The following is a 71,890-nucleotide window of genomic DNA, read 5'->3' on the forward strand; positions in this document are numbered from 1 at the left end:
CCAGCATTACTTTCTTCATTACTAATACTTTGTAATTCACTTCATCTTAAGTCATAGTTAAAGCAAAATGAGCAATATTAATATATTACGTGCTAGTTTATCATTATGTTATAAGATGATATCTACATGGTAGCTTTTATTTCTCCACTTTGAAATAAAGTTTTTTTATTTATATATTAGAGTATATATGTGTAGTGAGAGATTGTATGAAACCATTAATAACTTAAAGTTAATTTCTACACGTAAAATAGTTGAGTTAGTCTTTGAAATAAATTATTATACCCGTATGTGGTCCTTTCAGTAAAGTGATTGCATTACCGTTTCTTTCCCTAAGATGAGTGGGTTCAGAGTTGAATAAGACTTTTATAGCTTGATATTGGTGGTCCTGATAAACATAGAATATTTAAAAATAGAATTTTTTGTAAGTTAACATATGTACTCTAAAATTATTGCATTTCTATTCATGCATCTTCCCCACCAGTACAAAAATACCTAACAACTAGATATACTCTTGGGTGAAACAAATAGTTTCTCTTTTCACATCAGAAATCAAATAATTATTGGAAAGAAATATATTTTCCTCAGCAACTTTAACTCAAAAGATACAAATTAAGATTATCCATCTCTCTTATGTAGATAGAAACTATTTTAAATTGAATTAAAAATGATTAAAGAGGGAAACAGAGTTACATTTGAATTTCAAATAAAGTATATATAATTAAAAAATAATACCAGCACCACAAAGGCTACAATATTAATTTTGAGCAATCAGACGGCTTTTATTTCGAAACAATGGCAACAATGCATTTAAAACTGTTACTATCTCATTCGGCCTACCCCATAACCCATATGTACCAATTTTCACTAATATCTAATAATATCTAAATTTCAACCAATCAGAGGCCTCCGTTTTGTTACCATGGCAACCAATATTTTAATAGGTGTTACCATGATATTTAGCATCAAAAATTATTACTGTACACCGATTTTCACTTATATCGGACTCTGGAATCATAAACTGGAAATGTATAACTAGGTATATTAACAAAGAAGTGTTCCGTTGCTACATGCACTCTCTATTTTGAAGTCACTCAAAAACAGTTTTCCCGGATTTTAATTTTGAACCTGATTAACACATAGACAGGAAATGTCATGGGAGTATTTTTAAACGGCGGTAAAATTGTGGACAAAACCAGTACCAGGGTGAAATAAGATGACAAAGAGCAATGTTTCGTTTTCTTTTTTTCCAAAAAGTGTTAAATTTTCGTAAAAAATATAATTTCAAACAAAATTTTCCGTTAAAAATCTAAAAGAAATGACTTAAATACAAAGTATACGATCTACTCAAATGATTTATGAATAAAAAATGTAGAATATTTAACAAAGGCTAACCTTTTTTGGCATGTTTGTGCAGGTAGTTTTAATGAAAATGACTACAAAGAATTCAGGCCCTTTGGGCCTTTTTAAAATCACAAAAGGAAAAAGAAGTGTCATTTTAAAGGGACAACTAGTTGTACTTACAATATGCAAAGTTTCAAGAAAATTGGACTGTGGGCAGTTTCTATGGGATGTTTAACATTAGCTTGAACACCACCTTTGAAAAAAAATCGCCGCGTGGGCGGATTTTGAGACCCCACCTTTATTATATGGTTTTGCAGGTCCATATGTGATAATAAATTATTACTCTAACTGATTTTAATCTACAGATAGTAAAAAGAAAAAAAATTGAGGTTGATACTGCTGTCAATACAATAAAACTTATGTTACACATGTAATGGTTTTTGACCTAATACAACGGTTAAGTTGTATTATAAGATTTATTACTGTAAGGATTAGTTATGTTTTTATTTATTCTGACGAAGTGTACATTACTACCCTGCTGTAATAGGTTTTGTTCTGGCTCATGGTTGTAGCCCTTCTGCAGACTATAACATTCAGGAAATCTACTCTTCATTTCCTGGTATTTTGCAACAAATGCGAAACTAGGTACATATAGGGATTGGATTTCGTTTTTATGTTAACCATGCTTGTATGGAGCAATTCCTCTAAGAATATATTCTATGGGGCGCGTTAGCGCCTCATATTGAATATATTCTTAGAGGAATTGCTCCATACAAGCATGGTTAACATAAAAACGAAATCCAATCCCTATATTTACACTCACACGACTTTTTATTTATATTTTATGCAATAAAATTGTCATTTGAAAGTGACGTAATTATTCAATAAAAGTCGGTCAAAAGTGGGAGGAGCTTACTCAATTGAACAGCGAATGATGCCGCCTCACGTAAGGTAGAATTATTCATCCGCGACGACAAAAAAGTTCAATATTTTAGTGTAAAATAAACATGACAAACAAAGTAAATTTCAGAGATAATTTTATTTAATCAGATCAGAACTTTAAATAGGTATTCAATTTTGCTAAAAGTTCATATATAGCGTAATAACATAAAGTATTTGTTCACGGCCACATGTGTGAACTCGGTGACCGTTATTGTGCAGCGAGGCGAGGCTGACGCACGCTTACACACTGGAGTTTTCCAAAGTTGTCAAAACACCAGTGTTCAAGTAGCTAAATTTGTTTGAGATTGCCGTCTGACTTGACGATATTACATCCTTCGGAGCCATGTGATTATATAATCTACGCTTAGATCCATCGCTATCTATGGAACAACTTCACTTGTGTTCGATGGATACAATGTATTTGTGGTGACGCGTAACTGTCAACACGTGTATTACTAACGGTGCATGTTTTATAATTCACATGATTAAATTCTCAAAGAACAAAGACAAGAGGATATGTTTATAACTGACCTCTATCAGAGGGTCTCACGCCCGTCCACCCCAAAGACTCGATCGTAGGACGAACATAGGCACAGAGGTAATGTTTACATTTGACACCCATCATTTTTAACAAAAATGAAAGCACGTCGGCCCGGTCGGGATATTTTTCCGTTTCTTTATACAATTATTAATTTAAAAATTGTTTGAATCATACATTAATATAAAACATGTATATGTTGTTTAGATTTTTCCGAAATTCTATGAAAAACAACAATATACACGTAATGTTGCGTCAAAATGTAAACAAAGCCATATGTGTTGCTTTTTAAAAAAAAAAGTAGTCCTTTTACGTTGCACAGAACATTTTCATACGCAAGTTCAAAGTTCAATGTTACCATGCAGTTATGGTAAACAAAATCGGCTAGTATTAGAGTATAGTGACCAAGCCTAGCAAGTGTAAATATAAACTTATGTTAAACATATGTTTGGGCTGAAAGACAGGCTTTAATTGTCCTGCTGTGCACATGCATGTTTATGGTCTTGCAGATCACTGTATTCATAGTCACGTGTACCAAAGGGGTCAATGATCTGTTGTTTATAATTTAAGCATTAAATGTGCTGTCATTATCTAGGGTATGAATTATGCAAAGCAAGTGTTTTGTTATTGTCAACTTGCCATCGTGAACGCATCCAACGTTACTTTCTTTTTTAATAATATTTTGTATTTCACTTCATCGTAAGTAATACATATTTTCATATTGGTTTTTAGGCGAACCCTGATCACAAAAAGTATATAAAAATCATTTGTCACCAGGTTATTTTTTATCTTCCAGGATTGATTAATGTACTAATGACTTAATATTCCGGATTTTAAGGATTTTTAAATACACATCATTTTCTTCCTGTAACATGTGTAATGAATATGTGTACAACATAAAAAAACAACCAGTGCTATTCCAGGAGCGAAAAATTTAATCTTGGTCACCTCAGCCCAATCACAGGACTCACACATTGTTCATCAATTGCAATAGTCGCTATGTACGATGCACATCTTGTCCACTTTATCACTAGATTTTGCGGGTATTAAACAAAGAACACACACATCCATCCCTCTGAATTAATTATTACGTTGAACGAATGTAACAATTATTAAAACATGTACAGTGTATCTTATATGCCACAAGCTTCATGACGAATATTACTATATAATAAGGTCAGTTCAAATGTATTATATATTATAGAAATATCGGTTAACTTGTAATAATAATAATAAACTTTATTTACTGAGGCAACGGGTGATGTACCGCATGGTCCTCTAGTTAGTAAAACGTATAATAATGGCTTAATTAAAAGTACATACATATACATGGAATATCAGAAATATAAAGAATGACACTTATGTCAGTCAAAGTAGCTTATTAAAACTTATCACAGGATGCATAAATTTCACTCATTAATGTTGATCAATTAAATGACATTTGCCTAATACACATGCATGCTAAAGTAAAAAAAAAAAAAAGAAAAAAAAGATGAAGAAATTAAATTAAAATTAAATTTGACATCTTTATATGCTAACATGGCGGCATGATCTCAAGAACATGTGTCATTTTAAAGGGACAACTAGTTGTACTTACAATATGCAAAGTTTCAAGAAAATTGGACTGTGGGCAGTTTCTATGGGATGTTTAACATAAGCTTGAACACCACCTTTGAAAAAAAATCGCCGCGTGGGCGGATTTTGAGACCCCACCTTTATTATATGGTTTTGCAGGTCCATATGTGATAATAAATTATTACTCTAACTCATTTTAATCTACAGATAGTAAAAAGAAAAAAAATTGAGGTTGATACTGCTGTCAATACAATAAAACTTATGTTACACATGTAAATGTTTTTGACCTAATACAACGGTTAAGTTGTATTTTAAGATTTATTACTGTAAGGATTAGTTATGTTTTTATTCATTCTGACAAAGTGTACATTACTACCCTGCTGTAATAGGTTTTGTTCTGGCTCATGGCTGTCGCCCTTCTGCAGACTATAATATTCAGGAAATCTACTCTTCATTTCCTGGTATTTTGCAACAAATTCGAAACTAGGTACTTCAACTTATGTGAAGCATATGTTTGGGCCGAAAGAAGTTTTTAATTGTCCTGCTGTGGACATGCATGTTTATGGTCTTGCAGATCACTGTATTCATAGTCACGTGTACCAAAGGGGTCAATGATCTGTTGTTTATAATTTAAGCATTAAATGTGCTGTCATTATCTAGGGTATGAATTATGCAAAGCAAGTGTTTTGTTATTGTCAACTTGCCATCATGAACGCATCCAACGTTACTTTCTTTTTTAATAATATTTTGTATTTCACTTCATCGTAAGTAATACATATTTTCATATTGGTTTTTAGGCGAACCCTGATCACAAAAAGTACATAAAAATCATTTGTCACCAGGTTATTTTTTATCTTCCAGGATTGCTTAATGTACTAATGACTTAATATTCCGGATTTTAAGGATTTTTAAATACACATCATTTTCTTCCTGTAACATGTGTAATGAATATTTGTACAACATAAAAAAATAACCAGTGCTATTCCAGGAGCGAAAAATTTAATCTTGGTCACCTCAGCCCAATCACAGGACTCACACATTGTTCATCAATTGCAATAGTCGCTATGTACAATGCACATCTTGTCCACTTTATCGCTAGATTTTGCGGGTATTAAACAAAGAACACACACATCGATCCCTCTGAATTACTTATTACGTTGAACGAATGTAACAATTATTAAAACATGTACAGAGTATCTTATATGCCACAAGCTTCATGACGAATATTACTATATAATAAGGTCAGTTCAAATGTATTATATATTATAGAAATATCGGTTAACTTGTAATAATAATAATAAACTTTATTTACTGAGGCAACGGGTGATGTACCGCATGGTCCTCTAGTTAGTAAAACGTATAATAATGGCTTAATTAAAAGTACATACATATACATGGAATATCAGAAATATAAAGAATGACACTTATGTCAGTCACAGTAGCTTATTAAAACTTATCACAGGATGCATAAATTTCACTCATTAATGTTGATCAATTAAATGACATTTGCCTAATACACATGCATGCTAAAGTAAAAAAAAAAAAAAAAAAGAAAAAAAAAAGATGAAGAAATTAAATTAAAATTAAATTTGACATCTTTATATGCTAACATGGCGGCATGATCTCAAGAACATGTAATAAGCATTTGGAGAATATTTGATAACATAATTATCATTTTCAACAAAATGTGCATTAAAAGTTTCTCTCTTTGCCCAATACAGTCAGTTTTAAGTCTCAAACATAAACCTTTTCCTATTAGGATATTTCTAAAAAGACCATATATAGTAAAGACAGTTATTTGAAACTTTTCAGAGAATTACTCGCATACATGTACATTGTACTGCATAATGTATGACGTAATTATATATTATTAGCGAACAAGATCATTCGATAAGGACATAACCAATGAAAACAGAACCACTGGACCTATTTAAAGGGACTTTGCGCGAAGATTGATCAAAAAGGAAACTATGATAGAACTGCAGGTAAGATAACATTTTATTATAAAATATCTTAGGTTGCAATGTTTGAATTTCACTTCTTTTTTCTTTCTTTCTTTCATTTTCATTTTGCTTTTTACATTGCTATTTTTGCATGTTTTTCCTGATTCACGTTTAATCTTATTTTCATTAATTATTTATCGATAAAGTAATTTACATATTCTGTATAATTTGGTTGTACAATACTTATTTTCATATTATAGCTTTATGCATTAAATACAGATGAATCGGATACTGCAAACTGTAATTACTTTTGACATGCGTGGGGCAACAAAGAAGAGTTTTGGTATTTTAAGGCATACAACAAAATATTTTATTTTATGAATAATATAAATAAATAATTTGATTCTAAAGGCTTGATCATAATTGCGCTAATAGCGTACCATAACGTATTGGGAGACTTAAGTACCTCAGCGTAGCTTAGACTACAAAAACATACAAATCCTTATCTGTTTAATTAAAAATAAGAAATTGATGATTGCAGACTTTTTGCAAATGAAATCCTGGTGCTTTACGTTCTGTATTTAATAAAATATTGAACTTTTAAAGTGTAACAGTCTAACACTGTAGTCGCCAAAGGAAGTTTTTGCCTGTGATTGGTCAGTTTGCTTTCTGAACTTCCTTCAATTTTACTGTTAGATAGTCCTGAATTTCGAAACATAACTCAGATTAGTTGAAAACGGTTAAATTTTGAATACTGCAATTATACATGTGCCGATGACATTGACCTTTTTTCTAATAAAAGAGTGTAATTATCAGCATGTTATAAATCCGTGCACCTGACGTCTTATAAAAGGTCTTACGCACATTATTTCCACAACAAGAAATAAGTATTGCTAACTGGATTATTATGGGACAAATCAATGAAATACGCCTAAATCAATAAACAAAACTTGAACTTCCTTATAAAATGACTTCAGATGTGTTTGTTTTTCTGGATTATATTTAGGAGGTGTCTCATATTAGGTATTCAGACATACTGAAATAAAGAGTTAGATCGGGCATGGTTCAAAGCTCCCTAACTAATACACGCACTGCTTACTTAAACATGAATTGAAAACTGTAGGCATTTGTTTGTGAAATATGAAGGGAAATTCCTAATCAAACATTACGTAGATATTTTATAGTAAAGTTGGAAAGTTATTCGTTATTCGAATAACGAATAACTGTCTAACTTTACCTCTGGCCAAGTAAAGTAAAGTTAGACAGTTATTCGTTTATTTCAAGCGTCACCTGTTTTGACGGATGCAGCCCAATTAAATAAAGTCATTCTTTGTGTTTAATTCCTTGGAATAACTATATTTTTCGGAGATTTCCATTTAAATTTTTCATTTAAATATTTAAAGCACAGACCTTTCTAAATCATTTGAGAGTTTTGTTGTCGATAATAATTTTTTTACTGAAACCAAATCTTCAGTTGCGTTCACATTTATTTACTCTTAAACTCAAATGTATAAGAAGAAAAATATAAGAGTTAGACAGTTATATAATTGATTTGGATAATAATACTAACTAGCGGAACGCGCCCTGAGCTTCGGGTTGGAAACTGGATCTCTGGGTCAAATAACACATCCTATATCCATTATCAGCCGTATAAGGTCCCAGGCAGTGGTAAGACATGATCGTGCACGACTTTTGGAGGTGGCTGCCAACTAAGTGGTGCCCATAGAACATTTCATAGAAATCTTATTCAAATTGAAAGCGGAACGGGCCCTGAGCTCAAGGTCGGAAACTGGATCACCGGGTAAAATGACACATATTACATACATTATCAGCCGTATACGGACCCAGGCAGTTGGAAGACGTGCTCGTGCACGGCTTTTGAAATTGGATGCAAATTCAGTGCTGCCCATAGAACATTTCATAGCAATCTTATTCAGATTGAAAGTGGAACGAGCCCTGACCTCTAGGTAGTTAACTGGATCGCCGGGTCAAATAACACATCTTATATACATTATCAGAAGTATACGGTCCCAGGCAGTTGGAAGACGTGCTCGTGCACGACTTTTGAAGGTAGCTGCCATTTCAGTGGTTCCCATGGAACATTCCATAGCAATCTAGTAAGGATTGAAAGATGAACGAACCTTCAGCACTGGGTGGGAGAGTGGATCCCCCAACCCAAAACCCCATCTTATATACTTTATCAGCCGTATACGGTCCCAGGCAGTGGTGCTCGTGCACGACTTTCGAAGGTAGCTGCCATCTCAGTGGTTCCCATGAAACATTCCATAATCTAATTAGAATTAAAAGAGTGGATCCCCCAACCCGAAACCCCATCTTGTATACATTATCAGCCGTATACGGTCCCAGGCAATGGGAAGACGTAATCAACAGCTTTTATAAGTGTTTATTCAATGTCCTGAGAGTTGAAAAACACCGCCTATTGTGATAGTCACACATTCTATGCACACTGGTGACTACTCGGTCTATTTTACATAATCTCTGCTAATGATAATTCAAATTGGACTTACTATCTGAAGCTTATATATCTGACAGTTATAAAGTAAAGTAATCAGAAGTGTTTTCTGTGTACATTAAAATAATGCTTTAAATGATTGTTGGAAACAGATATGAGGCAATATAACTTATAAGGCTTCCTTTATATGTGCATAATTTTACATATATAAGTGTATGTGCAACAAAAGATTCAATAGTATAGGAAAAATCTCCTTTTAATGAATATAAGACTTGTGTTTCCTTTATTTTCACATCTTTTATTTTATGTCGTATTTTTAATGAAGAAGAATGTCAAACAAAACATATATGTGTATTTTCTATGATCAGTTGAATATTCTTGAAATAATTGATATAAATGTCTTTATAATAGTTTATATGTTTTGAATTTGGAAATTTCTATTTTTAACACAACGCGACTAGTGTTTGTATTATTGCTAACCGGCTCACTATTGATGTGTAGGACTTGCCCTTCAATGATATCTAGTGGTGACCTCTTGAACAATTTCATCCAAAAACTCCCTGTTTATTGAATAATATTTCTTTGGACCAATCAAAATATTGCATTCCCTTTACAGCAGTATGCAGTCATGGGAAGCTTGCCTTATGATTGGTGGAATGCACACAGCCTCTGTGTGGAATATACACACACCTACACTATCACTGACTGTCTCTATATATGTATACACTCCTCTGTCTAACTTACATAAAAATATACAAATTGGAATTACTATCTAAGGCTTATACAGATTTTAAAGTAAGAGTTTCTTTTTGTGTATATTAAATAATGTTTTAAAATGATTATTGATACGGCTGCCCTCATCTGGGCATAGTTTTACCTACACAAGTGTGACACACAAGAGACAAGAGCGTGGGACAAAAACTCAATTTTAATGGATATAAGACTTAAATGCTTTCTTTATTTGGATATTGGTTATTTTATGTAGGAATTTGGATTAAGAAGAATGTCAATAAAAACATATACATATACTGTATATGTATTTTCTGTGATTAGCTGAATATCCTAGATATAACAGGTTCTCGTTATCAAACTATGCCACCCGGCCACCAGACCAGGCCATTAGACTGCTGATAGATACAGAAAGCCGTCAATTAAGCCTAAATGTCCAGGACATACATTATCTGTTTTCTGGGAAATGGGTCATCTGTCTAATAGCTTGATGTTTTAAAGGGACAATTCACTCAGGATAATTCTTTTACATAACCAAGAAGCAAAATATGGCATAAGTTTTGTTCTATATTTCTTATGAAGCATATAACATAAAAAAATGAAAAAATTCCACGTTATTGTTTAGTATTTCAATTGATACTGTTGTAATTACAAATCGTTGATCAATACGATTAAGCAGGTATGATATGTACGCTGTACCCATATCCGAGCCAAAATCACGCACGTTAAACAAATGAACTACATAACCACTGTGGAGGTGATAAAATGATTTTTTTAGTCAAGACATTTCACCTAATAAAGTAAACACACTACTGTCAGGGCGATTTGAGCAGTTTTAAACAAAAGTAGCATTACTCTAACAGCAAGGGACAGGGTTCGGCATACAAGATGTTCGACCACAAGGTGTAATGGCGGCCAGCGAGCGAGTTTGAACATTTCATACGCATTTCACCACCATGGGCTTTTCTGGTATATCACAGTAAAACCGACTGATCTTATTTCCATAAGAACTGGGTATTTTCCGATATATGTACAGATTTTAATATTCGCTTAGACTGAATTGTCCCTTTAATAATGGATTGGTCAGATATTCATCATTAGAAAATAATTCATTTTTTCACAAAACCAGAATGGTGTATCAAATGTCATATCATCAACAGGACTTGAAATTAAAATATGGCAGTGCTAAATTCATCTAATTCATTTGATGTTATTAAAAAATTTCTGTATCTGCTTCGTTGTATTTGCATTGATTCTATTTCTCCTGCATTGAATGTGCAGTACTTTCAGTACTTTGATTACTAACTCAATCTGGTGATCAATGTAGCAAGACTTCTGCGCATCTTTTAGTATGTTCAATTATAATAAAACTATGAAATTGAATATTAAATATGTCTGTTTGGTTTAATGATACAAAGACATATTCATTTGCTTATTTTATAGGCGTCTTCCCACTGCCTGGGACCGTGAACGGCTGATAATGTATGTAAGATTGGTTTTTTTGGTTGGGGGATCCACTCTCCCACCCAGTGCTGAAGGTTCGTTCCGCTTTCAATCCTAATTAGATTGCAGTGGAATGTTCAATGGGAACAACTGAGATGGCAGCCACCTTCAAAAGTCGTGCACGAGCACGTCTTCCAACTTCCTGGGACCGTATACGACTGATAATGTATATAAGATGTTTTTTATTTGGTTGGGGGATCCACTCTCCCATCCCGGGCTGAAAGTTCGTTCCTCATTCAATCCTTATAAGATCGCTATGGAATGTTCCATGTGAACCACCAAGATGGCAGTTACCTTCAAAAGTCGTGCACGAGCACGTCTTCCCACTGCCTGGGTCCGTATACGACTGATTATGTAAACAAGATGAGGTTTTGGGTTGGGGGATCCACTCTCCCACCCAGTGCTGAAGGTTCGTTCCTCTTTCAATCCTAATTAGATTGCTATGGAATGTTCCATGGGAACTATCAAGATGGCAGCCACCTTTTGAAGTCGTGCACGAGCACGTCTTTCCACTGGTATATAAGATGGGTTTTTTGGCTGGGGGATCCACTCTCCCATCCAGTGCTGAAGGTTCGTTCCTCTTTCAATCCTAACTAGATTGCTATGGAATGTTTCATGGGAACCACTGAGATGGCAGCTACCTTCAAACGTCGTGCACGAGCACGTCTTCTCACTGCCAGGGACTGTATACGGCTGATAATGTATACATGATGGGGTTTTGGGTTGGGGACCCACTCTCCCACCCAGTGCTGAAGGTTCGTTCCTCTTTTAATCCAAATTAGATTGCTATGGAGTGTTCCATGGGAACCATCAAGATGGCAGCCACCTTCAAAAGTCGTGCACGAGCACGTCTTCCCACTGCCTGGGACCGTATACGGCTGATAATGTATACAAGATGGGTTTTTGGGTTGGGGGATCCACTCTCTCACCCAGTGCTGAAGGTTCGTTCCTCTTTCAATCCTAATTAGTTTGTTATGGAATGTTCCATGGGAACCACCCAGATGGCAGTTACCTTTTGAAGTCGTGCACGAGCACGTCTTCCCACTGCCTTGGACCGTATACGGCTGATAATGTATACAAGATGGGGTTTCGGGTTGGGGGACCCACTCTCCCACCCAGTGCTGAAGGTTCGTTCCTCTTTCAATCCTTACTAGATTGCTATGGAATGTTCCATGGGAACCATCAAGATGGCAGTCACCTTCAAAAGGCGTGCACGAGCACGTCTTCCCACTGTCTGGGACCGTATACGGCTGATCATGTATGTAATAAGTGTTTTTGACCCGGAGGTCCGGTTTCCGACCTGGAGTTCAGGGCTCGTTCCCCTAGTTAGCATTATGATTCAAATGAATTATATAAGTGTTAGATTCTTATATTTACCTCTGATGCATCGGAGTGAAAAAGTAAATAAATGTGAGCGCAACTGAAGATATGGTATCAGTAAAATAAATTATTATCGACAGTAAAACTCCCAGATGGCTTATAAAGATCTGTGCTTTAGATATTTACGTGAAAACTCCGAAAAATTATAGTTATTCCAAAGAATTAAACAAAAAAATTGACTTTATTTATTTTCACTCCATCCGTCAAAACAGGTGACGCTTGAATAACGAATAACTGTCTAACTTTACCTTTACCCAGCCATGTCTAAAATTGCTATCAGAACTTGTTCCAATTTTGGAAGCGTCACGTTTTATTGATTCATGACAAAACGATTGATATATGAGTCGATCCTTGGATAAGTCCAATGTTTTGCCTGGTTCATTGAGAATTGTTTTTGGTTGGTTTGCAGTACATGAAGGTTGAAAATGATAATAAATTTTATCACATAAATGGCCTGTCCAGCCATGATATACGGCCACGTCATAAATATCGAAAGACACATGTGTAATAAAACTATTATGACGTCACATGTAATTTTGACGTCATAATCTATATGTGACGTCGCATGATTGTCTCAGTAGACAGAAACGTCACATCAGAGCTGGATTTCTACTGTTTCATATAGAGACAAAATTTTAAGTTTTACTTATATTTCTATCAATAATAGTTATGTGATAAATAGAATCTTACACTCATGACTATGTAGCTCGTGGAATATTAAATTACTGAACTCGTTTCATGAATTTCATATCACATAGCCACTCATGTAAGATCCTCTAGGTATTAAAACCGAATGATAACTAATTATAATAATATACACATGTAAATGTGATATGCTATTTTAAAGTGTTAAAAGATTAATTATTATTACATAAATAATATTATTCCCCCAACAATACATTTACGCTAAATAGATATAAGTGTTGTATTTCAAGAATTTTCAATATTGATATCAGGTATTCCATTACTGTTTGTCGATAATTGGATTAGATAAATTCTTCATTAAGAGAATATAGTGCAATTTACATACAATTAATCATAAATGAAACAAATGAAATAATTAACAATCAGAAATTTGATATTTAAGCTGTGATGTGCGTGACCGGTTCGGAATGGACGATGGTAACGACATCGTCATTGTGGGAGTGGGCTGTAAGTTTCCCGGAGCAGACGACCTAGATGAATTTTGGCGGGTACTGAGTGAGGGAGAAAATCACGTGATAGAAATACCACGAGAGAGGTGGAACAATAATGCATTCTATCATGAAGACCCGAACGAACCTGGGAAATCTTACGTCACACGCGCGGGGTTCATCAAAAAGTAAGTAATTCCCCAAATGAATTATCATAGCAAAGTAGTTAGTATAAGTTCATAAACCCATGAAAAATAATATTAAAAGAAAAAAAGCACTATAAACTCATTGTAGACTATTTCAGCATTGCTTGATGTTGAAATAGTCAGCATTGCGTTGGTAGACTATTTCAGTATTGCACAATAAGGTAGTGTTTTCACATATCAAATGCTGCAAATAATTTAAATAATTTACATAATACTTATTTTTACAAAAGCGCCTAATTGCAAATAGGAAAACTCCATAAAATATATTTCTATATATATGAACGTGTTGTTTCCATATTTGCTTTCATTTCTAGAAAAATGCAAGCAAATTATATTGATAAAAAATTACGCTATTGATACTACATGTATATGTCAATTATGGTAGGCCACATTAAGGAACACATTTAAAAAATGGAAAATGACACTTCTACAGGAAAAAAATCTAATTATGTAATTATTGTTAATCAATACTATATATTTAGTTTAAAGTTGAATGTTTGCTTTAAATATTAGGATATATCAGAAATCCACACATATTTGCATATTGAAAACCACATCATGTGAAATTATGTGTAATTATTTAACGGAGTAACTTGATGCGTATAATTCATCTGAAACAATTAAGAAAATGCGCATTCTATATCCAATGGAAAAAAAAAATAATAATAAAAATAATAATGGAAAATATTAATATTGTTGTTATTCTTAGCAGAAGCATTTTGTTACTTTGATATTTATGTTTGATAAAATTGATTTTTAAATCGATTTTAATGATTGCAATTCATATACGACATCTCACAGAAATGATTTTTTTAATATATTGATTTAAATGCAAATTTAATATAGGCTATGATTATGTTAAGAAATAAAAAGAGAGTTCAATGACATGTATTATAATCCTTAAACATTTTAGGTGGCTTATGCGTATCCGTGTATTTCTATAAAATGAAATGAAATGCCAGGCTCAACACAAAGGTTGATATTTATATTCTGTGAATGATATAAGTTACGCTTGTATAACGTAACATAATGCAAATTCATCTTGAATTACTAAACGTTTCCAATTCATACTAACTTACTAATATTGATATTGTTTTGATGTTTAATTTGCAATAACGGTTTGTTTATTTTAAGCATTATTCTCAATATCTTTTGGGGTTATGAAGTCACAGACAAAAAACGGAAGAACATTCTTCATAGACGCGAAGCCATATTCCAATTCCATTTAAATACTGTACATCATGTAAAATTAAGAAATCATGTGATATCTTTTTATTATTTTTAATCTTATTTAGCTGAATATATTTCTAGCAGAAAAGTACTGTTTAACGATAAATTTCTCTCTTATTGCAAATTGAATAGATTATACAGCTACCAAATATTGGGGATTTCTATTATGATTGCATTGCACATTGCCGTAAAGCATATTTAAACAAAGCAAAAATTCATGAAAATTTCTACACAAATAATTCTGTTTAAGCATTGCTTGCAATTTTCATCCCTGTTACACTTATAAAATCTGAGTCAAATTCACTACTGTTACAAAATAATTAATCTCTTATTGTACAAATGAACATCATACTTGAAATTTTTTGTTCTCAATACATTACACATTGGATTAAAGTTAATTGAAACTAGAAGTATAAAGTTCACGAAAGTTTCTTAGCGATAATTAGTTCAACCGTTATTCACATTGTCACTTCTGTTACACTTGAGTTTGATGTCACTCCTATTATCAGACGATAAGCTATTGACTGTAGATTTGCAGTTATTGTAATGTCTCTTTTATGGCTGTTAGAATGTAAAAACGTGAAATCTAGACAGTTTAATAAAAGTACGTAGACTTAAGTCCTAGTGCATGTCTTCTCTGGGTCACTGCTGTTACATGATATGTCCCTCCTGTCCGACAATGGTAAAGTCATCTTTTTGAATATAACAACTTACTAGTTCATCACAAGGTTGTGAAATTAGAAACGTATGAGGGCTATCATATTTTAAACAAATTGTCAATTAATTAGCCAGAAGTGCAGGTGTAAACTGCATGTATTTGTCACTTCTATTATAACAATTGTCCCTCCTGTGAAAATGAAATAACAGAAGTGACCGTTACAGATGGGACATTTTAAAGTTATATGTGCCGTAACTGGTCAAACATTTTGACATGTTATTTTTTCTTCAATAATCTATTAAAAATCATCTGGTTTGATGAATAAAGCTGTGAAAATCATTCTAATGTACAGACAAACATATATGATGCTTTATAAACGTTAGTTTGAACAAAGATGTTATACATTGTAAAATTCATGGTTTTATTTTTATTATGTATGTTTTGATGAAGACGTATTTGCAGGAATCACTATTCAATTACTAGAAATACTATAAAAATGTGAAATGAAATTGCAGACAACAATTTGGCTTCATAGTCTGACCGTGTGTACTAATTTCACTGCACTGTAGACGTTAATGTAATATTTTTTGGCAGTACAATGATTTTTGGCAGCACTGCCAAAAATTGTTTTCAGCCCTTATTTGTACTCGTGAAATTAAAACCTGTGCATTCAAAATATTGTAATTCTCAAAATGTTGGTACCTTATGGTGGTGAATAACATACTAAAAGCTCTTCTTGATTCGTGAGTATGAAAAATGCGGCACATGTAACTTTAAGAGGTTTTTTAGAAATTCAAAACTGTTAAGAATCTTTAATTATACACATATGTTCTTCTATTGAAGTATGTTAAGTATGCTACCATGGCAATGTATCTTTTTCGTCTCAACATCTTAGTTTTTACAGTTGTAACAGTAATGACATTTCAAAATGTTCACATCCATTTTTACGTATGTATTTTATTCCTGGTTTTACTTAAGACTTCCACTAAGTTTTTTCAGTAATGAATAACTTTTGATGCATTATTTGAAAACGTCAGACAACAGTTAAGGTATACAAAAACGCAACAGTAATAATAGTGACAATAAAACTTCAGACAAGCATTTAGAATGTCATATTTTTAACAATAATTTTTCTGTTGAATTTCTACATTAAAAAAGTACTTTTATTCAGTCTACATCTTTGAAACTCTGATAATTATTTTTTTCTTAAACGACGACAAAGAAAATTTATGTTGAAAATTAGGAAAATGACCTGTGACATGCCTAGTTTGGTATATTTTCATATTAAATCGTCAAAATTATTATAAAAATCAATTTAATATCATTGTTTTTTGTTTGCAGAATTTTTTTATACTTAAAAGTGCAATCCTTCAACATCATGTGACGCAAAGTAATACGTCTCATAATATTATAATGTAGAAGTAGTACATGCTATATATGATATATGACAACTTACCATGCACTCATAATTCAAAATAAAATACCTCTTATAATCATATACTATTTGAAACCATCTATGTTTTAAGCTTCCATTGTCAAGATTGTCTTGTCATCTTTGTCATATCTTTAGTAAGGTAGTATACCATGTCATGTCATAATGAAAATCAATAAAATGTAAATGATAAAAAAATATTATAATGTACACTTATGTTAACTAATTTGGCAGGCTTTGGCGATGCTCAACTAATTTAATATCCTTTCATTTTAATATGTTACAACGTTTATCATACATTTGTTGTCCCATCAGTTTACTTGTAGCATTTTTATAAAATGTCAAGATAAATATGATTCTTTTTGAACATATGCTTTATCACCTATCTAATCCGTCTGATAAGCTTACAAGATATATTACATGTATCCGATTGATCATTGTTGTATAGATGATTTAAATAACGATACGCTCATGTCATAAAATATCCGCTGGATTGTGATATACATATGTATGTGAAATTATGAGACAATTACTGCGGTTATTGTATAGGAAAGATTTGGTGAAAATTTATTTCATTAAATTTCATATAAATCAAACAGCAAAAGAGATTTAGAAAGTTAGAAAAAAACCAAATAAGTATTATGATTGATATGTCATATAATTTGGCTAATATTATGTAAGAAGTTGTATGTGCTCAAAATTTAACAATGATGAATAAGGTGAATAAGGTGCCATTATCCTAAAATGTTCCTATAGTTTAATATTACATCTTCTTTCAAAGTTTTGATGAAACTGAACCTATCAGGTTTTTATATTCAATTTTGTAATTTTTTTTCAATAGCGCATTGGTTTTATGGAACACTCAACTGTAATTTATAAAGAATATTGACATACATACATAAAAATCTTTTCATACACATATTCGGCCAAAACAGACAAATTATCAACAAAATATATGTTGTTTGACAGATGTGATATATATCACATTTTTTCAAGACAGAATATTCCTTTCTCTTCATAATACGTGTTATGATATGGTTTTGAGTAAATGAGGTAAAAACAATGATCTAAAATGCCCTAAACATCATCATAAAAACTTAGAGTAAGTGTTGCAAGCACTACACGTCTCCAGGTGTCAATTACATTTTCTAATCTATGGCAAGTTATTATTATTGCTTAGTTATGCTATCATCATATGAAGTTTGACTAAATCCGTTGATGTGTTCTAACGGTATCGTTTGGAAACTAATATTTTGTAAAGCAAGCTATTTTTTATCACAGTGACCTTTGTAGTTGACCTTTTCACCTCAAATGCAAACCCAGGCTGTGTCACCCCCTATGCTATCATTGAATTCAATCCCAAGCTGTATTTTTTTGCATATGCTACCATAGTGTAAAGTTTGATCGAAATCCATCGATTCGTTCTCAAGTTATCATCCGCAAACCAAATCCGAATAGACGGACGGACAGACTGACGGACAGACAGACAGACAGACAGGAAGACGGGGACAAACACTATAGTCCTCTCCGGTTTCACCAAAAGGGGACTAATAAAAAGGATAAAGTTAAACGGTAACGGAAATCGAATATATAAACAACGGACTAATTTGCTTTTATTCAGTCAATTTTCAAACAAATAGAACCACGGTTGATCAAGATATAACATTTTAAGCACCATGAAATTATTTTTTTGCCATTTATAAGGACGTAAAAATAAGTTATCCCTTACACAAGGTGTATTTTTTAAAGAAATAAATTAATGTACCTAAATCCTATTCAGATCTTTATAAATCTTATCAAACTAACTTTTTTAACTTACTCATTAATCAAGTTCTTTCTTAAATGTTTTACTTTTTCTGCATATTGTAGTCAAATATTCCTGTGGTGCTCCACGTCTGATAATCATTAAAAATGACGCTAGTTCCATAGTTCTGAAACACGAGCTAAAATTTTGAGACACTGTATTTTTCATTCACTACTACATTTATCAATATTTGTAGTTGGTTGCACATAGCAACATTGTGATATTGCAATACATCATCATTATCCTCGCCGACAGAGCATAAATGATTCTCATCCAATAATTGGTGTTTAAACGTGTATACACGTATATATATATATATATATATATGCGTCTAATTAACAAAGAAAATATGATAAGATACATCTGAAAAATAATTTAGTTTGCTTTTGGTGCATGCGCAATCAGTACTTCATTCCATATATATTTCTTTCGGGACGCTATTAATTATTTAATATTTTTATTCTAAGATAAAATTAAAAGCTCAAGCTTTTCAATGGTGGTTATGGTGTAAAGTAAGAAACGTGTGTAAGTAAAGACAAATACAATTCGTCTGCTCCTGTTTTTATTGAGCAAAATACTATGTGTCAGCGGTGTTTCATCTTTGATAATTATTATATTCATTCAGATATGATGAATGGGATTACAAATTGTTCAACGTCAACAAAATGGAAGCCGCCACGGTGGACCCCCAGCAGCGATACGTGCTTGACTGCGTTCATATGGCCATGGAAGATGGCGGAATCACGAGAAGAGATTTGAATGGGTCCAATACAGGGGTTTACATAGGTAAGATTTGAATCGATCAATTTAATATATTAATATTATGTCATCTAAGACTAATGACCTATTCTAATTGCCTTTTATCCGTCGGCATCCGTCTTCCGACATTTCTCTTTCGTCATGTGTCCATAAACAGATTACATTTTCGACTTCTTCTCCGAAACTACTGAAGCAAATTCTATGTCGTTTTGCACACACCTTCTAAGGCCATATCGGACGGTTGCCAAAATCGCTGAAATTTCAGTTAACTCAAGTGTTTGATATGGAATTAGATATTCTTCATGGATTGAAAGGTTGAATCGATATAATGACTTACTTTCCAAAATATCTTTTTTTTATTTATTTTAGCAACATTTCTATATCTTATGCCGCCTTGGAAACATTGTTTATGCTATATATTAAACCTGAACCGGATGCAAGGGACTAAACGTTTAGTTCGGGTTGTTTGTCTTATTAACAGTCAGGGTCATTTAAGGATGTGCTAGATTTGATGGTGGGGAAGGTAGCGAGCTTGTTGTAATATATCGAGCCACCACATCTGCTTAGGCCAAAAGTGTTTAAAACAGGCTGGTTGAGCTCTCTGTGTCATTCTGCATCAAACTTAGGTGACCGTTAATGCCCCGGTCACTTGTTGAATAAGCAAACCACTAAACTAAACACAAACACTCACTTTTATCTATATAATCATGCATGCAATTATTTATCGTTTTTTTCAGTTAAAATATGAAGGTCTTTGTTATCATGTGTCATAATGACTTTAAAAAGGTGAATGTGTGTCCTCAATTTCCTACAATCATTCTTATTATATCAGTATACATGTACATAAAAATCCATGAGAGTTGAAGCTTATTTGACTGAATAGTTTGATGACATTGGTATTTACGATTTACCTCTGCATTACGGGACAATAAAAGTAAATGTAAATAATGATATTTTGTCATGATATAATGTGTAAGATGTCTTCCAAAGGTGTAATGAACGATGATTACAAAGTACGTTCAAGCGATGACCTGAACACTATGACCAACTACAGTCTGACCGGAACATCCACGAGTATTATATCCGCTAGAGTCTCCTACACCTACAACCTTCTTGGTCCGTCTATGTCAATTGACACCGCCTGTTCCTCAGCGTTGGTAGCGATCCACACAGCCTCACAGGCACTGAAATCTGGTATGTGTCCTTAAGAGCTTAAAGAGTTTTGAATATTAATGAGTGCCTATTTGCTTATGATGATATCACTACACCTGATTTGCATATGTCGGCAAATAGCGTTATGTTGCATGGCCTTCTTGTAGGTGATTTCATTGTGGTAGAAACAGCTGAAAAAAGCTTTGTTTAAAGAGCTGCGGGACTAACCAAAGTTCTTCTGTTTCGCTGTTGGCAGGTGATTGTGACGTCGCCATCTGCGGCGGTGTTAACAGTATCCTGTACCCAGACATATTTGTTCCGCTAAGCAAGGCACGTATGGTTTCACCAACCGGACAGTGTCAAGCTTTCTCTAATAAGGCAGACGGCTATGCTAGGGGAGAGGGATGTGGAATAGTTATATTAAAAACAAAGAAACAGGTAACAGGAAATGTTGGTGACTTTAACCAGAATGCATGTTCAACTTTACGTAATCACCTTAATGTTAATTTAAAAATAAAATAACAATAAACACATTAGTGATTTTAAAAAAAAAGCAAATCGATACCGATAGTACTAATTCCATTATATTGGTTTTCTTTGTCTTAAAGGCTGTATTAGATGGTAACAAGATTTGGGCAGCCATAGCAACGGGATGCAATCAAGACGGACGGACAACAACACCTATCACTGCACCATCAAGTAACCAACAACGAAATCTCCTGGTGAAAGTTTATTCTAAAACCGGCATTGATCCGAATGATATCCAATACATAGAAGCACATGGTAAGAATTAAGATAATCAATGACATAGAGAGTTTGTGACGCTATTAAAGAATATCATAGACCTAAGTAGAGACAAAGAATGGTTGAGTGGACATTCTACACAACATGATTTGATTTTTTTTGTTATCACAGTAGGATAAAACGGGGCTTGACATGTGACATGTATATAGACTGGTATTGTATAGACTGAATTGACTTTTTAAAACATGAGAATAATTTTTGCTTCAGATGTTTACGACACAATGAATGACATTTGAAAATTTACAAAATCACTCAAGTAGAAACTTTGAGGTAATATCAAATGCTAATTTTGGTTAAATCCTATCTTAATTCAGATTAGTACAACATGAATTGAATGTAATGAAAATACTGTATCATTTAACATTAACGTTATAGGCACTGGGACTCCTGTTGGTGACCCGATTGAAACAAATACACTAGGGGAGTTCTTTGCTCAGAAACGTCAAAATGGAGATAGTTATCAAAATAACATCCTCCTTGGATCAGTAAAAACTAATATCGGTCACTTGGAATCTGCCGCCGGAGCTGCGGGACTGGTCAAAGTTCTCTTGATGATGCAAAATGAAAAGATTGTTCCTTCTCTTCACTATGACAATCCAAACCCGAATATCAGTTTTGATGAATTTCGTTTAGAGGTCGCCCGAAATATGTCACAATGGCCATGTCTTAAAAAAGGAGGACGGCTCTCCTGCGTAAACTCTTTTGGATTTGGAGGGACGAATAGTCATGCCGTCATCAAACAATACCGCGTGGATGACTTTAAAGAAGAAAAGAAAACACGTAAATCAAATCGTATTATCGCTGTTACTGGTAGTGATATCAGGTCTCTAGGAAAGAACTTATATCAATTGAAAGAGAACATACACAAAGCCAAATACTGTCTAGAGGACATATCATATACATCGACATGCAGACGAGATCATTACGCATACCGCACTGCTTTTCTTGTGAAAACAAAAGAGGACGTGGTCAGAAATTGCAACGAACATTTGCATCAGCTTCAAACAATTAAACCAGCAGGTTTTTCTAAACCGAATATGGTCTTTGTCTTTTGTGGAGTGGGTACTGCCTGGACTGGAATGTGTCAAGAATTGTTGAACAAAGAAGACAAATTTACAGAGACAGTTAGAGAAATCGACAGAATCCTCACTCCTTTAGCTGGATGGTCTATAATACAAACACTTACAGACGGGTTTGACATCAGCGATCCATTGAAGAGTCACCTGGCGATTTTCACTTGTCAGGTTGCAATGGCTAAACTTTGGAACCATTTAGGGATACAGCCAGACATTATCGTCGGACAGTCCGTAGGGGAAGTCGCGGCAGCATATGCAGCAGGAGTCCTATCGATAGAAGATGCAGTCAGGGTCATATACGAAAGATCACGCATATTAGATGAAGCGAAAGGTGGCACTATGTGCGTAATCGGCAATTGTAATGTGTCTTTGGTAGGTGACACTTGCAAGAAATTTAGGGGCAAAGTAAACATTGCCGTCAATACTAGCCCAAAAGCGTGTACACTGACCGGGGATAGAGATGCGATTGAAGAGGCCATAAAGATTCTAGAGAAAGAGAATAAAGACAAATCATTTATTCGTCGACTCAACGTGCAATGTGCCTACCACAGTCACTACATGGAATCTGCCAGTGAAAAATTGGAAACAGCTCTCTGCGGTCTTAAAGGAATGGAACCACATTGCAAATTGATATCCACAGTTACGGGAGAATTTGCCATGGGTAACGAGTTTGTCTCGCCGCAATATTGGGCAAAAAATGTTAGACAACCTGTACTGTTACAGCATGCCATAACTAAGGCGCAATCAGACAAAACCTTCAACATCTACCTTGAAATAGGGCCTAAGCCTGTATTGAGATTTCATCTCGGTGATATAGTTGGAACTGGTAATGCTACAGCGTTGCCATCTATGACAGAAAAGAAGGAATTAGATATGCTGCAACTTTCCATGATTGAACTTTTCAAACATGGCATTGACCCATGCTGGTCTAACATCGTTACAACAGCTTCACTGACGGATCTACCAAAATGTTCGTTCAGTCCTGTGAAACTATTGTTTCAATCAGATGTCACCCTTTTGAAAATCAGTGGTGTCCGGACAACTCAGTCAAGTCATCTATTTGTGGAGAGAGCAGGGGGAGATGAGATACGGTTCAAAATCAACATATCACCAACCACAACTTGGTTTCTCTACGAGCACGTTGTTTCGGGCACAATCGTGGTTCCTGGGGCGTTTTACATCGATGTCGCTCTGCAGATTGCCATGGAGTTTGGAATCAAAGGCCAGAAAAATATCAGTGTATCGGCACAGTTCGTACAACCACTACACTTAAACAAAGCAGAACCTTGTAAAGCAGAAGCATACGTCGAACACTTGGACGACGGGTTGTCCATTCATGTACTCAAAAACAAAGTAACGTCTGCCAGATGTCAGATACGAGAGTCGGATGGGCATTCACTTGAAACTGTAGACGTAGAAGCCATCCGAAAAAGATGTACAGTGCATCAGTCGGCCACTGAAACGTACCAGAATTTAAAGAGACTGGGGTTTTCTTATGGCAGCGAGTTAAAAATCTTGGGTAACGCATTGAAATCTGATAATGAGTGTCTTGTCCAAATGAAATTGACAGACAGAATCATAAAAGACATCGACGCTACGCACTTGCATCCAGCAATATTGGATGGACTTCTGCAAACTACAGGCGTTTTTAACCTACAAACCAACATAGGTACAACACTTCTCCCTGCAGGAATTGAAAGTATTATGACCCGCCAGTCCCCGGAAAAGAAGATGCTTGCCTTTGCAACATTGGTATCTCATACAAAACAAAGGATCCGGTACAATGCATTGCTTTTGACCGAGGATGGAAGAATCATTGCCGAAATTAGAAATTTCTTTATTCAGTGTATTGGTTCCAATAATAAGGATGAAGAGGATTCCATGTATGAGGTCAGATGGGAGAAGAAGGAAATGAAAGTCACGTCTAAAGAGAGTCAACACTCTGGCAAAGAACAACAAAACTCGGTCGTTATCTCCCTTGATAGAAGTGATGCAGAAATATTTGACTCGGAGATCAACAATATGTCCAGTTATCATCTTGCAACTCATGATGAATATTTCGAAAGCAAACTTACAGATTACTTGCGAATGTCAGGACATACATGTATCAACTCATTGATTTTCTCAGTCAATAAAGAGAAAAGCCTGGACCAATTAACTGGCGAAGAAGTGATGAAGAGAGTATCAGCAAATGCCTGCGCTCTATTAAAAATTTGTCAGCAGCTTGTTAATCTGAGGATAGATTTACCAGTTCTAATTATTACTGAGAAAACGCAGGGACCTGGTGTGTCACAGAATCAGGTAGAAAATGTCATCGGTTCTGAGCTTTGGGGAATGGCAAGGTCAATTGTTCTAGAGTATCCTTTGCAGCTTACATTGATTGACAGACATGTTCCATTACGTCAATGCAGTTCTACAATCGAAGACCTACTAATTTATCAAAATCCTCAGTTATGCTCTGAGGCAGAACTTTTGGTCACTACAAACAAAGTGTACTTTAACCGACTAGTGCCACAACAGGAACTACCGAGGGAATACAAGTGGATATCTATAGAGAACTCTGACAGAGTGCACCTGAAATCACGTCGTCCAGACAATGTTGAAGACAAATTTTGCTTACTTCAGGATATAGAACCAATACCAAAAGGAATGTTCATGGAAGTAGAACAAGCTGTTATGCACGACAGTGCTTTATGTTCTTTGACGACACAATCTGCATGGAATGATATTCCGATTTGGGCATCCGAAAAAGAAGATGGATTTGATATTTTGACATTTGAGATATGCGGCAAAGTCACAGTTCATTCAGATGATAAGCCGCCGAATCAGCTCGAAGGAATGTATGCAGCTTGCTCCCCATTCACTTTACAAAGCATTGTTGAGGTACATCAAGATTGCATAGTGAGAATCGATGACTTGCCTAGTTATAAACCAGGAACTCTAAGGGCGTCAGCTTTCTTGTGGCACATGAAGGAATATCTTGTGAGAGGAATAACACTTATCATTACAAATGGAGACGACAACGTCGGTGAAATACTACGGGCGATGCTCCCGAAACCACAGGCTAGCCAAGTAGTTATTGACACTTTGGATGGTTTACATAATCCAGACACACAACAATATAATGTTGAAACAGTTGTTATTCTCACAACTGTAACCTTCGCAACACTTTGTGACCTTTTAGACAAGACAGAAGGGGTACATACCTGCCTATCTCTGGAGTTGTTTGGAACAATGCATACCTGGCAGACAGCACGAAAGAAGTATGGCGAATTATCTTTCATTATATTGTATAATGAGGATATATTAATGAGGAAAAATCTCTCTGAAACCATTCTGAAAGTGGGCAAATGGCTAAGGAAGAATCTGTCCAAGATTCAATGCGACAACTGGGCTGAAAAAACAACCAGAGTGGTGACATTGGATTCGGCAAAACAGCAAGAGAAACGCGTGAAAGTCAGGAAAGAACAGCTATTCCGCAGAAAGAGTTGTTACGTCATCGTTGGAGGATTGACAGGGCTGGGATGGGAGATCGTCAAATACCTCGCAACAGATTGTTCAACAAGCATAGTAATACTTTCAAGATCTGTACCCAATGCCGCTCAAACGAGAGAGATATCAAAGCTGGAGAAATTGACTTCGACATCGATAAAGGCTCTATCGGCAGACATCACAAGTATCGGGTCACTGGAAAAAGCTTTCACTAGGATTGAGAATTATTATGGACAACATTCCGTAAAAGGAATATTCCATGGCGGTGCTGTTTTGAATGACGGATTGTTCATCAACCAAACAAATGAGAGTTTTAAGAAAGTGTTGCTACCAAAAGTGCTAGGAAGCTGGAATCTCCACACTTTTTCAAAACGATATGACCTTGACTTTTTCATTTTGCACTCCTCCGTGGCATCGGTGATCGGAAATAAAGGTCAAAGCAACTACAGCGCTGGTAATGCATTTATGGATTCCCTTGCTCATTACAGAGCAGCTAACGACTATCCTGGGCTGAGCATCAACTGGGGACCGCTGGCGGTTGGAATGGCCGCAGACAATGCAGTCCAGGAAGAGCTAGAGAGAAGCGGCTACATGTTTCTTGGTGTCAGAATAACCATTGACTCACTTGTAAAAACGCTTATGTCCGACGGAAATCAAATATTAGTTGGTATATTTGATTGGTCGTTGGTAGAAAGCCAGTTTACAGACGTATCTTTGGAACGAGTAAGACGACGATTCAGACGGGTGATGAACAATGATAACAAGAGAAATATGCAGGCAATATCAGCGGAACTGGTCGGCAATCATTATATGAATACCACCGAGGGCATCACAAGTTTTGTCATAGATGTTGCATCCCTTGTGTTTGCTACCGATGCCAATATGATCAGCATCTCGACCTCCTTGATGAATCTCGGAATAGATTCTATGGTAGCAATGACGTTTATGAACACCATTAATGGCGCTACAAACTGTGCAATTCCTGTCGTATTGCTAATGTCTGAGGAAACCACCATAGAAACGATAGTCGACTATCTTGAGACAAACATAAAACAGACAACAGATATGACAAGGAAGCAGACAGATGTAGCAAAACCCGATGACCTTACACATATGGAGAAAGAATACTTTATCCCAGAAAACATAGATGCATCGCATTTGTTTACCTATGTCGATTTCGAAGCATCTGGACATTTTGCTAATAAGGAGATATGGAAAGCCCTTCTGGGGCACGTTGTGATGAAACATGAAGCGCTGAGAACTCATTTTGTGCAGCGAAGAGACAGTTACGGAAAAAGTACTTACACTAGAGTTGTGACTCCGGCTGAAAAAACGGAACTATACTTCAAAGTCGTCGAAAGGGGGTCAATTAATAGAAACGAACGAATACCATCAGATATGACCATGTACAGATTCTTCCCAGAAACTGATTTTCCGCTTCGTCTTTTATTTGAAGAAGCAGATGGAAAGTGTTATATTAGAATGGTGTTCTCACATCTGACCTTTGATATGACATCGATAATGCTTGTTTTGGAGGACATTCAAAACTTCAAGATCAACGCAGATGTACAAGTTCCAGGATCAATGACCAAAGATATAGCTGGCCACGTGAATGAACGCCTACGCGAACACGAAAATGCATTGAAAGAATATTGGAAACGCAAAATACCTGCAGGTTTATCTTCATTATCCATGGCTGACACTGAGAGAGAGATCCCCCAAGAGATAAATATCTCAACAACAACAGCTCATATACCTCAACAACTTGTTCTGAAACTAGCACAGTTTTGCCGAAACAACGAGATTACCCAGTTTCAATTGATGGTGACAGCATATCAGATTCTTCTTCATGTTGTCACCAGAGTAGACACCATTTGTGTTTTAACCTTGGCAGACATGCGAATGTTATTTCCACAATTTCAACGGGATATAGGATGCATGGTGAACAAAGTTCCGCTTTTCCTGTCCTTATCAAAAGAACGTACAATCAACAACCTACTTATAGAAAACGGAAAGGACATTTGGATGATGCTTAACAGTGGCTTGTATCCCTTCAGGCAGATTGTAAATGAGGTTTCTGCCAGAAATGATGACCCTGACGCCATTTTCAGACACATGCTGGTATACAGAGACTTCCAAAGAGCAAACACAGAGGAAAAAGGTGGTTACGTGAAACTGTTAAACGCTGTGTCGCCAAACAACATGCATGAGACTGTGATGGTAGTATGGAATGATCGTATTAACAGAGCGTTGAATTTAGAACTCGAACACAACACCCTGATTATTAGCAAGCCGGAAGCAGAATCCATTTTGCAGCTTCTAATCAGCCTATTAGAGTATCTTATCGACCATGGTGATTCTACAATGAATGATATGACTCGTGAGTTCAACCATGCGGCACAACTGATACATCCTGTAGGCTCGGAAATCAATCGTACGTCTGGTAAGCCTATATTTTTATTATGAATCCTGTATTTAGGTTATATATACAGTATACCTTGCGAATGGTATTTTTGTTAAATTGGGTATTTCTGTTGGTGTTTTTTATTTTCATTTGTGTTCGCTATGCTCTAACTTCGCAAAAATATACTCATTATTTTACTGGCTGCTGCTGAAGCTCCGTTTTTTACAGATGTGATATATGTATGTAATGAAATACATTTATATAACAGAAACCATAATTGAGAATGATTGTCAATTTATTAATTGACTAGCATATCCAGAACAACTGGATAACTGAACAATTAACACAAACTTGTGTTACAAAACATTACAAAATATAAAATCAATTATGAACATAAAAAATAGCATCTATAAAAAAGGTTGCGAACCAAAAAAGGCCTTACACAAATTACGGCCAGAGCCACTCAACAACGTAAACAGTAGTTTTGCAAATAAATCGACATAAAAAATAAGGGAGAGGTGGGTGGGTACCAAAAATCTTTTCTGAAAAACAGGACGCTTCTTTGTCTTAGTGCGAGTAGTGCGAGTTCTAATTATAGCTTGCTCAGGGGAGATTACTCTATATCGTTCAACGGTTTAAATCTCCCCTGGAGCAAGGGAAATAACTCGAGTTGCCTAAAGTCAACAATCATAAAAAACTATGAACATAGATCACACAAAATTAATTATCCACGCTACGCTACATAATTTACATTTGTGTTCGCTATGCTCTAACTTCGCAAAAATATACTCATTATTTTACTGGCTGCTGCTGAAGCTCCGTTTTTTACAGATGTGATATGTAATGAAATATATAACAGAAACCATAATTGAGAATGATTGTCAATTTATTAATTGACTAGCATATCCAGAACAACTGGATAACTGAACAATTAACACAAACTTGTGTTACAAAACATTACATAATATAAACTCAATTATGAACATAAAAAATAGCATCTATAAAAAAGGTGGCGAACCAAAAAAGGCCACAAAAAAGCCACCCAAAAGCGCAGCCAGAAAAATTGGGAAAGTGGATCATCTGTCCTGTTATCTAACCAGATACACATTTGAGACAGGGAAAGTACCAATGACGTTATATTTTGAAATTAACCTCATATAAAAAATAGGATAAATTGAAATAAGAATTTTAATATTACAACACATCCTCACAAATGAGCGAGGTTAAGAAATGGTCGAACATTTATAATTACATATAATATATGCAAATACAGTTGAATCTTTATAACTTGGAACAAACCCAGCAGCCAAATGCTGACCTGAGTAACAACCAAGCATATCACAATACGAATCATCTTAACAAGCGAGCTAGATTAACTTGGACACATACTGATATCTGATAAAAGTAGGAATAGTTCAAACCATGATTAAACCAGCAGCCAAATGCTGAACTAGCTCTACACAGTAATCAATTTAGTATTTACACATACAATGAAACTATAACATATAAAAACATAAATGTAGGAGCCAAAATTATATGCAGACCAAGGAAAACCATATGAAAAATTCTACAAAATATGAAACACACAATTAAGTTGGCACAAATTATCAATAGCTTATGAGACAGCATAACATTTGTATAGGAATAATAAACCTCAGCAGCCAAATGCTGACCTGAGTGAAAATTATCCTGATAGAACAAATATAAATACAAGTAGCACCATGTAAAGGTAACAAATATATAAACCAACTGCGATAACTTATCACAAACAGAAATAAGTATGATAATTTGAACAGTTGGTTGTGAGCATCAATGGAACTGTTAGAAACATATAAGCAATATGAACTCAGCAGCCAAATGCTGACCTGAGATACATGCATGCCTAGTTACAACACAAATGACTTCAACCGAACATAACGACGGACTGCGTCAGAGTTTCAGCGGCCCATTTTCTGAATAGCATGTTCAGAAAACCCTAAGTTAGCAGCCTCTGTAGCAGCCCCAATGCGAAAGCTATGGCCTTTATACTCGGCAGGCATAAAACAGACAACAGATATGACAAGGAGGCAGACAGATGTAGCAAAACCCGATGACCTTACACATATGGAGAAAGAATACTTTATCCCAGAAAACATAGATGCATCGCATCTGTTTACCTATGTCGATTTCGAAGCATCTGGACATTTTGCTAATACGGAGATGTGGAAAGCCCTTCTGGAGCACGTTGTGATGAAACATGCAGCGCTGAGAACTCATTTTGTGCAGCGAAGAGACAGTTACGGAAAAAGTACTTACACTAGAGTTGTGACTCCGGCTGAAAAAACGGAACTAAACTTCAAAGTCGTCGAAAGGGGGTCAATTAATAGAAACGAACGAATACCATCAGATATGACCATGTACAGATTCTTCCCAGAAACTGATTTTCCACTTCGTCTTTTATTTGAAGAAGCAGATGGAAAGTGTTATATTAGAATGGTGTTCTCACATCTGACCTTTGATATGACATCGATAATGCTTGTTTTGGAGGACATTCAAAACTTCAAGATCAACGCAGATGTACAAGTTCCAGGATCAATGACCAAAGATATAGCTGGCCACGTGAATGAACGCCTACGCGAACACGAAAATGCATTGAAAGAATATTGGAAACGCAAAATACCTGCAGGTTTATCTTCATTATCCATGGCTGACACTGAGAGAGAGATCCCCCAAGAGATAAATATCTCAACAACAACAGCTCATATACCTCAACAACTTGTTCTGAAACTAGCACAGTTTTGCCGAAACAACGAGATTACCCAGTTTCAATTGATGGTGACAGCATATCAGATTCTTCTTCATGTTGTCACCAGAGTAGACACCATTTGTGTTTTAACCTTGGCAGACATGCGAATGTTATTTCCACAATTTCAACGGGATATAGGATGCATGGTGAACAAAGTTCCGCTTTTCCTGTCCTTATCAAAAGAACGTACAATCAACAACCTACTTATAGAAAACGGAAAGGACATTTGGATGATGCTTAACAGTGGCTTGTATCCCTTCAGGCAGATTGTAAATGAGGTTTCTGCCAGAAATGATGACCCTGACGCCATTTTCAGACACATGCTGGTATACAGAGACTTCCAAAGAGCAAACACAGAGGAAAAAGGTGGTTACGTGAAACTGTTAAACGCTGTGTCGCCAAACAACATGCATGAGACTGTGATGGTAGTATGGAATGATCGTATTAACAGAGCGTTGAATTTAGAACTCGAACACAACACACTGATTATTAGCAAGCCGGAAGCAGAATCCATTTTGCAGCTTCTAATCAGCATATTAGAGTATCTTATCGACCATGGTGATTCTACAATGAATGATATGACTCGTGAGTTCAACCATGCGGCACAACTGATACATCCTGTAGGCTCGGAAATCAATCGTACGTCTGGTAAGCCTATATTTTTATTATGAATCCTGTATTTTGGTTATATATATAGTATACCTTGCGAATGGTATTTTTGTTAAATTGGGTATTTTTGTTGGTGTTTTTTTTATTTTCATTTAAAACTATAATTTAATTTTCTTGTACATTAAATCAACGATGAAAATATTATATCTATAAGGATATTGTCACACATTGGTGTTAATATCGAATGGGGTTAGCAAAGGAAGTGTCACGGAGCATAAAGTCTAATCCTTATTCTCAACCATACCTATATATGATTGCAGTTAAATTGATTTGGATTTCTCAGTATAGATTAAGTAAATTAGTGACATAGCAAGGCATCCATTGACTCGTACACCATATGTAATGAACTTTCACCTACTATTAATACTATTCAATACTATTAATATGCATGGTGGAAATAAATTCCAATTTTCAATAAATTCTACAAAAACATGGATTGACTAGATGTTTGATGAAAAGATAGCATACGAGAGACCATGTTTCATTCCATGATACGAGAAAAATGACAGAAAAGAATAACCTTTCAAGTCAGAAGGTTACTGGTTTTATTTAGAAAGTCTAGTGTGCATGTTTTATAAGTAATTTGCATCCTCTGGTAAACATTGTTGTGCTGCAACTTAATTATAATCAATATATTGATCTACATCTACTTACAGCTCTGTAAACGAACTGAGTGGCTTGGCGATCAAGATATTATTTAAATTAGAATGAATTATATCGGGAAATAACCTCTTTAAAGCTTCTTTGAAAAGGACATAATAGCACGCATTTAATTAAATGATGCTCAACATTAACAAGAAGAAAATATTCAGTTAGATAAAACAAATACGATATGGAACGCAATCTAACAAATACCATAGCGCACTACATTGCAAATACAAATGTAACTATCCTAGAGCATGCGATAGATATGCATTAACCGAGAAAGAAACAGTTGATTTTCGAAACTCCAACTTACAAAGACCCTGTGTGATTGTGTTGGGTCTTTAATAAAAGTTTGATGGTGCAATTGAATAAATTTAACTCGAATATTCTCATAAATAGAACTCGTTATATATTTTGGGTCCGTTGACATAACGTTATTTAAAGTTAAACTCAATCAAACATCGAGTCATTGAATTACAGAATTTGAAAACCTGTTCAGTTACGCTTGAAAAATTTCTATTATGTATTGAATATTTTACTGTTTCAGAAATATCAATAGCATCAGGTGAATTTCTGAAGCAGACACGTAATGGCTGGAATCACCGAGTTCAGTTATCAGTGTGTCGCGACCAAGATGGCGATCAAGTACTGGTGAAGTGGCGAAGGACAAAGAATCACCGATCTCGGGAGATTTATGGCAAAGACATAGAATCAGTTGACAGGGGAACTTGCAATGGTAGTTCATTTTATTGTCTTCTTCTGGTACCTTTGATACACATTTCATCGTTTAACAATCTACGCATTTGAAAATTATTTGTTCTACTAAGAGATATATTTGTAGCACCACAAGCTATTTTGACAGTATTGATATCCGATTTCAAGTAGCAATAACGGATTTCAGCAAATACTTTATCTCTAAATAAGAAAGTTAGTTTCTTTTTATTGCGACTCTATTATTTGTATGGTGTTTCAAAATGCTATGTACTTGGTAATATTGATATTATGCAACAAAAACATGGATTTAAGGCCATAAGAGACAGATATAATTGTATGTTTTCAGGTTTACATGCTCTAACTGTTTCCACGAAAGAAAGGAATGAAAGGGTGTACACCTTCATGACCCCAAACAAGCAATTATGCGATACTATCACGAGCTGCTTACTGGACAGATTGGAGGGCGCTCGCACTAAGGGCCAGAACACAAAATTGTGATTGAGCAACACTCAAACTGAATATTGGAATCAAGGTTGTAATTACAATCTTATAGTATTACGAACATTGTTCATTGTAAATATACAAAAACAGTTACAATCGCATAAGATATCGGACGTGTCATACTCCATATGGAACCTGCTATTACTTACGTAGTGAATATACACGTTTCCTGTATAATCTGTCATTCTTGTAGAATATTTGCAATTACATGTAAACATAGGTGAATTTTTCATTTGTTGTTCAATTGTGACATTTTAGTTAATATTATAGTTAAGACGTACGTCTTCATGTGATCTCATTTGTTTTTCTCATATTTCATTAAGATACCAAGTTTGCAATGGTTAAGACAATAACATATGTCTGTTTTAAGAATATTCCTGGAGTATTTGGTACTTTTACAACCAAAAGTTTGATATTTAACTCGCATGTTCATTGGAATCTATAACTGTTTTCGTACATGTATTTGCACTACCTAGTAATTAATTTTAAAAGGTAAACGTGTGATCCTGTCCCAAAGGCGGTATGTTCCAAACATATCTTTGAAACTTTTTAATATGCATCTCTTAACCCGTTTGAGACATTTTTTCATATGCATGATTCCTTTGATCTAAATAATACAGTTATTCTGGAAAAAACTCAAATGAATAACAGTGGATGTTTGCAATTAACTGAAGGTGACAATTATCAAAAGGTGCAGATTTTTAATTATTTTTACAATTGAATATTTAAACCATTTTACCTTCGAAATAATTTCATACAGATTTTGTGAGTTATATTTATACCAATCGGAAAACAAAATGGTTTCAAAATAACCTTTTGAATTTCATAAAATTGTTTTTAATGTATTTTTGACTATTAGGTTTGTTATAGGCTATTCCCATGCCCCGTTGCAAGAGAGGTATTTGTAGACGGGCTTTGCTATAAGATTTTGCCATGATTCTTTGTAGTCACATGTAAAAGACCTTTTATCTCGATATAACATAAATGCTTAAATAGTATACATTTTAGTAGGATATTGAAATCTTTAATATTTATCAATTATGAACTAATACTTATTTTTAACAAGATTTCATATGTTTTATGTTAGGTCAGACTAACTCATTTTACCTATAACATTATAACATCATATGTGAATATGAAGGATAGGAATAGGGTCACAAAATGTAGTAAAACTCGAGGCTTGCCGAGGGTTTTGTAATATTTTGTGATCCCGAGGGTAGAATTTCCCTATCCTTCATATCTACATGTGAAAGAGTCTTATTATATAGTATATCTCATGCTTCATAGAAGTGTATATAATATGCCATCTCCTTCATATCATCTCTTTGATAAACGGTTTTAAAAATAAAGCATAGTCACAATGTATACTTTATATTAAATTCCATGTGAGTAATAGAATGCCTAAATACAGCGTAACTTCTCCAAACAAAGCCTCCTAAACAGAATAACTTCTTGCAACCGAAACAAACTATACAATGATTACGTAACGATTTCTCATTTTCATAATTTAAAAACAATTCCCCGATATCGATTTCAGTAACTAGCTACATATTGTAGTCAACAAATAGTTAAACCTACATCTGAGGAGGGGGTCTTGATTATAACATAAAAATAAAACATTGTGGTTTGAAAAGAAAGTGATGGTAAGATTCAGATATATCACAATATCTTCCCTTCTCCTAGCTATGTTGTTTTTGCCTTGTATCAAATTCAATGTTGAGGTAGAGTAAACAAATGTGAATTTGTGCAATTTTCAAGGAATGTATGGATTTACAATTCCTGACAAGGATGGCTGCTTCATGGTAAAGAGTCTAGTTAGTAGTGTAGTTGTCTGATAAAAGTCAATAAAACTTTTATTATACTGATTTTTCTCTGGTCAAAACTCGCCATGCGTCATGTATATTATGGTCTAAGACTCACTTCTACGCACAATGGTGTACAGATAATCAGTACTTCTTCCGACGTACGTTTTAACTTTGAATTGATGACCATATTTGTATACATGGTCTAACCATCAACATGCTATATTTACATTTTTTTAAAAATATTATATATTAACATTTTTACTTAGAAACATATACTACATGATATGATATAAACATGCATATATAAAAAGGTATTTTCTCACATGAATCTTCATGAATATGCAAATTTTGCTTGCATTTTTTTACGATTGTCATCAACGTACACTGTAAATAATATATGTGAAAGTTTGATATACCTGTAATTTTATCGCAAGCTTGATGTGTGTTTTATTCTGCTCATTTTACTATGAATTCAATTGATTTTGTAACATGAAATATTTTTTTAAATATGTATAGTACACTTAAAATATAGCCTTAATTTTGTGACATTTTATCCGTTGCTGATTGTTATTGTACAAGTATTTGCACTAAAGGCAACAACAAGAAATCTGGTGTAAGGCTATGCTTACTTAGTACTTATTTGCAAACAAAAGAAATACTTTGTTATTTAAAACCCATGTTAATATGAATCACACAGATTAATGATTTGCGCGCGTATGTAAATCAATGATCAAACATGGATTTAGATTAAAGTATTTGTCAACGAAATTCAATTGTTACACTGAACTTTTTTGAAACATGTATATTACATTCAAAATGTAATATTGGAGGCTTGACTATCTAATAATGATTGTATTTTTGTAATTTTGTATTTGTACTTTTCAAAGCTTTTGATATATTCGTACCAAACATAAACCAAATATCATGTTTAAAGAAGTATGTAAACATGAAAACCTGTCTTTAACACAAACATGTCTTTGAAATGTTTGGTATATATTTGCATCTTTTTTGACCAGTTCTACCCAAGATAGTAAATAATAGATCGTTTTCATTGCATAGATTTCTTTTGATTTAAAACACTGCCCGATAGGTAGTCATTTTAAAAGTCGTCGTTTTCATTGCATAGGTTTCTTTTGATCTAAAACATTGCCCAATAGGTAGTCATTTTAAAAGTAAAAAAAGTCAAAACTCTCAAAATAACTAACAACGGATGTTTGAAATAAACTAATAGGGATAATTCTAAAATTCAATTATTTTTACAAATGAATATTGTTACCATTTTACCTTAAAAATAACTTAGTTATCTTTACAGTAATATGAAAGCAAACGGTAAACAAATAGCGTTTTGAATTTTCATAAAAAACAAATTTTAATATCGATGAGTCTTTGAATAAGGTTGAAGTAGGCTATTTCAAGGTCACTTGCAAGTTGTATTTGTAAATTTGCTCTAAGGTATTGTCACGATACTTTTATTCACATGTAAAATGTTTTTTATATCTCAATATTAGTAGTAAAATAATTCATCCATCCATGTTATTTAGTAAATAATATATATTTTTAACAAGTATATCTAATGTTTTATTGTTAATGATTTTACTAGAGTATCCTCCTGGCCCATGCAAAGTGTAAACTGTTTTGATAAACAGTTTCAAATATAAAATCTAAATGATCATATATGCTCACATTAAATTTCGAATTTGTGATAAAATGCTTAAATATAGTGTAACTTCTCTAAACTAAGCCTGCTCAGAAGGAATCATCTCATACAACCAAAAAGACTATATCATTTATGTAAGGATATTCTCTAACAATAATTAAAAATTTCCCAATAGTGATTTCACTTAGCAATAATATGCTACCAATGCAAAATGAGTGCTATCCCATACTTACAGTGTACTTCAGAGAAGTAATTTATATAGAAACATTGACCTTTGGCCCCTGTGAAGCCAAGGCATTAATTGTTCATGTTTGAATCCCCACCTGATACGATGCTTCCAATGCAATATGAGTGGTACCACATGCTTATTGTTCCAGAGAAGGAAATATACCCTTTTGGCCCCACCCCAACCCAGGGTTATGGTGGCTGTGTTGGTCAGCCTGATCATTTATACAGTTATGGAGATGTTGATTATTGATGTACGCTGGAAACAAGTTTATGCAAATGTTAGTTATGTACTACAACTTTCATTCTACGAAATTTTATATACCATATGCTTTGTGAAACAAATTTCCACTTGTCTTCTGTTTATATTGTTCTATTTATCAAAATCACTTAATTAATGTCTGAATAAGAATTATTTATATTAAACATTCTATTTTCAAAGCATGTTTCATAATTTACATTTATTTCATATATATACCCATGCAGGAAACACAACAAAAACTGAAACTACAAAAAGCAAGTTTTTCTGTGTCCATATCTTGTATTGGTAGACGACGCGACGAACAACAGATGCTATGCCACTGCAACAGCTCATGATCACTGGTTCTTTAGGCCTGGCGAACTCAAAGCTAATAAAAAATGACATCCATTTTGGCATAAAAAAGTTTTAATATTTGAATGCATAAAAACCATTTTCAAAATGGCATTTGTCCAAACATTAAAATCTTAACAAAGCAACTTGAATTGGACAGCAATGATTTTGGAACAGTTGAAGATTTAGACCATTCTTTTTTTAGTTTTCTTCAACAGGATTAAATACATACAGTACGATCACATCAACATAAAACCAGATATTTTCTAGTACAACTCAGAACACTTCATTAATCATTAAATGATATTCTCAAAATAATCATAGATACAATTTGGACTTGATGAAGGATGTTTGATTGAATCCCTTACACACTTACAATATCATCAATTAAAGGGATTTAAAACGTAAGACACAGCAACACTGACAGTTGACATTTAATTAAACAAATACCAACAGCAAGAAATGATGTCATGTTTACAAAATTAATATCATCATTAATAGGATTTTGATGTTCTCCTGTTAGCTGACAGGAATAGGGATCTTTAATCTAAACGAAATAAAGATTATTACATTGTAAGATTTCAATTAATAAAGCAAGACACACTTTTATAAAGACATCTGAGGACAGAGAATATGAATTTAGAAAAAAAAACTTTTGACGATTTCAGAATGTTTGACTCAGTTTAAGAAGGCCAAAGATAGTTTGACAGAATAAGAAACAGGAAAAATTAAATGTGTTCATGGCCATTTAACCAGTTACAAAAAAATTGATGATTTATGTCCTAGACTCAGTTAAAACTGGGACAAGAACTAAGACTCGTCAATATATCATTCTTATAAGTATTGTTTCACAAACTTGTATATGAAAAAAAGACAGTATGCATACAGGCCATTGAAAATACATTTTGTATATGATTATCAAACTTGTGTACAACTTTGTCCTTAAGAAGTTCTACCATGATAATAGTTTGTGTAATTTGCACAAAATAAAATTGGAAGTTGGGGATGCACATATTTCATTAATGTAAAAGGTTTCAAAATTTTACGAGATAAAAATGCCCATTCTCCGTTTCTGTTGATCTTTGAATGATAAAGTACTGCTCTAATTATTCGATATACTCCATGAGGTTTTTAATGACATTTTCTGTGGTAAATCAGTTAATACATAATTAACATTTCTATAAAACAATTTGTTAGCATCTAATGATTTGGTTATTGAATTGGAAAAATGACAAAATGTTTTTTTTTAAGATAACTGCTATTAATAGCACTACTCTAAAAGGATTTACAAAGAATTTCCAAACAATGGTTAGTCACAAACAAAGAATCAAAATTACACAAATACCCTGCGCTAATCACAAATCAACTATTAATATTCATGTCATAACCTGATATGACTTTATTTAGTAATGGAATGTACAGACATCACATATTCAGTGTAAAATTAATGCTATTATTTCATAAATGAATACATGTATTGACATCTCATATTCAGTGTAAAATTAATGCTATTATTTCATAAATGAATACATGTATTGACATATGAATAATTATAAATAAAGTATAATGTGATAATGCTGTATCTACGGGGCAAGTTGGTTTAGGCACAGTTTGTTATCAAATCAATTTAATTCATATCATCCTGTTATGCATTCTTTTCTTACATATTGGAATATAACCTGTTAAGATCAAGATTTTTTTTGTATGAATCCAATCTCAAAGATATTTCCAATCAAAACTGAAAATGTCGTTAAAACAGTAAGTCCCTCGCCTTAAGGTGAACTCAGGCAGGATTTGAAGGGATAGGAGTTTCATTGTTGAAAAAACCCAAAAATTGGTTACTATCCAACCAGAATATTGATATAAATTCTGACCAAAATGCAAAAAATACATACTAATGTTGCAGTTAAAAATCCCCCATTTATTTTTGATAGAAAAAATACACAACTTCTTCAGCTTCCATATCACAAAACAAGACCAGAGGGCTATGAATATAACACTCTAATTCCATGGCTGGGCATAGAAAGTATGATATCAACTCTATTTTTTAAATTCTACAAAAAAATGGATAATATTACTAATAGAGTGAAAAGTTGTTTTAAGTATTTCATATTAAAACTATTGACTATCAAATTTTGAGGGAAAGAAATACATTGCTGGCAATTAAAGGAAACTTTTTTTCCCATGACACCAAGCAAACTTTCTGAAATTCTTATATGTATGCTGTATTATCTCATATGAAATTTGTCTGATGTTTGCTCATATAAGGTAGAGATTGTCAAGGGAGATATTCAGTTCTAATTCATTTAATGCAAACCATGATACATTATCTTATTGTAGCATAAAATATTAATACACAAAACAGTAATTTGTTGTAAAGGGAAATAACTGTGTAGTGTATGTAATATGACATACAACCTTAACTGTTAAACCTGATTCTGTGTTTTACAGTCTTGACCTACTACCAAATTTCGAATGGAAGGAATTCTAGAGATCTAGAAACTCACAGACCTATGGCTAGAATATGGTAACAATAATCTTTGACCTAGTTGAGGTAGCAGAGAAGATCTAGGGAATGTTGCTCAAGGTTGAAGACCAAGTGCAACAGTTCCATAGGTTTTACTACCAGTAAGGGTAATTGATTTGACTGTTCCTATAATCCAGCTGTGAAAGGTTATATATATGTAGTATGTTTGGCACACAGTTAACGTTCCTAGCTCACAACAAACCTATCGGGCAATCAGAACTCTTCGAATGTAACTGTTGTACATTGACCTCAGATGTGAGCCAAGGGCATCCATTTTTAAACTAAGGGACTATTTTCATAACAACTGGTTACCTCTGAGGACACAACCCCTTGAAAAGTGTCTGTATCAATGTTGTGTGTTGTCCGTCTTGAAGGAGAAATTGTTACATTCAATTTCTTAAAATACGACTGCATAAATATAACATTTCAATAACTATTAATTTTTTTATGCGTAGTTAGGGTGTAGTTAGAGTTTCCAGAGAGGAAAATGTTTGATTTTCTTACATATTTATACACCTATCGCATCCGAGGTAATGTTTTACATCTAAGGAGTTCCGAGTGACATATCAGGGAAGATAACTTACAAGTCATAGTAAAATGTCTTGGGACAACTATGTATATATAGGCTTTAAAGTGAGACAACAAAATCACATGTCATGGTTAAATGTTTGACCAATGATATCTATAGCCTTTTAACCTCAACTTCAATTACCAAGGGAGCTAATTTTAGCAAGTAACATGGTTGAAAAAGGCCATCAAGCAGATAATCTTACCAATTAACATATTCGTGAAAGATAAGTAAAGCATAATCACAATAGTTGGTGTAAGGTAGTATTTTAAATTTAGATTTCTTCAGTCACCCCTGAAATTTAATAATGATCCTTTAATTAACTAACAATCACAATAGTTGGTGTAAGGTAGTATGTTAAATTTAGATTTCTTCAGTCACCCCTGAAATTAGAAGTGTTTAAATATAACTTCAGGAATGAATGAGTTGTCTATCACTTTTATCACAATACACAGGCATATATATATATATACATAATATGAACAATATATCAGTTTTGTACGATGGAATTTGGCTTTTGTGATTCGATCGTCATCATTATAATTATAAATATATATAAAATATCTAAAAATCAAATGTCATTTGACAATGTACATAATATATTAAAAAACTTTGGAATGATTGATATATATGAAAAATGCATCTAAAAGTGAAAAATAATAACATTGTTAAATTCAATTATTCAATAAATATTTCATAAAATATCACAGACGACATAGATTCAATTTTAAAAACAACTTAAATATTATAAAACCTTACAGAAATAATAATTAATCTGGCCTTACTTTAAGGAACATACATTTAAAAGTACAAATGTAATCTACAATTAAATGTCAATTTGATTGACAATTTGGACATTTATATCATTATATTGAATTACCAATATGACAATGAGATCTGACAGGAATAGAATGTTATTTACGTTCTGATTCAGTTGGTAAATGATGCAAACAACTTAAACACTGAAGATATAGACGATATCGACCAATATAGGATATTTCTGTATAAACTAATAAAACTCCACCAAAAAGGGTGAATAGTAACCATTAAATAAAAATTTCTATATCATACCAACCAGATATGTTTGAGTCACCTGTTGACTATATATAATAGTTGGTATGCAGTAATTATCTTTAGCTGAACTTAGAAACATTATCTTGTATTATAACCAGATACATTTGTCTCAAGAAGTCTAAATATAGCTCCATATCGGTCCAAAAACACACTTTTTAAATGTGTTTAAGATTGGTAAAATAAACGGGAAGACATTAAAATGTTTTGATTCATCAAATAATAGAAGGCTTTAAAACATTTTTTCAAGTCTTTGATAACAGGCACTTAAATATCACACATAGTACGTGTAGTTCTAACACAGAACTCTACAATTAACACAAAACTGGCATTACAATCATAGAACAAAAAATTTAATTGGGACGTCCATGGACACTATAAATAATTCTAATCAAAAGGCACTTGATTGTTAAAAATATCCTCAAATGAGCATGAGTATCTTTGTGGTTTTCTTGTTCACAAAATGCATTATTTGAGTTAGCAGAATGTCTCATTTCTTCTTTGAGTTAGCAGAATATCTCATTTCTTCTTAGCATCCATTCTCATTTTTTGCACTTTTTTCTTTGCGGCGTATCTCCTCCAGGTTCTCTGAATCACTTCTGCTGAGGCCCGAGCTTTCCGTATCTTATTAACACGATCTTTCTGCTGCTGTACTTTCGTCATGAACACATCTTCAGCTTTCTCCTCGGGTAAAGCTGTTACCTGTGTTACCGCTGGCGACTCCTCCCACACAAGTTGGCCTTTCTTCCCTCCAGGGAGATTACTCTGGTCGTATTCTTTCAAGTTCTCATCAAGGGTGCGTTTGGCTGATTGGCAACAAAAATGACATTTTAAGGAAATTTGAAAAGATGACAAAAATTATTATTTTTAGAAAAACTTGATGTATGTAAACACTTTAACAATTGAATATAATAATGGTAAAATATCATGGAAAAGCTTCGAAAAAAAAAACAAAAAAAAACAAATAAACAATAAACAAATAAATATTGTTGTCATAAAGAGATATTGTCATTGAATTTCCACAGTTTTGAAGTCTACTAAATAAAATATAATAACTTAAATTTCAGAATATATTCAAGGCTAATTAAATTTGATTTTCATGGACTTAACTGAACTTTTCAGAAGTTTTCTTATCTAAATTCTTATGATGTAAGTTTTAAGCTTTTTCATCGCTATCACTGGTGTCTCAAATTTTCATTTTCTGTCATTCAATTTTAGCAATAGAAAATAACTGATTTAAAATTACTGTTAAATGTACGCTACTTTGGTACCTACCTTTGGCTCGCTTTCTTGGTTTACGTCGTTGTTTCTTCTCAGGTGTCTGCATTCCGAGTTTGGCATGGATTGATGCTTGCTGTGGGTATGATAAGAAACAGTTATAATTATTGGTCATTTACATAAAATTTCTGCATGAATTACTTAGAGAATAATGTGCAGAAAATTTGAACCTGGTTTTATCACCGTTACAAAAAATTTTAACTTAAATTTCTGGTTCTGTTATCTACAATGTACATATTTGGTAATATCATATTAACTTCCAGGACCATTTATAGACAATGCCAAGTTTAGGATTTTGAGAAAATGTGATTATCCAGAGGAAAACCAACAACCTATACCTGTCCAGTGCTTTACAAATGCCTTACTTGGGTTTCAATTCAAACTATCAACCATGAAGTGAAAAGAAAGAGGAACATGTATGATGTCAGCATAGACATTGATACCTAGCTACAAAGGAGCATCAACCACACAGCATCAGTAGTGTGTTGGTAAAAATGAGTCCAAGTACAGTATGTTTTCTGAGAATAATTTACAGTTTGTATCCTTGTATAGCCTTTGATCAACAACCTTTAGGTTATAAGGTAATTAACAAAAGGTATAGTGTATTGAACAATACACATGCTTGACTTACAGTAAAATCTCAATATCTCAAACTCATATAATTAGCTTAGAGACCCTGATTAATTTGAAATTTGGGTTGGATCTGCTGACTTTGAGTTAACGATGTTTGACACGATTTTACTTCCATTAATTAGTATTAGATTTCAATATAAACCTACCCTGGCTTCAGGTCCCCAGGCCTTCGTGTTACGACTGTTTGGCCACAGATCAATGTCACTGTCCTCTTGGCTATATTTAACTTCTGGACGCCTCTCTTGAGATTCGCTGCGGCCTCGACTACGACCACGACTCTCTTGCTGATGGGCACGCATCAGTGATTCCAGCATGGCTTCATCGTCAGACCAATTCGCCTGGCGCTCACGACTTCCTCCAGCACGTTCCCGACTTCCACCCGCCCGATCACGACTTCTACTTCCACCTCCTTGACTCCGCCCCCTTTCCTGACTCATCCCTCGTCTGTCTGGACTCCTACCCTTCCGTACAGGACTTCGCCCCTGTCGAACATCCCTGGGTTGTTTTGCAGAGCCACTGAGGGGGTACGGAGAGGTATAATAAGGACTCTGTACACGTGCCTTACGAGAATTTGTTTTAGGATTACCACCTGTCCTTGCATACTGATCATAATCGTCATAATCATAATACACATTCTGATCTTCTCGCTCCAGCATGTTAGCCAGAGCAGCATCAAATGTTTGCGATGATAAACCCATCTTACGTCCATCAAACTTATCTCCCGCACCCATACCGTACACATATTCACTCGGCATAACAGTGTCTCTAGGATCAGATTCATAACCATTTACAATTTCTGGTTCAGATTCATATGCAGTTTGTTTTCGCTGAGATTTCCTTGAACTTGATTTAAAATCATCAGTCATCCCAACTCCGTTTTCTGTCGGCCAAGCACCATTCTCGGCTGGAAGGCCATTAGGAAGCACTGTTTGTCCATTCCCAAGATCAAATCGAACACTCTGAGCTGTGCTGGGTCGGGAATATGAAGACTCCCACCGCGACGTCGGATCTTTGTCTCGTTTCTTTTGAGCGTAGAAATCAGAATCAGGTATAGACCTCATGCTCTTACTCGAGCTAGGCCGCCCATCAAAATTATTACTTCCTGTGGTACGATTTGTTTGACTGGTACCAGGCACATTATCATTTACTAAACTCTCTGTATACTCTGTCCGTACAGTTTGTCGAGTTTGTGGAATATCATTGTATGGCACTGTAGTGAAATGAGTCCTAGTTGTCTGTCGGGTCCCTGGTGGCTCAGTTTGCCGTGTTCCAGGAGGCTCCGGAGGAGCCGTGTACTGTGTTCGTGCTGTCTGTCGGGTCGCCGGATGAACGTCTGATGTCTTGGCCCGATCTTTGTTCTGTGGTACGTTATATTCTCCGTTGGCGGCAAGATGTCCAGGAGCTGTACGAGTTGTCCGATGTCCTTCCTCCTCACTAACATAACCACGGCCATCTGCCGTTCGAGACATTCGTAGCATTTCTTTAAACTGTTTTAATTTCTCACGAGTCGCTGCTTCTCTCATTTCCAGGTGTTTATTGTAGATCCAGGCTTTCTCATGATCTATCTCTGTGTGTACCTGTTTACACAAAGGAAAGTTCAGAAATGGTCAGCTCTAGCTACTATACATTATGCACTTAAAAAATATTTTCAGCATAATTTGCACGTAACGGATAATAATACATTGCAAGCATTGAGTTGGAATGTTTGTGCATTATATCTTAAAGATGATCTAGAATCAGGAAATTAAGAAAAGTCAGATATATTGTGTAACACATTATCTGCAACCAGCACATATCAACAAGCTAAATATGGTCTTTGATGTGAAAGATTTTTTTTTATATTCTGTAACTAAAAAGCCCTATAGCCATGATAGCAGGTCAAATAACTCATTCACCAATAAGGAAACACTAAGTCTCTTCTAAATCAAAGAATAGAATAGTCCATTATGAAATTTCGGGCTGAATATGTTAAGAAACCAGTTTGTAAGTACATTGTACCTGGTAGCATTTTAAGCCATTAATGAAATTCCTCCATGATCACACCTACCTTTTCCTGTTTCTTTTCCTGAGTTTTAAGCATTTCGAACACCTGCCGAGTGTTGAGACTGCCATCACGGTTGCGGTATTTCCCGTACTGTTCTTTCATGGTTGGTTTCTCCACACTTTGTAGTTCCTGTTGAAACTCCTCCGAATGTTTCTGTAGTTGACTTCTCTTCTCCTCTAAAACTTCCAATTTCTTGTCAAACTTGTTCTATATATATCAAAGTATAAATATCCCATTATGTGCCAATAAACAGTTTAAATACCGTATTCACTGTAATAATTCATATATATATATATATATAGTGCCAAGGAATACAATGCTAACGTTATATTAACATCAAACAGTTGTAAAACATCATTAAATCCTTCATCTAAAGGAGGGGGTACGTGGGAGGGGTGACTTTAAATGCTTTTCTAGAAGAGGGTCAAGTGGGGAAGGGAGCTTATGGAAGGAGGGACTCTAATTATGGCAAATATGGTACATATTAGACTGAGCTGAATTTAATGGATGGTTGACCCTCCGATTTCTTTTATATAAATTGAACATTAATAATAATTTATTTGAAAGTGTGTTACTAAGCATTACCCTTTTCTTTTCAGATTATATCCACAACAATTTTGATTGACATTGCAATCCTGCAATAGTGGCATTGGCAGTGGACAAAATTGATATAAAGATCAAAGGTCAAATTCTGAAAGCTTCCAAATTAGGACATGGCGGTCATCTTGACCTATAGCGAGATCTTGGAACTGCTCACTAAGACATCAAATGTGTCACTATAAGATACTTATATATTGCAGGTACAATGGAGGTAATCTTTATGTGAGATTAGACTATTATTACAAAACAGTAAAACTAACCTGTCGTCTACGCAGCTGTTTTTCTACCAGTTTCTCACGTTCTATAAGACTAGGGTCCGCCTCCGTCGTCTCAAGCTGTGTTACATATGCATGTTGATCGTCCACCTGTTCCTTGGTAACATTCAGCTTGTTCCTAAAATAGTAACAATTTTTACAGTTAATGACCTTATTAGAACCAGTATCCTCAAGTCAACATTTTCCTGAAAATGGCATGCAAGGTTTGGTTAATAAGGTTTAACATTGTATCTACTGCCTGGGACATTTAAGGACAGCCTTGTATGTGTGTAATGTGTTACGTTATGTATGTTTTGGGAGGCTGTGGTATGTTTGTCTTTCTCCTTTTTATAGAGGAAATCTTTTTATAGTGCTATCTCACTGAAGCATGCTGCCGGAGACAAAGAACTAGAACACTCCATCGATCACATTATACATACTATCATTCACGTGAGGTCTGTCCCTTATCAATAAGCTATTGTAAGATATATAATGTATTTTAACAGTTATTCAACACAACCAAGAGTATAACATTTTTACACAACAATAAATGACCAGCAATAATTGCATTTTGAATGTGGTATTCTGCATTTACATAAAATAGATTTATCTACCTTTGCGTGTAGGTTTTGATTGACACGTCATGTTTCTGTAAGCGTAACGTCACATTTTTCTGTGGAAAACCATGTAATTTTCACTCTCAAAATGATGGCGTCACAATTAATACTATTTTTGGACAACTATGTTTATGATCCTCTCATTGATGGTATAATGGAATTCCTTGGTTTATCTCTTTTCATACCTGATTTGTTCCTCTACAATATCAAGCTCCTGTTCGGCGAGTCCTATTTTCATCTCGACCAGTTCTCCTTCCTTCTCTAGTTGAGTCTGTTGTAGTGTCTCCACCTTGTTATTAAGTTTCTTTATCTCCTTCACACGTTTCTGCTCAAATGGCGACTGATATTTCCCTCGTCTTGATTTGGAGACTAACATCTGTGACAAGGTTCGCTCAGGTTTTACTCTCTCTTCTGAAACATACAAACAGTTATGAAAAACTCCTTTTAAGGCCCACTACCTTTCTGGAGCAAAATAAAGGTTTCTAAAAAACATAAATAACATCAGAAAATATCAACCGATAGCCTAAGAGGAGGTTACAACACCAAACATATGCATGATTTCCTGCGTAATATATGATAACACTGGAGAGTCGCTTTGCTGTTTTGCCGTTCGGCGCAGTAATAGTCAACTACCGCACGGTAGTTAGGACGACTGCGGGAAACATAAGACGACCCGCGTTATGAAAATTAACATTTTATATATTTTAATCAAATTGTTCAGAAGGTGATGGTATGTGTAGTAGTAACGGTAAGCTTATTCTCTTTTGCGACTCCTCAAATTTTATAGATCTCGTTTTACAATCCCATTTTAAAAATAAAAACTTGTGTTATGTATGACACTAAATACATGTAGTTATGAGATAAGGGAGATAACTCCTATAGCTTTTTCTTATCAATACATCCTATGAAGGTCATATCATTGATTTAGGTTATAGAACTTTCTAGAATTTAATCATGTATAAACAAATATGTTTGTAAACATGTTGATTTTAAGTAGAGATCTAGAATGATCTATTTCCAGAAAGTTATGTGTGTTTACTTGTTTACTGTTTTTAGTTAGATATTTCTAGAAGTAGAAGGTTCTCCAATATTCTTGAATTACGGTTTAGCTATATATACTCCAGCTGTCCAAGGCTAATCAGAACTGTAATGAGACCTGTAATAAGACATACCAAGAATTGTACAGCGCCATATAAGATTCTATTGGGAGAGCTATTGTGACTTTATCTGTGGATTATTACAACACTTTGTGTGGATTTATTCATATTGCCTGGAACTTTACAAATCATCTGTGGACATTCAATTTCCTTGTGGATTTGTGATTATTGTTAATTTGAAACCTGGAAGGATCAAGGATTATACCAGGACATTCGCATACAGATAAGTAACACTTTAAATCATCGTACTACTCTTGTACCACCACCAATTACTTTAGACATTGTAAACCATCTCTGTATAATATTGTACATATAATTAAACTGTGTTTTGAATTTAGCTGCTGGTTTCTCCTTTCTGTTATTCGTTAATGTAACAGAATTGGGGGCTCGTCCGGGATCGATATTTAATTTGTGAAATCTAACTTTGAAAAATTAATTAAGAAATTTTCAAAATTTGTGTACAAACTTTGAGTTTACATTTGAAACCAACAGCTAGATAAATATGACTACTATGCAGGTAGAACAGTTTGTTAAAGCGCCATCCCTGGAAGTTCTTTTGCAAGTTAGTAAGAAGGATTTACTGTTATTGGGTAAACATTTAGGCATAGCTATCAAAACTAATTTGAGGAAAGCTGAAATTAGGAATGTAATTATAAGATATTTTGTTGACAATGACAAATTTGACTCTAGTGCATTAGATAGTATAGAGGAAACAGTCAGCTCAGAAATTCAAATTAGACAAATGGAACTTGAACATGAAATGAAACTAAGACAAATGGAAATAGAAAAAGAGTTAAGAGAAAAAGAAATTGAAAGAGAATTAAAAGAAAAAGAGATTGAGAGAGATCAGATGTTAGAGCTAGAGAAGCAGAAAATTCAAGCTGAAACAGAACTTAGAATGAAAGAATTAGAGCTAGCTTCTCAAGACAGTTCAAGTAATCTAACTTTTAGGGGTTTACAAGGAAACAGAGGTTTTGATGTCAGTAGAAATATTAGGTTAGTTCCTCCTTTTCAAGAGAAAGAAGTTGACAAGTATTTTCTACATTTTGAGAAAATAGCTGACGGTATGAAATGGCCTGAAGATAAGCTTACAATGCTTCTTCAAAGTGTCTTGATTGGTAAAGCTAGAGACATTTATTCTTCTTTATCTGTAGATGAGATTTCAAATTACCAAGTAGTCAAGAAAGCTATTTTGAAAGCTTATGAGTTAGTTCCTGAGGCTTACCGCCAGATATTTCGAAACTCGAGAAAGAGAGATGAACAAACTCATGTAGAATTTGCCAGAGAAAAGGAACAATTATTTAATAGGTGGTGTGATTCTAAAGAAATTGATGAGGATTTCGGTAAATTGAGGCAATTATTGTTGATAGAGGAGTTTAAACGTTGTGTCCACATAAACATAAAAACTCATTTAGATGAGAGAAAAGTTGAAACACTCAGTGAAGCAGCTACAATGGCTGATGATTACGCTCTCACCCACAAAGGCTCATTTGTTAAAAACAGTTCTCAAGACAAAAACAGTACCACAGGTACTAGTAAATTTGGTCAGCCTAGGAACCCAACCTTTAGTGGCCCTTCTAACGACAAACCTAAATTAGGTGATAAGACTAAGTCTGATTCTAAAACAGATCACAGGGCAGGTGTGGGGTCTCCTTCTGGTCCTGTTTGTAATTACTGCAAGAAAGTAGGGCATACTATGTCTGAATGTTATTCTCTCCAGCGTAAGGAGCAAAGGCGTAAACAGTCAGTTCCTTCTGTGTTAGCTATGTCAAAGCCTAGTCAGAAACTTAGTGATATTGTGGAAGATTCTAAAGTGTCTGTTGAGATTAAGAGCTCAGAGTCTGATAGTGTCTTGGAGAAGTACTCTCCCTTCATTTCTGAAGGTTTTGTTTCACTTACTAGTGATATTACCAACTTGAAACCTGTGAAGATTTTGCGAGATACTGGGGCTTCTCATTCTTTGATATTAGATGGCGTAGTGCCTTTGTCTGAGGAGACCTCATGTGGTAGTAGTGTTTTGCTTCAAGGTGTAGAGTTAGGTTTTGTTAAATGTGCCTCTCCATTGTGTTTATTTAAAGTCAGACTTAGTAACTGGGCCTGTCACCATTGGTGTTAGACCGGAACTTCCCATAGAGGGCGTGTCGCTCATTTTAGGCAATGACTTGGCTGGAGAGAAAGTTAGGGTAGATCCCTTAGTGTCCAGTATCCCTGATAAAACAGATGATGCTGAGACTATTCAACAGGAATTTCCTGGTATTTTCCCTTCTTGTGCTGTAACTCGTTCAATGAGTAAGAAGGTTTCTGATGTTGCAGTAGTTGAGGATCATTATAGTCCAGGGTTAGGTGACACTTTCTTGGCTCATGATATAGAGGATATCGGGGGCAAGTGTGATCTTTTGAGCAATCCTGTAGACTTTGATAGTGATGGAGTTGTTCCTAACAAGGGTACTTCTTTGTCTGACATGATGAGCAAATCATCTTTGTCTAGAGAGGAGCTTATAGTAGAACAGGAAAAAGATCCTGAAATCTCCTTACTGTGTAATCGGGCTTTGAGTGAGGAAGAGGCGGAGAAAGTCCCGGTTTGTTACTTCCGTAGGTCAGGTGTGTTGATGCGCAAGTGGCGCCCCCCTGATGTGTCTCCCGAGGAAGACTGGAAGGTTGTCAATCAAATAGTTGTCCCACCGAGGTATAGGCAAGATATTCTGAGTTTGTCTCATGATGTACCTATGGCAGGGCATCTAGGTGTGACCAAGACTTATAACAGGATCTTAGATCACTTCTTTTGGCCCAAGTTGAAACGGGATGTGGCTGATTTTTGTAGGTATTGTCATACTTGTCAGGTGGTAGGGAAACCTAATCAGAAAATCCCTGTGGCACCTTTGCACCCCATTCCAGCATTTGAGGAACCATTTAGTAGAGTCATTATAGACTGTGTAGGTCCTCTACCCAAAACTAAGTCTGGGAATGAGTATCTTTTAACTATTATGTGTGCTTCCACACGCTTTCCTGAAGCCATTCCACTCAGGAATATTAAAGCCCCTAACATAGTCAAGGCTTTGGTTAAATTCTTTACATTGGTTGGTCTTCCAAAAGCTGTCCAATCGGACCAAGGTTCGAATTTCATGTCTGGTATTTTTCAACAAGTCATGTACCAGCTCCAGATCAAGCAGTATAAGTCTAGTGCTTATCATCCAGAGTCTCAGGGTGCTTTAGAACGTTTTCATCAGACATTGAAGAATATGATGAGATCTTATTGTTTTGAAAACAAAAGAGATTGGGACGAAGGTATACACATGTTGTTGTTTGGCGTTAGAGAATCTGTACAATACATCTATTGAACTAAAGCCTCCTTATATTAGCTCAAGCAGACGAAAGTGCACAGGTAAGGAATTCACCGCATAAGGATGTCTTACCGGATATTGGGGGCAAATCTTATTATAGCGAACCGTTCTAAATCCGGGTAGTCACAAATATTTTAACGTGAATACATGTAAATCACAATCTTCTGCTCCTGTTTTTGATAGAGAAATTATACCATTTGTCAGCGGTGGAGCATCTTTAAAGTATATATATTGTAACATATTGTGTCCTGCTAATAAACTCATTACCAACGGTCCAAACCGAACCTGAAAATAACACACATTTTGTTTATTAAAATTGGCGAGAGAATTCGGAGTAACTTGCCACAGGTAAGCCAATGCAAGTTACGTACAAGATCCCCGGGAACCTAAGCGAGACCCAACCTTGGAACATCATGACTGTTGCCACAAATTTGCTTCGCATTTCAACAATGGATACCACATACCGAAACAACACATCGTATCAATGTTTCTACCAGACCTACCGGCCAACCGAAGATAGACAATGCAAGTTTACCCAACTACGACTGCCAAACGGAACGGGACCTCTGATGTCATATATCAGGCCAAAATCGTCGCCTTGGAATCAGTGTTTTAGATGTGGTAAGTGGGTATTCCATTGTTTTCAAGAGCACATTAATACCGTACCACATGTTAGGCAAAGTCAGCCCAATTTTTCAAATGTGGCAAATTCGGACATTTTTCACGGGTCTGTTTTTCAAAGCCCCCAATTTCGGACCAATCAAACCAAAATCATAAATCAAAAAGTAAATTTCATAAAAGCAGGGACGCAAAGCGTATGTAAGAGTTTATCTCGCGGAAATCAATCGTATGTGCATTTCCATTTTCGCATCTATAACCCAATCCATATCATCTAAATCATCAAATATCCTGTTCCATTTCTATTTCCCAGCTGGTGATAAGTTAATTTTATCAATCTGTTGTAAAACAAATCTTGAAGCCTTTCACTTTTGTATGCTCTGAAAAGAAACAGGAATTAAATTCAATGGTAAAAATTGAGTAGCAATGTAATCTATGCCTAAATGAACACCTGTAAATATCTTTCTAATTGCAGGCGTGAAACCACTCATACATAAAAGTATATATTCACTAGGCTACAACAATTTGCCAGTAAGTCAATGTTAATATAAGTTTTTAAAATGACTTGCAAGTTTTCTGTAGTTTGAAATAACCTTTTTATCCAGTTTAGCTTTAGTTTTGATTTTAAATTTTTTTTTTTTCAATATGTATCTTAATTTTGTCACATCCGTGATTCCATAAATACAATGTATTGAAATAAAGTTGTATTCAACTTCTTAATAATTTTTTTTTTATTGGATAGAGCTATAAAAAGATGATTAAACTGTGATACTAGTAATGATTTAATAATATGAATCGTACCAATAGGAGTCAAAGACCTTCTACTCCAAGTTTTTATCAGATATTTCAGCTTAATTAATTTCTTGTCAAAATTCAGCTTTAGAATTTCATGAAGATTTACGCTAAAGTAACTTCTTCAATGTTTGAATCTGCTTCTTCCCCACTGTAAGTCCAGGTGTGGTAGAACAGAATCCTGACTTAACTTTTTATGACCTATCCAAATTACTTACGATATAAGCATTTCTATTCAAAATTTTCACCCAAGATAAAATACTTCTACCAAAACCGAAGTCATTCAAAACTTAATTCATTGATAAAATCTCATGATACGGAGTCGAACGCTTTTTCAAAATCGATCATCAATAATATCCCAGAGATATCCTTTTCCTCTGCATACATTGTATTGCATTATATCATACCTAAAAGTAAAACATGCACAGCAGTTCTTATCCTATATGCTATACTTCCTGATGCAATTTTGTATTCAATATTAACAATGATATAGGCCTCCATCTTTACATAAAATGTTTCGGTTTGCCAGCATTTGGAATACAAGTAAATAATAATCCCTTGTCTTTGAGTTATACAGATAATTCATCATTTCGATAACCATAATTAATAGATCTAACAACAAAATGACCTATTTGCTTCCAGAAACATTTAAAAATTTCAGTAGGCCTAGTGAAACCATCAGATCCTGGACTTTTTTTTTATTCTTCATATTCTTTAATGTTTTACTCGCCTCTTTAAAAGTTATTTCCCCTTCTAAATTATTTGACTCGGTAGGGACAGTTGTGGAATCTCATCACAGAGAAAGTTTGTTAAATTAAAATCTATTGGTGAATGCAGGGTAAATCATTAAGTTTTCAGTAAAAATTACGTACTTCTTTCAAAATATCTTCTTGTTTAATCAAAACACCATTAGATCTATTTAAAAGAAATCTGGCCGTTTAATTAGGTTGTATTCTTCTGAGGTTTTTTTAGTCCCGTTGAAGTCTCGTTTCGACCTAGATCAGAGAAGTTATGAGATTTTCAAATAAAATCTATCAATGTCTCTAGCAAGTTGCCAGTTGCATATTTTGTCAAAAAATTACATTTCCAATTTTGGCGGCCATTTTGAAATTGTGTCTTTTTTCGCTTTGAATAGAGCCACAATTTTACCATTTTTTTTCTGAAATGCGCCGGTATATTTTTAGCTTTATCGAGCTAATATTTGCTGTAACTCTTTACTGGGTTCGTGGTAATCAAAATATTGAGCATTAATGTGTGAAATTATACACTTTTGTCACTTTATTTTAACATTTTATGGTAATTTGAGCACTTATATTTTTTACTCTAAAATACTGAAAAATAACAAATATTCAAATGGGGCAAAAAAGTAAGCACACAGACCCCCCATTTTTCTGCCTGATTTAGAAAGAACAACCCTTTCCCTGTTGATATGCAAAATATTAACAAAAGTTTAATACCAGAACTTTTTCTATAAAGGGTTAGATTTGGCAAAACTGGCTGAAAATGGTGCATTTTGCACGTAGGGGTAACATACATTTGTATATTGTTATTCTGAGGAAAAATATTAGTCTTATTAATCAAAACTGGTATATTTTTAAAGAAGACTACTAGAAAATAAATTTCTACAAACATCCATACATATCAAACACCTCATTAGGACATTATGGTTTTAATCTCTTGTGTACATGTATATGGTCAAAACGACAAAATTCCCATAAAATCCAATATTTTGTCAACTATAGGTAGACTATCTTTGAGTGACAATAGCTCAAAAACGAGCACACGGACATATGCTTTTTTCTTCCATTTTCTTTTATGATATGAATTCCTATTTCCAAAAATCTATATGAGCAATACAAGAAAATTTTGACTTCTCAGAGGAGTACATCCTTAACCGGAATTTCGTGTCGTATATATATCCGGATCCGGAATTAGGTAACGCGATCTACTTCCTCTCCCTTTCTTTTTGTTGTTGACTTTTGTCTTGCTGCGTCAGTGTACGTACAGACAAAATTGACCAATATTTCTTTATCTTTAGAAACCAACAGGAAGCGAAATTTCGTTCTCAAAATGGCACAGACTCAGCCAAGGCAAAATTTCCACTCAGAATGTGAAGCTAGCATCAATAAGCAGATCAATTTGGAGTTGTACGCAAGCTACATTTACCAATCCATGGTATGTTCATGATTGATACTGATATTGTAGTTTGCCAACTTCCAGGCCTTTATTTAAGTTACACATTAAAAACCTACTTCACTTATTTCTCGTAGATGATTTAAAATTTTCCCATTATAATGAAATTATTATGAATAAATAATATGAAACTCAAACTGTGAACGAAGGGAGGTAACTCCTGATCAGAATCAGTTGTGGTAATCAACCGGAGCTACCGAGGGGAGATAAAGTGTAATGCCCGATGTCGTTCAGGTTTTTGTGGTAATATGACTGAAGGCAAGGCCTTAAAGGGCGCAGCCAGATGCTTTAAGCGAAGCTCTACTTGTTTCTTTTATTTTATATTTCATGTTGTCTAAGACATAATTTAGAAATAAAAGGACGCACAGACATTTAAGGATTGGTCGGAAAATTAGGAAGAAATCGTTAATTAAAAATTGAAACTGTATACGTACAGTAATACAAAGAAAAACCACCAAAGTTAGTCGACCAGTGGACGGGGCTTAAGTGGCCATTATGACGTCAGTAATTACCGTATGAATGGGCTTATAGTGATGATTTACGAAAATTATTTTACGTTGATTTACAAAATGAATGCACGTGTAGGTGTTGCATACATATATACTAAACTGTAAATATTTGCATATTCATAGTGTTGTCAGAATTTTCACCTACAAATGTTAGCTGTCAAATTTAGCAATTAATAATACAAATGTGAAATCACAAATTTTCTAATGAAGCAATCTTTCATCTTCTTTCCAGGCCTTTTTCTTTGATCGGGATGATGTAGCTCTTCCAGGATTCAGCAAGTTTTTTAAAAAGTCCTCTGATGAAGAACGTGAACATGCAGAGAAATTGATGAAGTACCAGAACAAGAGAGGAGGCCGAATTGTTCTTCAGAACATCGCTGTAATATTAATATTATTTCTAAATGGTTCTTGCATCAGTAGTAGCAGGTTTACAAAGTGAAAATCCGGTTATGTAGTTACGTTTTAAAGCTACTAGCTATAGGTTAGCATTAAAACATGCTTTATGTACATTGTACATTAATTGTTAACACTACAATACAGTATATACTTAGCTACTATTCTATTCAGATGTAAAAATAATGATATCTTTAATTCTATCAGTCAAGATGTAGCTTTTGTCATTTTAGCAAACAAATTAATGTATTAAATGTTATTATTCATTCACAGTAATATTTAAGAATTGAAGAAAAGTTTAAAAGAAAGAAATTGAAAATAAGACAGACTCTGTGTTTATTATGGTAAAAGGATATAATAATGATTTACATGTAGTAAGTCACATACTCCTTTAATTAATTGTTGAATATTTTTTTTACAGAAACCTGACAGAGATGAATGGGGAAGTGGATTGGAAGCTATGCAGACAGCACTCTCACTGGAGAAAAATGTGAACCAGTCACTTCTCGATCTTCATGGACTGGCCAACTCCCACGGAGATCCACAGGTATGTCTAATTGGTATTTCTTGTTAGATTTACAGGTGTGTCTAATTGGTATCCTCCTTAGATTTACAGGTATGTCTAATTGGTATTCCTCCTTAGATTTACAGGTATGTCTATAGATTGGTATCCTCCTTAGATTTACAGGTATGTCTAATTGGTATCCTCCTTAGATTTACAGGTATGTCTAATTGGTATCCTCCTTCGATTTATAGGTGTGTCTAATTGGTATTGCTCGTTAGATTTACAGGTATGTCTATAGATTGGTATCCTCCTTCGATTTACAGGTGTGTCTAATTGGTATCCTCCTTAGATTTACAGGTGTGTCTATAGATTGGTATCCTCCTTCGATGTATAGGTATGTCTAATTGGTAACCTCCTTAGAATTACAGGTGTGTCTATAGATTGGTATCCTCCTTAGATTTACAGGTATGTCTAATTGGTATCCTCCTTAGATTTACAGGTGTGTCTAATTGGTATCCTCCTTAGATTTACAGGTATGTCTATAGATTGGTATCCTCCTTAGATTTACAGGTGTGTCTAATTGGTATCCTCCTTCGATTTATAGGTGTGTCTAATTGGTATCCTCCTTAGATTTACAGGTGTGTCTAATTGGTATCCTCCTTAGATTTACAGGTGTGTCTAATTGGTATCCTCCTTAGATTTACAGGTATGTCTATAGATTGGTATCCTCCTTAGATTTACAGGTATGTCTAATTGGTATCCTCCTTCGATTTATAGGTGTGTCTAATTGGTATTGCTCGTTAGATTTACAGGTATGTCTATAGATTGGTATCCTCCTTCGATTTACAGGTGTGTCTAATTGGTATCCTCCTTAGATTTACAGGTATGTCTATAGATTGGTATCCTCCGTAGATTTACAGGTATGTCTATAGATTGGTATCCTCCTTAGATTTACAGGTATGTCTAATTGGTATCCTCCTTCGATTTATAGGTGTGTCTAATTGGTATCCTCCTTAGATTTACAGGTGTGTCTAATTGGTATCCTCCTTAGATTTACAGGTGTGTCTAATTGGTATCCTCCTTAGATTTACAGGTATGTCTATAGATTGGTATCCTCCTTCGATTTACAGGTGTGTCTAATTGGTATCCTCCTTAGATTTACAGGTGTGTCTAATTGGTATCCTCCTTCGATTTATAGGTGTGTCTAATTGGTATCCTCCTTAGATTTACAGGTATGTCTAATTGGTATCCTCCTTAGATTTACAGGTATGTCTAATTGGTATCCTCCTTCGATTTATAGGTGTGTCTAATTGGTATCCTCCTTAGATTTACAGGTATGTCTATAGATTGGTATCCTCCTTAGATTTACAGGTGTGTCTAATTGGTATCCTCCTTAGATTTACAGGTATGTCTATAGATTGGTATCCTCCTTAAATTTACAGGTGTGTCTAATTGGTATCCTCCTTAGATTTACAGGTGTGTCTATAGATTGGTATCCTCCTTAAATTTACAGGTGTGTCTAATTGGTATTGCTCGTTAGATTTACAGGTGTGTCTAATTCGTAGGGGTTGGACTATTAATATTTAAGTTTATATTGTATATTCATAGGATTTTCTTAAATTGTTGTTTACAATTTTCTGATTTTATTGTTTGTTTTACAGTTATCAGACTTTGTCGAGGAAACATTCCTGACAGAACAAGTGGAGGCTATCAAACAGCTGTCTGATTATATAGCACAGTTAAAGAGGGTTGGACCAGGGCTTGGAGAGTATCAGTTTGACAAGGAAACACTACAAGACTAAGAACAACCAATCAACATTGTCCTTACAAAATTATTGACCAATGAGAGCCCTTTTGTCATCATGTTCGATGTATTGAAAAATCATGTATTATATCAACTCTAAAAATATTTCAAATTTCAGGTTTTATAAAAAAAAAAATTATGTTATCAAACTATTGAGTCTATGAATAGCTTAGAGGAAGAAACAGCAATCATTAGATAATCATTTTGAAAAAATGTTGATGCCAAAATTAAAATCTATTTAAGAATTTTCATATCCATGCTCAGAAGTGTAGATGTTGTTTGTGCAGATTCATTTTTGAATTGTCATAACAAAGCAAATGATCAGTTTAAACTAGGAATACTTATTTATAATCAACAATTTGGATATTCTTTCACAAAACTATATATATACTCAAATACAAGAATAATAATACATACTCCATAGACAACATTCTTTAAGTTTGCCATTCTATTTAACTTCTTGTGGACCAAAGTATTTTTCAATGTTTTTTGATATACAATATTTTATAATATATACCAGTCTTTTTGCTTTATTTTGAGTAAACGTTTGTTGTCAAAGAACTGTTTACATGTATATCGGTATTGTAATAACTTGTTTTTGTGCCAGTTGAATGTGGCTCTCAGGAAAACTATATTTGGTATTAAATATTGTTTAAAAAATTACAAATAGTTCATTTTCTGTTTGAAGCAGTATGTTATATTATTTAATCTGACTTATATCAGATTTCCTTCCCCTTGTTTCCAGTAGTTGGCCAGACAAAGACTACATTGTATAGAGACTGAGAATGGTTAATTTTGGTCTTGTACGTAGGTTTTGAATGTGCTGTCACTTTGTGCTATACATATATATATAATTAGGGAAACAAATGCATATCATAAGTCATTTCATGACTTCCAAATTATGGGAGATTTATTTTTCGCTGTATGCGAAAATTGTACATTCCAACTATTCTGTGTTTGCATATTACAGTTATCTCCCCTTACAGGAAGGTATCAAATGTACATGTATGCGACAATGAAAGGTCATTATTTTGTAGAAGAAATTTATGTTTTTTACTCGTAAAAATATGACTAATACCTACCTGTAAAGGCAGAAAATTCTTTAATGTGCTAAGTTGGGATATTGAAATAGCTGGACTGTTATTTTCCTTCATGTTTCTGACAAATATTAAGGATATACAGATGTATACATCTTCAAAAGCAACCAACACAATATAATCCAAACTTCTTTATTTACACAAATATGCACTTGTATGTGTTGATAATCACACTCAAATGACAAGAACAGCAGAATTCATAATTGTAATGAACATGTTGAAACCATTGCATAGCAACTGTTTGTGACAAAGCTGCTGCAATGTGGCCTCAACTTTGCTTGAAATATTTGTGAGAAAACTTATTTGCATAAACATTCTGAATATTTGCCACCGATTTGCAGCAAATATTTACAGCAGATTTTTGCTACAAACTTGGCACAACTATCTGCAAAATGCCTTTTATTAGTCATCATCTGTCATTGTGCATCATGTCTTGTCTTCTCTGTGCCGTGCATAATATTTTCATTCAAATAAATTCTCAATAACCGATTGACCCATGATACTGATATTTGGTGTCATGTGTAGCATGCTGCGATGAAGGGCTACCGAATTTATTCAAATGAATGATATTGACCTTCATTCAACGTCACAGAGGTCAAATAGGCTTCATTTTAAAACAACTTTTTTTCAATAACTGTAAGAGGCCTATAGAGACCTGATATTTGGCCTGTAGTATGCAGGACAACAGGAATACCAAGTTGTTCAAATGAAAGTGAATGACATTGAACTTTATTCAAGGTCACAGGAATCAAATAGGCTAAAATTTCTAAACAACTTCTTGTGAATAACTAATAGGCATAGACCTGTTACTTGACCGTGGTATGTTGGGATGAAGGGCTTCAAAGTTTGTTCTTATGAATTTTCAAGGTAATAGAATTGGGTAAAATCAACTTCTTGCCAGTAACTAAAAGACCTAGAGACCTGATATTGGTCATGTGGTATGCTGGAGCAAAGGGCTTTTCTATTCCAAGGTCTTGGAGGTCAAATGCATATACAATCTGTAGATGATGTACATGTAGATGAAAATCTTCAGACAACTTCTCGGTAATAAGTTAAACGCCTTAAATATGGTATTCAGAATCTGTGCATGCAGCATTTTCGACGAAGAACTTCAATTTGTTTACTAGAATGACCTTGACCTACTTGGTAAAATATATGTAGAGACTAACAATTTCAACTAAGAATTTATTTTAGATGCAATGTCCTAAGTGTTAGCCGAATAAAAGGTAGGCATCTTCATGTCAAAGTTTGGAAGCTTTGTTCGTATTACAATAAGAAATATTAATGATATTTCTCGGCGCTCTTTGATTGGACCGTGTTAGTTATGGTTTAATTTGTAGGACACAAAACAAAGCATTTAATTGACTTTTATTTGTTTCTTTTATTGTGGGTTTCAAATTATAGATAAACAAAATATCGGGACGTTGCATAGAAATGAAATCTAAGTTCCCTTGTATTGGTGATCCAATATATAGACACTGAAGTAATTGTCTGTAGATGGCTTTCTAACAAGAAATCCACAGTTTGAATGAGTTTCACAGTTTTAAGTTCACTTTTTGGAAAACCAAACTTTGAAATATGTAGTGAAATGTCCTTGGTGTACGTATTGTCCGTCTTTTGGTGGTTGAGAGTGCATGTCAAGATATCGAAAACACGTTTATGTGACAGAAGTGGCCATTGTTCAATTTGACAAGTAATCCCAGATGTGATAAAGATTTATTAAATAGTTCAATTAAACACTTAAAAATAGAGTGCGCGCCTTAAATTGATATAAAAATTTAAAGACGACACTACCCAAGCCTATCAATGACAAAATCGTCTCGGGAAGATAGCAGTATAAACACTTTGTTTGACATGTGAGGAATTATGCGACTAGTCCGCTAAACCTGCCTATATTATTAGGCTTTTTATTTTTTATTTTTTTTTGGCCTAATATATAGTCTATATATTAGGCAAAAAAAAAAAAAAAAAAAAAAAAAAAAAAATTAAAAAAAGCCTAATAATATAGGCAGGTTTAGCGGACAATTATGCGACATACTCAGCAATTGACTGTAATGCTACACAATGAAGACCACATGGCTTTAAAAGAAAATACAATTATGCAAGAAAAAGAAGATATGATTTTTTTTCTGTGGGTATGTGCAAGGGAAAAACTTAATGTACTGTCTGTTTAAAGATCAACTTATGAATACATGCACATTGCCATAATCATCATTTCAAAGATAAAGTTTAGAAATTGATTCAACATGGCAATCAAATTTACATTTATATTTACATTTTTTTGACATAGTGATTGAAGTGCAAGCGAATGTTGTGAAACAACAATCATTGGTACGCTCGCCAAGCCTGAGCACATTAAAACAGTGATAACAATCCGCGATGAAAAATTAAATGATGTTTTGATACTTTCACACCCTAGTTGAAGGTATGAACTAATATAAATCTCACATACAATAGCTTTCCAATGATAAGCAATGTTAACAATTACGCAATTGGTGATGTTTTCCAATGTTTACGTGAACATTTAAAAAAAAAAACCTATTTATACAATTTTTTTAATGTGTTTGCAAAAGTCTTATATTTTGTCGAAGTTGCTAACTATATCATCTAAATGTGATAGCTCGAGTTGCCTCCCTTTAAACGTCATTGCATTCAAAGATTATTTTTTAACTTCTAGCTGTTACATTTTAATTATAAATTTAATTAGGAATTTTCAAACCAAAATACATGTAGAAAGTATACCTGAGAAGGTGTCAATCTCTAGGAGTCATCATTAGTTTTATCTTTATCGTTTTTGAAAACAGTACGACCATAACATTGCTGCATAACGCGTACGTGACCCTACCCCTTTTGGTAAACGCCCCTTTTGGTACACGCCCATTTTTTGTACAAAATTCGGGTTTTCCCATCTAAAATCCTAGTTACTGTGTTTTGTTATTTAAACTATTGTTAGCACTTGCATTTTATTTCGCAAATGTTTGGCCATGATTTAAATGTCAAAAGTCTGCAACGCAACGTGGTCAGACTGGCTATTTTGGTTTTCTAAAAAGGTCACCAGCACATAATCCGGCAATGGTTATATATTTCTACTGTTATTTAAAAAAAAAACATTCTTAATTTAAGTGAATATTCAGATATGGATATATTTATCTTATTTTTTTTCTTTGAAACATTGATAAAATTGATAATTTTAGTAAATATTATATGAAATGATTAATTAGTTTAAAGAAATGGCACTCATGTTCCAGAATGATTAATTCGTTATAAAAAATGGCACTCAGATTCTTACAGTATTTATTGATGATGAAATCCTTATTTCAGAAATCAGAAATTCAAAATGAATAAAAAATCTATTTCAGTTAGATCATGAAAATAAGTTATTCAACTTATTGTTCTTGAATCAACTTTATATATTACTCTATATATATAAATAAATGAATAAATGTCTTTTGTTTAACACCAAAATTCAAAATTGAACAGTATTTACTACAACATGTATACTAAATTCAATATACAGGGTAAAGCAATTTCTATATTCATTTGTTTTAGGCCTTCATTCACAGAATCTATATGTGAGTGGCCTTGGTACTCTGATTAAGGTTTCAAATCGATTTTATTCCCCAGCAAATTAGAGGGATGCCAGGGTTGGGACCCTGGGTTCATTCCTCTTACAACATATAGCCTCTCACAGGAGGTCTCTTTCACTCCTTTTACTCGATCGCTTTTAGTTCGTTACATTCAATTTCTCAATTCATTCTCCAAACTCAATAATACAAATATCGGTATATAAATTTCAATTAATTGAAAAGGTTTCTCTTGCATTTATACATTTAATAATTTATAGTATTGATGTGATGTCACCTATTCATTAAATTTGAAATCACACTTTTCAGCAAAAAAAAAGATAATTTCTTAAAAAAACCCACTATGTATTATATTTACATTGTACAGAGATCAGACAAATCTGTAACATTGATAGGTGGAATCAATTTAGATAAAGTGTTACTACTGATATGTGTTTACATGTATATGTAACAAGAAATTACGATGAACATGGCTTACATGTATGTGTGCAATAGGCAACCAGGTATATCAATCATCAATTCGAAACCTAAAAAATAAATGGCACACTTGCATTGTACATTACGAACTATATGAACATGGGCGTTAAAAATTACAATTAAAAAAAAAATAAAAAAAGAAGAGAAAGGACAATACTACATTTGAAAAAAAAGAAAACAAACACTATATATATATCCATAGCACGAAGCATATGTGTAACTAAAACAATTGTTCAATTTCTTATTTTCATAAAGTAGCACAGATATATATATATGTTCGCACAAACAAAGAGTAATGTCCATCTCGGATTTCGTGTTTAGTTACTTTTAATATATATTAATTTCTTGGTTTGTATGTCATAATCATGCATATCTTGTGTAATGCAATATACCTAGGTTTATGATAAATTGATGCACGTTAATACATTGGTGAATGCTCGGAATTATTATTGGTGAAATACCCGGGTCAAGTAGGGTTCATTCAGATAAGATACGCCACAATGTATTTATGACCTAAACGAAGTGCTCTACCTGTGTACTTTCGTCGGCCTGAGATTACATAAGGACGTTTTATTTCAATAAGTGTAAGTATGTTATGTTTCCATTAGATATTCAAGTATATGCAAATTTTGTTAAAATTGAATTGGAAACCATGTGAACTATCCCAATGTATTATAACAAACTATTTATCATGACACTAATTTCGTTACGGATTATTATGGTAACTCTGTTTACATGAATAACGTGTAGTTAAACAACGAATTCTTACGAGTACTTACTTTTATATAACACACGTTATACTTAGGTCATTGTTGTGTTTTTTCTCTATGTTTTTTTTATTATTATTTTCTGAAACCTTTTAGCCAACAAGGCAAACACGACCACAAAATAAAAAAAAAAATAAAAAAATCAAAAGAAGTTTTGAAGCGTTAAAATTTATTTAGGAAATGTACTGTTTTCCATAAATATGAATATTTATTTTATTGCATTTCATTGACAAAACATTTTTCATTAAAAACAAATGGAGAAAAATTGCACCGTAGTCATTATTGAAAGAAATTGAGTTAAAGATGCTCAACCGCCGACAGAGCATAAATGATACTGATAACTTGAACAGTAATTGGTGTTCAATCATGCATATATATGTCTAATTAACACAACAAATTATATAAAACAATTTATTTTGCCTTAAGCGCATGCGCAATAAGCACTTCATTCCATATAGGATATAGTGTCACGGATTTTTTTCGGGATGCAATTAATTATTTTTCATATTTTTAACTTGAAATAAAATTAGAAGCTTAAAGATACTCCACCGCCGACAGAGCATAAATGATACTCATCATTTGAACAATAATTGGTGTTTAATCGTGTATAGATATGCCTAATTAACAAAAAATAACATAAAATAATTTATTTCGCCTTTGTGCATGCGCAATCATTACTTCATTCCATATAGGATATAGTGCCATGGAATTTTTTCGGGATGCAGTTAATTATTTTTCATATTTTTAACTTGAAGTAAAATTAGTAGTTCAAACTTTTCAATGGTGGTTATGGTGTAAAGTAAGTAACCTTTGTTACTGAAGAAAAATACTAATTCGTCTAGTCATGTTTTTGATGGTGAAAAAATACCATTTGTCAGCGGTGGAGCATCTTTAAACTTTTCAATGGTGGTAATGGTGTAAAGTAAGTAACTTTTGTAACTGAAGAAAAATACTAATTCGTCTGCTCCTGTTCTTGATAGTAAAAAAAATACCATTTGTCAGCGGTGGAGCATCTTAAACTTACATTATTTTAATAATTCAGATTATTATTAAATAAAGATAGGCATAACAAGTTAAGATTACCTTTATAATATATGTTTATGGTATAATTTCTGATAATGCCTGATTATATTTTGCAGTGAGAAATGATGTTTTCAGCTGCAAAATTGGAAGATAGCATTTCCGGCGTTTTCGGGAGGTATGGGAAAGTCGTATCAAAATATCCATGGGGTTTGATCATGACGTGTATCCTTGTCAATGGGCTTCTTGGTGTTAATATCCAATGGGTGACATCAGACTCCGATCTAGGAAGAGTGTACACTCCGACTAACAGTCAGGCAAAGAAAGACAGAGAACATATTTTGTCAATTTTCCCCGATTCTTCGGGAACCAACTTTTACCGACAAAGTATGGACAGTCTTGGATTTTTTGGAGAAATTATCTTTAAACCTCGATACGAGAGAAACGCTTTGGAAAGAAATTTTCAAAACCAACTAAAAAACATCTTAAAAACAGCACGGGCTACTTTTGTCCTTGATATTGACAATAACATCTTCAATTATGAGGATCTCTGTGCAAAAAGAAATGGTCAATGTGTCGTAGATGGCGAGTGTTTGCTAGATTCAACATTCTGGGATATACTGGAGAATGGAAGTATAACTAAAGATGTCTTTGATAAAGAAGACTACTCATTCGTAATTGGAACTCCGACATTTGTTAACGACACTCTTCAGTCCGCACCGGCTTTAAAATTCAGACTCAATTTGCGACAAGATTCTTCAACATTTAGCACACTATCTGCCAAATGGGAAACTAAATTTTTAGAAACATTAAAGAATATGAAATTGAACGATTCAGACATTGCTTACCAGATATCAGATTCACTGAACACCGAACTTGACGCCAACACAGGGGGAGACGTAACATACTTTTCTCTTACGTTCACTTTAATGATTACAAATGCATCTTTTGTTGCTGCCGGTGGGAATTGTGTATCCAATCGTGGACACCTAGGACGAGCTGGGATCATCTCGGCAGGAATGGCTATCCTCGGATCATTCGGACTCATGTCTGCGTGCCACGTCGACTTTGTCAACATTGTGGGTGTCATGCCATTTCTGATAATCGGTAAATATATCATATTCTTTTTATCCATATCGGCCAGTTTATTCATTTTTGTTGAATTTCTTGGGTCAGTTTCCATGCATGTTATAAGTACTGGTAGGACTATTGGGTTTGTAGTTTGTATAAGGTGAAGCTGGTGAATTTTACACACAAGAGAATTCAGTATGTCGATACTGGGAAAAGAGGCGTGGCTACTTTCCGCCAATGGTGACCTAGGTCGGCACAACTCTTGCCTGAAGTAGAAATACGTTACGCGTAAGATGTCACATGACGTATTGTTGATTGTCTAGGTCCAAAACAGAATGTCACTATTTACCTAAGTGCATATAAACTGCAATATATAGGCATTAACTCTATGCGAAAAAGCACCAAATAAAATTTGATTTCGTACTTCTTTACTTCTTATCTACTTCTAACAATTGAGCTTTTCTTTATCAGGTCTGACGTTGCAGATGAAAGGTGGGGTGCAAAATCCTCCCATGCTCGGATTTCTTTTGTAGTATTAAATGTCTAGGTGCATTACTACTTTATATGTGATTTTTTTTCTTTAGTCGTTTTTGAAAAGACATAAAGGGTCTGAAATGACATTTTCTGGGTTTGTGCCAAGGGGACCCTTGTGTCCACCTTTTGAACATTATTTTTGATTATTTTTGCGAATTGAAGAGGCTTCATTCTCTATTTTATACTCTTTTATAATGGTAATAACTAATTAGTTTCACTGCAAATTGATTTAGATAAAGAAAACGTTTTGAAAAGGTTTTGGGTTTGCTCTGAATATTTAGCATGTTATCGATTTTGTCCACGATTTTAACTCGTTTTAAAAATATGCCATTCGTATAGTCGTCAGGCAGAAACTTAAATAAGAAAAAAGAAATCCGCGAAAATTGAACATAGATATCAAACAACAATTTGTGATCGAATTCTGCAAACTAACATTTATACTATAAAATAAGTGCATTTTTATTCTTGCATTTTCCCTAAATGTACAAAAAATCTGATACGCACTTGGGTGAAACAAATACTTTCTTTAAAATCAACAGAAGTCTAGTAATAATTGGAAAGAAATGTATTTTCATTAGCAACTCAAACTCAATCTTTCCTTCTTACATTGTATATAAAACTTTATGAAAATTAATTCAAAAAGATTAAAGAGCGAAACAGAATTAAATTTGATTTTTAAATAAAACTAGTCGAAACAAAAAAGAATTACAACACTACAAATGCAATAATCTTAATTTTGACCAATTAGGAACTTTGACTTCGTCGTTACCAAGAGAACAAAGCATTTCAACCCTGTTATTATCTTAGTCGGTATACCTCATAACCCGTATGTACTAATTTTCACTTCTAAAATATCTAAAACTATTATATTTCAACCAATCAGAGTCACCCATTTTTTTACTATGGAAACCAAGCATTTTTTAAATGTTTTTATGTTATTCAGCATACTTAAATAACGTAAACCCTATATACAAACATACAAATTTTCACTTAAATAAGACATTATCTTTTTAGCCAATCAGAGGCCTTCATTATTTTTTTCGAAAGTGTTATTATTAGCACACCTGGCCCGAAGGTGTCATGGCGCGGCGTCCGTCTACTCATATGGCTGAATCGGTTTTGACCAAATCAAAGTCTTCTTCTGTAGGAATCAAAGGATTTTGTTCTAATTCTAGGGAAAACATTGTATCATCTAAAATCCTTTTTCTTCTGTAGGAATGAAGGGATATTGTTTTAAATTGGTCTGACGCTTCCATGGCTTAAGGCCGTGATCAGGGGAACTAATTTTGTATAAACGGTGGTTCTTTACTCACATGGGCTGGAGGGGCGGGGCCCAATAATGGAAATATAGCAAATTCTTTACAAAATCCTTCTTTTTCTGTAGGAATAAATGGAATTTGTTCTAATTTAGTCTGAAGCATTCTTAAGTAAAGGGAAACCAATTATGTATAAACAGTGGGTCTAGTCCTTCAGGGGTATGAGGGGCGAGGCCCAATAGGGGAAATATGATAAATTCTTTAAAATTCTTCTTCTTCTGTAGCAATGAAGGGATTTTGTTCTAATTTGATATGAAGTTTTCTTGGGTAAAGGGAAACCAATGTTGTAAAAATGGTGGGTATGTACCCCCACTAGCCGGAGGGGCGAGGTCCAATAATGGAAATATGGGCAATTCTTTAAAATCTTTCTTCTTCAGTAGGAATCGAGGGATTTTGTTCTTATTTGATCTGAAGCTTTCTTGGGTTGATTATAAGGGGAACCAATTTTCTGTATAAATGATGGGTCCGGTCTCTTAGGAGCCTGTGGAGCGGGTCCAATACGGAAAATATAGTAAATTATTTAAAATCCTTCATCTTCTGTAGGAATGAATAGATTAAGTTCTTATCAAAAGCCGTCAAATTGGTAGCTTGTGTTATTGGCTTAGAACAGGTGAGCGATACGGGCCTATTGGGCCTCTTGTTATATTAATCATCTAGCATTATCACTATACACTAATTTTTGCTTAAATCATCTGACTTTGAAATACTAAATTGAAATGTATAGGTATACAAAAAGGTGGTCTGATGCTACCTGCACTCGCTATTTTCAAGTCACCCAGAAACTATTTTCCTGGATTTTAATTTCGAAAATAGATTAGACATAGATAGACATTTTCATGAAAGTATCTTTAATGCAGGGTAAAATTGAGATGATAAAGAGTAATATTTGGTTTCGTTTTTTCCCAAAAGTATTATTTTTTGCAAAAAAAAAAAAAAAAAAAAAATATTTCAAGGTGAAAAATCCGTTAAAAATCTAAACGACATGTCTCAGACATGAAGTGTACGATTTTAAAAATCATTCAGAAGTAGGTTTACATATTTATTTACGTCTATGTATATTCTTTTCGGAATCTACAAATATACTGTATACGGACCCTGTCGAATAAGTACTGAATAATTCATAAATCATCAACAGTAATTTCTACATTCCTAGTGTACAGTAGACCTACCTCTTTACTATATCAGTCTAGCTATCTCCTAGATCATCCCCGCATTCTCACTTAATCACATAAAAGTGATGTCGATTAATTTATTGTAGAGTGAGGATTGATCTAACGTAGTACAGGTACAAATACGAACCCCGAAATGGTATATTTATCGGAAGAGAAATTGTTTGAATTTTGAAGCGGGGGCGAGAGCCACCATATTGACCATAATAACATTTTTACCGACCCCTATAAAATGGTAAGGGGTTACCACGCGATTGCTCTCCGCTAGTCATTTGCGGACATTTCTGTCCGAGATTCGATCAATAGTGTATGATACAATTCAAAGTTTATAACTTCATTTAACAAGCCAAAACAGATTATTGCTCTTTCTTATAACAATAAAAAATATATGAACATGGTGATAGATCAGTCATAATTTATTAACTGACTTTTTTGTTTTTTAGGAATTGGTGTGGATGATATGTTTGTCATGATGTCCGGCCTTGCAGACGCTGACCAGTCCGCAAAAATAGAAGACAAAATCGCTTACGTCATGAAAAAAAGTGGAATCGCTATAACGATCACCTCTTTAACAAACTTCATCGCCTTTGCTGTTGGAATTACATCCGTCTTTAAGAGTGTCAGAAACTTTTGTATCTACACAGGTAAACAATCATGTGTATTATTTATACAATGTTTTGTCTAACTTTATTAATCTATATATTAATTTATTTATTTATGTCTTATCGATTCTTTTATCAGTTATTAATCAATTACTTTTTGTTTGTAATACCTTTCTTTATCTTGACCGTTATCAATACTGTTTTTTAAACAGTTGTTCAGTACTTTGGATAATTTGGTTTATTATTGGTGCAAATATATACAGTGCAAACAATAAAATTAGTATTAAAACACATTAGGAATACGATCTTAAATGAGCGTTCAATTCATATGAGTTTTTATGACACAAGGCCCATATTATTTTTTAGCCTTGGAGGGCAAAAACATAAAGGGCCTAAAATGTTGCTTTTTAACACTACTCTGGGTATGTGTCAAGGGGACCTCTTGTCTCCAACTTGTAAACGTATTTTGTTAATAAAAAGTATTCATTCTTTATTTGTTATCCTGTTTTTAAAAGTATCTAATAATTAATTTGAATACAATTTCATTTTTAAGCAAAACACATCAAATTGTTGACAGGATATAGTTTTAAGGTTGCTCCCAATATTTGGCATGTTATCGATTTTGATGATTGGATATAAAAGAACATTTTCTCTGGCACTTATGATGGCCAATATGAAGGTTATTTTATTCAAAATGGTGGAGATACAGGACATCAAAAATCGCAATTTTAATTGTTTTTGTTCCAACTGAAGCATTTTTCAGTGCCTTTAAAAGAGGATGTAGTGTTGATCTTTCGCACTAAACTTTTATATACTTTTGACGTCACAAGAAGAGGTTCCACTGACGGGGGCAGCGGGGAATTTGATTTGGCAATAACGATAAGAATGTACATCACAGGTTGGCTGAAAATAACAGTAAACGGAAATATAAGCATTAAATTGCCTTCTGGGGGATTTATGGTCCTATAATTCTTCCAGGATTGCAGACAAATTAATCATAACGCGCTATTGCACGCTATTAAATTTGTCTGTAATCCTTGGATAATTATATGACCATAAATTCCCCAAGAAGGCAATTCAATGCTCAAACATCTACGGATAGCAATGAGTATAATACCGTAAGTTGGGATATTTTGGTCATAATTTTGCTTATCAACAGTTTGGTATAATTTATTGGTCGTA

General features: G+C 34.1%; 4 protein-coding genes across 8 annotated transcripts in view; 3 read left to right on the forward strand and 1 right to left on the reverse strand.

Annotated features, from left to right (window-relative positions):
• The first annotated feature begins 2,519 nt into the window (after positions 1-2,519).
• Positions 2,520-37,198, forward strand: LOC138329724 (phthioceranic/hydroxyphthioceranic acid synthase-like). Of its 4 annotated transcripts, XM_069277005.1 has the most exons (11): positions 2,520-2,881; positions 6,271-6,381; positions 13,512-13,745; positions 19,513-19,673; positions 20,637-20,840; positions 21,055-21,236; positions 21,407-21,581; positions 21,978-28,613; positions 30,610-32,007; positions 33,221-33,409; positions 33,734-37,198. In XM_069277005.1, the coding sequence occupies exons 3-11, from the start codon at positions 13,537-13,539 to the stop codon at positions 33,883-33,885; spliced, it is 9,306 nt and encodes a 3,101-aa protein (XP_069133106.1). In that variant the 5' UTR covers positions 2,520-2,881; positions 6,271-6,381; positions 13,512-13,536; the 3' UTR covers positions 33,886-37,198. The 4 variants fall into 4 exon arrangements, with proteins under 4 accessions (XP_069133106.1, XP_069133107.1, XP_069133105.1 ...); XM_069277006.1 differs by lacking the exons at positions 2,520-2,881; positions 6,271-6,381 and adding an exon at positions 11,003-11,023; XM_069277004.1 differs by lacking the exons at positions 2,520-2,881; positions 6,271-6,381 and adding an exon at positions 11,125-11,210.
• A 1,026-nt stretch (positions 37,199-38,224) lies between these two features.
• LOC138329726 (serine/arginine repetitive matrix protein 2-like) lies at positions 38,225-48,191 on the reverse strand. Its single transcript, XM_069277010.1, has 6 exons — positions 47,945-48,191; positions 47,149-47,281; positions 46,292-46,495; positions 44,391-45,821; positions 43,609-43,687; positions 38,225-43,139 (listed from the first exon to the last, which is right to left on the reverse strand). Exons 1-6 carry the CDS (start codon positions 48,133-48,135, stop codon positions 42,853-42,855), a joined length of 2,325 nt encoding a protein of 774 aa, XP_069133111.1. The 5' UTR covers positions 48,136-48,191; the 3' UTR covers positions 38,225-42,852.
• A 7,392-nt stretch (positions 48,192-55,583) lies between these two features.
• On the forward strand, positions 55,584-59,738 carry LOC138329728 (soma ferritin-like). The gene is made up of 4 exons (XM_069277014.1): positions 55,584-55,842; positions 56,602-56,748; positions 57,184-57,309; positions 58,929-59,738. The coding sequence occupies exons 1-4, from the start codon at positions 55,738-55,740 to the stop codon at positions 59,067-59,069; spliced, it is 519 nt and encodes a 172-aa protein (XP_069133115.1). The 5' UTR covers positions 55,584-55,737; the 3' UTR covers positions 59,070-59,738.
• A 4,984-nt stretch (positions 59,739-64,722) lies between these two features.
• LOC138329723 (patched domain-containing protein 3-like) overlaps positions 64,723-71,890 on the forward strand; it is a 10,053-nt gene continuing 2,885 nt past the window's right edge. Inside the window, exons 1-3 of one of the 2 annotated variants that reach the window (XM_069277002.1) lie at positions 64,723-64,813; positions 66,136-67,123; positions 70,550-70,750. In XM_069277002.1, coding sequence (XP_069133103.1) covers positions 66,142-67,123; positions 70,550-70,750 — 1,183 coding nt within the window. In that variant the 5' untranslated portion in view covers positions 64,723-64,813; positions 66,136-66,141. The remainder of the gene's footprint in view (positions 64,814-66,135; positions 67,124-70,549; positions 70,751-71,890) is intronic. The other variant, XM_069277003.1, reaches the window with a different exon arrangement.

This window comes from Argopecten irradians, chromosome 8 (genome assembly GCF_041381155.1).
Source record: "Argopecten irradians isolate NY chromosome 8, Ai_NY, whole genome shotgun sequence".
NCBI lineage: Eukaryota > Metazoa > Mollusca > Bivalvia > Pectinida > Pectinidae > Argopecten > Argopecten irradians.

Coding starts and splice junctions, on each gene's coding strand:
- LOC138329724 (XM_069277004.1), top strand. CDS start 11,125: ATGGGAACAACTGAGATGGCAGCCACCTTCAAAAGTCGTGCACGAGCA. Junction 20,841..21,054: donor CTCACAGGCACTGAAATCTG/GTATGTGTCCTT, acceptor CGCTGTTGGCAG/GTGATTGTGACGTCGCCATC. Junction 21,237..21,406: donor TATTAAAAACAAAGAAACAG/GTAACAGGAAAT, acceptor TTTGTCTTAAAG/GCTGTATTAGATGGTAACAA.
- LOC138329726 (XM_069277010.1), bottom strand. CDS start 48,135: ATGTTAGTCTCCAAATCAAGACGAGGGAAATATCAGTCGCCATTTGAG. Junction 45,822..46,291: donor AGGAAAAGAAACAGGAAAAG/GTAGGTGTGATC, acceptor TTGTGTAAACAG/GTACACACAGAGATAGATCA. Junction 43,140..43,608: donor ACCAAGAAAGCGAGCCAAAG/GTAGGTACCAAA, acceptor GTTGCCAATCAG/CCAAACGCACCCTTGATGAG.
- LOC138329728 (XM_069277014.1), top strand. CDS start 55,738: ATGGCACAGACTCAGCCAAGGCAAAATTTCCACTCAGAATGTGAAGCT. Junction 55,843..56,601: donor GCTACATTTACCAATCCATG/GTATGTTCATGA, acceptor TCTTCTTTCCAG/GCCTTTTTCTTTGATCGGGA. Junction 56,749..57,183: donor TTGTTCTTCAGAACATCGCT/GTAATATTAATA, acceptor TTTTTTTTACAG/AAACCTGACAGAGATGAATG.